At 29.6% G+C, this 60,948-nt stretch overlaps 4 protein-coding genes and 1 long non-coding RNA gene across 9 annotated transcripts; 4 read left to right on the forward strand and 1 right to left on the reverse strand.

Moving 5' to 3' along the window:
- The first annotated feature begins 31,970 nt into the window (after positions 1-31,970).
- LOC118448504 (histone-lysine N-methyltransferase SETMAR-like) lies at positions 31,971-35,119 on the forward strand. Of its 3 annotated transcripts, XM_035881846.2 has the most exons (9): positions 31,971-32,118; positions 32,225-32,313; positions 32,403-32,563; positions 32,644-32,851; positions 32,930-33,027; positions 33,146-33,241; positions 33,838-34,088; positions 34,162-34,482; positions 34,593-35,119. In XM_035881846.2, exons 8-9 carry the CDS (start codon positions 34,446-34,448, stop codon positions 35,117-35,119), a joined length of 564 nt encoding a protein of 187 aa, XP_035737739.2. In that variant the 5' UTR covers positions 31,971-32,118; positions 32,225-32,313; positions 32,403-32,563; positions 32,644-32,851; positions 32,930-33,027; positions 33,146-33,241; positions 33,838-34,088; positions 34,162-34,445. The 3 variants fall into 3 exon arrangements, with proteins under 3 accessions (XP_035737739.2, XP_085518314.1, XP_085518315.1); XM_085662188.1 differs by having other exon boundaries at positions 33,944-34,088; positions 34,162-34,770; XM_085662189.1 differs by lacking the exons at positions 33,838-34,088; positions 34,162-34,482; positions 34,593-35,119 and adding an exon at positions 33,326-33,774.
- LOC146872449 (uncharacterized) lies at positions 34,488-34,888 on the reverse strand. Its single transcript, XR_014983147.1, has 2 exons — positions 34,751-34,888; positions 34,488-34,595 (listed from the first exon to the last, which is right to left on the reverse strand). It is a non-coding gene; the product is annotated as an uncharacterized LOC146872449 (long non-coding RNA).
- A 936-nt stretch (positions 35,120-36,055) lies between the features above and the next one.
- On the forward strand, positions 36,056-42,853 carry Tert (telomerase reverse transcriptase). Of its 3 annotated transcripts, XM_035881859.2 has the most exons (12): positions 36,056-36,213; positions 38,825-38,877; positions 39,006-39,062; positions 39,145-39,317; positions 39,387-39,937; positions 40,026-40,348; positions 40,423-40,625; positions 40,880-41,136; positions 41,210-41,403; positions 41,485-41,715; positions 41,802-42,061; positions 42,130-42,853. In XM_035881859.2, exons 3-12 carry the CDS (start codon positions 39,010-39,012, stop codon positions 42,309-42,311), a joined length of 2,427 nt encoding a protein of 808 aa, XP_035737752.1. In that variant the 5' UTR covers positions 36,056-36,213; positions 38,825-38,877; positions 39,006-39,009; the 3' UTR covers positions 42,312-42,853. The 3 variants fall into 3 exon arrangements, with proteins under 3 accessions (XP_035737752.1, XP_035737751.1, XP_035737753.1); XM_035881858.2 differs by lacking the exon at positions 38,825-38,877; XM_035881860.2 differs by lacking the exon at positions 38,825-38,877 and having other exon boundaries at positions 39,390-39,937.
- Positions 42,854-46,157: 3,304 nt separating this feature from the next.
- On the forward strand, positions 46,158-53,723 carry LOC118448530 (histone-lysine N-methyltransferase SETMAR-like). The gene is made up of 5 exons (XM_085662324.1): positions 46,158-46,213; positions 46,356-46,549; positions 47,032-47,421; positions 52,779-52,973; positions 53,431-53,723. The coding sequence occupies exons 1-5, from the start codon at positions 46,158-46,160 to the stop codon at positions 53,721-53,723; spliced, it is 1,128 nt and encodes a 375-aa protein (XP_085518450.1).
- A 4,433-nt stretch (positions 53,724-58,156) lies between these two features.
- On the forward strand, positions 58,157-60,634 carry LOC118448509 (haloacid dehalogenase-like hydrolase domain-containing 5). Its single transcript, XM_035881850.2, has 3 exons — positions 58,157-58,404; positions 59,151-59,968; positions 60,043-60,634. Exons 1-3 carry the CDS (start codon positions 58,357-58,359, stop codon positions 60,353-60,355), a joined length of 1,179 nt encoding a protein of 392 aa, XP_035737743.1. The 5' UTR covers positions 58,157-58,356; the 3' UTR covers positions 60,356-60,634.
- Positions 60,635-60,948: the final 314 nt, after the last annotated feature.

Consider the following 60,948-nt stretch of genomic DNA (forward strand, 5'->3'; position numbering starts at 1 on the left):
CAGTTTTGTCGCACCTTATATCATAGAAAGGTAGATATTCTAATGAAACTTCTATTTAGGCAAAAATGTGAACATTTATACTATAGAAATTTATATATTTTAGTCAACTATTTTTGATAGTAATAGATATTTGAACGAAAAGTTCAATATTATAAATATAATCATTAAAATTAAAAGTGTCTTATAGGTTCGTCGCAGAGTGTATAACAATGCATATAAGAAAGAAATGGTCCTGGAAACTTGGCATATAATTCATCCTCAGAATTTCAGTTGTGAACACTACAGTAGTGACAAAAAAGGACATAAAAATGAGTTTAAAAAATTATTAGTTATGAAATTATTAGAGCTGCCTACAGACACAACATAATCTCGTCCTCATTTATCAGTATAATATTGAAATTAAAAAAAATTTTTCGCGTCAGAGTATTGGACATAGATACAAAATATATTATACATGCAAACTATGTTATGCAAACAGAAAACGCTGTTCAAAGGCATGAGAAAATGTAACAAGACAATAACTTTTTGTCCTAATTGCCCTAACCAACCTCAATTGTGTAATTTTTATCATTTTACATTCAAGATAATTTTCTAAATAAAACTATTTATACAGTAGTCAATCAGAAGTTGCCCGCTGTTTTAGTATATCTCGACAACTGGTCAGTGTTTGAAATCATTGACAAAAAGTTCAAGGCAATGTTAATCGTAAACCCCGTCAAGGAAGTCCCAAAAATTATCAAAAGGATCTCAATCGTTGATCCCCGCAAGTCTGCAAGCCAAATTATTCGAGAAATACAATAGAATTATGAAGTACAGTAGAATATTTCCACTGCAAAACGTCATATTAAGGATCCAGAATTATTAGGTCGCCACTTTAGCAAAAAACATTCCATCAGTGCAAAAAATAGGAAGGCTAGGATTGATTTTATAAAAGCCTATCGTATCTAGACGATCAAAGAATGGTCTAAAGTATTATGGAGTGACAAAAGTAAATACAATTTACTTTTAGAGATATCTTCTAATAGTATACAGTATGTTCATCGTCCTAAAAATGAGATATAATCCACGATATAAAATCCCCACTGTAAAACATGTGGCAGGGGACATGTCATGGTTTGAAGGTGTTTTTTTGCTAAGGGCACTGTGTAGAAAGATACAATGAAATGCTTTATTTATTGGGATATTCTAGAAAAACAGATAATATCTTATCACAGAACTGGATATTCCAACAGAAAAACGTTCCAAAACATTGATCTAAGCTAATAGAAGAATATTTTACAAAAAGAAAGATCAACATTTTATAGTAGCCAAGTCAAAGTCCAGACTTAAATCCTACGAGCACTTGTAGGAAAAGTTGAATAAACGCATTAGAACATAGAATTACTCGAATCAGGATAATTATTTCAAAGCTTTCGTGAGTTCACGAGCCAGCGGTTATTGGTCGAACTCACGTACACGTGACTTTTGAAAATTTGAATGAAAAATTTGATGAAGCCAGTAATAGATTCTGATGAGGAGGATAGTAGTATTTCCGACGAAGAGGAAATAGAATGGACCCGAACAAATGGCACCGGTAATATGCAAAACTGTAAGGAACAAGCAGAAGTGCAAATATCGCTTGATGAATGGAGCATACAATCAGCTGTAGACCTTTTCTTTGGTGAAGATTTAATGAAATTATTCATAACTGAAACGAATCTATATCACGAACGGCAACAAATTGATATCGAAGAAAGTAAAAATAGGAAGTGGACGGATACAGACGATGAGGAGATGAAAAAATTTCTCGCTTTAATAATTCTGATGTGATTAGTAAAAAAGTCAGAAAAAGATGAATACTGGTCAACAAGTCCATTAATTTGCACACCAATTTTCGGAAGAGTCACGCCAAGAATTAGATTTCGCCAAATTTAGAAATACTGGCATTTCAACGATAACGAAAAATGTCAAGATCGATTGGACAAAATTAAACCCATGACAGACCATTTCAAACATAAATTTCGAACTGTCTATAAACTAACAAAAGAATTATCATTAGACGAAGCCGTTATACCATGGCGCGCACTTATAACCCTGACAAGATTGTTAAGTACGGAATATTAGTACGCATGTTATGCGAAGCACGATCTGGTTACATTTGTAACTTTGATATATATTGTGCCCGGGGAATAAAAGAAACCATAATTGTCGATACTGTCACCGTACCTTTACTTGTGGCATGATATCTATATGGATAATTACTACAATAGTGTAACAATCACAGAAGAGCTGCTATAAAAACAAACAAATGTGTGCGGAACATTACGAAAGAATAGAGGTGTACCACACTGTTTGAAAAATATAAATTTAAAGGAGTCCGGCACGGACTTTTGCAGGAAAGGTAATATCCTTGTGCAGGCATTTCGAACTAAAAAAAAGACATTATATATAATTTCAAATATACACACGGCAAATATGGTTGAAGTCACAAGCCCAAGAACAAACAAGACCGTGAAAAAACCTATCTGTGTTGTCGAATATAATAAGTACATGAAGGGCGTAGACCGTGCAGACCAATACTTGTCGTATTACTCAATTTTATTAAAAACAAAGAAGTGGACGAAGAAAGTTGTACTATATTTTATACATGCAGCCTTGTTTAATGCATACCAAATTTATGTAAAAAGTTCAAAAAGTCAGATTAGATTCAAAAAATTTCTGTTACATGTTGTGAACATATGGTTAAACACGAAGATTGAAATGGAGAAATCAGGTATAACTAATAATTATATAATTTGCACGTATGGCACTAGCTATTCTTTTGGTCTAGGGCCCTCTTCGATGTATACCCCAAGAGCTCCAAAATGCGATCCGGTAGACAGATAGTGTCCGGAAATGCGGAACCATAAACTTGTCCGCATCGTAGAAAGAGGGAAAATAAAAAACCTGCGAAGACCATCCAGAATATGCTCCGCATAAAAAAAAAGAAGCTCAACTACATTTATGTGCTCCTCATGTAGTGTTCCGCTGCACGTTGGACTGTGCTTTGAAAAATATCATACAAAATCAAAATACTAAACTAATTGTTTAAAAACCAGTACGCCGATTAATTATTATATGATTACATTTTTATTTTTTTTATTTTTATATTTAGTTATCATATTTTGTATATTTATATATTATAGTATAGTTTATATAGTAGTTATAGTTAGTATAGTATAGTATATATTATAGTATAGTATATTATTATTATATTTTAGTTTATTATATCACTGTTATATGATACATTTTAGTTATTAAATACTGTTAATCGATGAATTATGTGACAGTATATCGCCAGCATGCCTTCCTCAAAAGCCTGCCAATTTGGCACAAAGCTGACAAAATGTACCGGCGGTAAGCGCAAGCAACTCTTTTTCCGAAACGTGCGGCCACGAGATATATCGTTTTCATTTATTTTCGACTGAATCGATGACTTATGCAACCAGAGACAAATATTTTTATTACGTTAACAGGATAATGAAGTCCTGCGCGTTCTTATGATAAATGATTGGCGAAATAACTGAATGTTAACATTCCGAAAATGCAAAAATAATTAGTCAATATAGCATCAGTAGATCTGTACCGATCGTCATACGTACCGTACCTTATGAAGTGTTTTATTATTGTACATTTTGGAATTTCAAAATTCGTGTTTTAATTTGTAAGAAAACAGCTTTTTAAAAATCATTTATATTTTCAATTTGTTATTGATAATTTATAACAAAAATTATTTTATAAAATAGGCCCTAATTTTATAAAAGTAGCAAAATGACACAGATGTAATGAAAATGAAAGTCAAAGTGAATTGTTGTTTGATGATTTATCCGATACACCAAACAACACTTGCGACAAAAATGAATTCAATGATAGCAGCAACATTCTTGAATTAAGTGATGTGATTAAACATAGAAGAAGACTGAGTAAAAAATATAATGTTTCAAGCGAAAGTGAAGATTCGGAGATGGAGCCTGATGAGAATAATTAAAGAATGGGCCGATGAGGATATTTTTCCAAATCTGGAATCTTTTAAAGGAATTTGTGGTACATCATAAAAAAAAAAAAAACTGCAGTGTGAAGGAAGCTGTTGATTGTATATTTGACGATGAATTTTTCCAAATTATTTCTGAAGAAATAAATCGTTATCATTTACAAAATGGACATAAATATAAGGTTAATTCTAAACAAGGAAAATAGAGGAATGTCTCATGTTCAGAAATAAAAAATTTATTCGGAGTATTTATTTTGATGGGACAAATACGAAAGGAAAACATAAAATAATACTGGTCCGTGGATCCATATTTGGCTACACCTATCTTTTCAAAATTAATGAGTAGGCACAGGTTTGAACAGTTTATAAGATATTTACATTTTAACGATAACATGAAAATGAATAAAAATAGTGATAAACTCTACAAAATAGAACCTGTTTACGATTATCTGATAGAAAAATTTTAAACCGTTTATACTCCTCATCAGAACCTATCACTAGATGAAGTCATGATCCCTTGGCGTGGAAAATTAAAATTTAAGACGTATAATCCACGAAAGCTCACTAAATATGAAATACTTGTACGAATATTATCGGAGAGTCAAACTGGATATATATGTAATATAGAAATTTATTGTGAACAAGGCAAAAAACTCCAGGACACTGTAACAACGATTCTTACACCGTATTTCGGATATTGGCACCATTTTTATATGGATAACTATTATAATACTTTGAATATTGCTGAATTCTTATTACAAAATAAAATGCGAATATGTGGCATAATAGATTGCCAAAATGTTTGAAAATAAAGTTAAGTCTAAAAAAAGGAGAGAGTACTTTCAAAACGTGATATTTTGTTGCAAATTTGGAAAGATAAAAAAGAGGTACGAATGATTTCAACAATTCATAAATTTGAAATGATTAAATGTACTAGAAAATATAAAACCATGCAGAAACCGAAATACATTGCAGACTATAATTTAAACATGAACGATGTCGATCTTGCTGATCAGTATCTATCATATTACTCAATATTGAGAAAAACAATTAAATGGCCAAAAAAGGTAGTATTATATCTCATCAACTGCGAATTATTCAATGCATTCAAGACCTATAATTCGTGTAATAATGAAGTATAATTCGTAAAAAATGAAATATAAAGATTTTCTACTTGCTGTGATGAAATTATGGACGATGGAAGAAAAATCAACGGATACAGTTATGGATATAGAACGAAGTATTTCAAATATAACAAATCATCTACGTATCAACGTACCATATAGACTTTCTGGTAATATGAAACGGCATATATTTGAACCAGTAACGAGTAAAGGCAAGAAGAATTTCCCAATCACAAAATGTAAAGTTTGTTCGTCCAATGAAAAAGCGAGTGAAACAAGATACTGTTGCAAATCGTGTCGAATGCAATTTGTCGTACAAAAAAAAAATAGAATGTCAAGTAATATCAAAAGATAAATCGGGATAAACAGAACGAAAGAATACACAAATACCGAAACCGAAGTCCTACGAAAATTAAAAGCTGGACATGTTTATTTAAACATATATTTCAATATAAACATCGAGATTATACTGAATTACAGATAAAAAAATGAGAGACAAATACTTCATCCTCTTCCAATGAATGTAGCCGAAATAAGAACGGATCGGAGCGAAAACAACTTAGATAAGAAAGGCCAGAAAGGCCAAAAAGGTCGTGGAACAAATCGAACTGCACATAAAATCCGAAGAGATTTTCCTACCTATAGTGCAAGAATCGCACCAACATCTCTAAAAATAGACAAATGGAAAGAAATTGTTGAGACTACTCTGATGGACAGCATGCTCGAAAAGCGAATTCTAGACGACAGACTAAGTCCAATCTAGTTTCTCAAAGAAGAGCTTTCAAAAATATTCTTATAAGTGTATGATGTTCATGTTCATAGAAATGAATCGTCGAATATCTTCAGAATGAAAGGTGAAAAAACGAAAGAGGATAAGGTGTGCATCGAATAAAAAAAGTAAAAAGATGAAAACTTAAAGAAAGTAGTATTAATATACACTCATGAAAATTATTTGAAGAAAATCTAGACCCACTGGAAAAATATGATAAAGAGAATGGCGCCTGGTACAAATATGAAAATTAATTATTGAAAATGATTTCGACGAAGAAGATAGCATTTATCAGCAATTATCGGAGCCATAGTTTTGGGAAGAAAAAAATAACGAGCCAAAAATCTGGGAGTATATGCAGAACAGCAATTTTAGAACAGTTAGGTAAAAATAATAAAATTAGACTTTTTTAATCTAATGTTTGATAATGTTTTTGGGATATTATTGTCCAGGAAACAAATCGGTACACAGAAAAAACAATAAGCTATAAACATAAAAGAAAGAGAATTGATGAAACTTGGATCCCAGTAGATAACAATGAAATTAAAATATACTTTGCATTATGCATAATAATAAAAAAACCAAAAATCCAGATGAACTGGTCTAAAAGAGCCATTATAGAAACATCCATATTCAAAAAATGTATTCCACTGAAAAGGTTTTTGCAAATCACTAGATTTCTCCACTTTGCAAATAACGAAGAGATTGACAACAGGGATAAATTACGTAAAGTGAAACCTGTAATAAACTAATTAAATGAAAAATTCAAAGAAGTATATGTAATGGAAGAGAATATTACGATCGATAAATTGTTGATGAAATTTAAAGGACGCATGTCTTGTAAACAATTTAATCCCTTGAAAAGGGCGAGATTTAGGATTCAATTTTATAAACTATGCGAATTAGCATCGTTCTACTGCTATAATTTTAAGAAATATGCAGAAAACGACAAAATAAATTATGATCACAGTGCATCTGAAACTGTTGTGATAGAGTTATTGAAATCAATTTTTTAATTCATTGGAGTTATTGAAATCAAAGTTTTTAACTTTGGTTAAAAATGGAATAAATGTTCTTGGGACAATACGTAGCAATAGAAAAAATATGCCGAAAGATTTTGTTAAAGCAAAATTTTAAAAAAGGGGAATACATAATAAGAAGCTGTAATGGCATACTAGCATTGAGGTGGAAGGACAACCGAGACATCTATATTGTTTCTACAAAACACGAAAGTGCAGAAATGATTGCTCAAAACCGAAGTCACCTAAGTCCTACTTTCAAACCAAGATGTATTGTTGATTACAACAAAGGAATGATTGATATTGATCGCCAGGATCAGGTACTATTTTACGAGTTTCCATATTATGAGAAAATTCGTGAAAAGATACCGAAAAATCTTTTTCTACATATGTAATATGACACCTTTGAATTCATATATTCTGTACAATCAAAATAATATGGCTACGAAACAGAATTACAGCGAGTATAGACTTCGAATAGCTGAAGGATTATTACAAACCGTGCCATCGCAAGATTATAACATAATCGAACGGAAATATACCAATGAGACTACAAGCGCAACTATTGGGGTTACTTTCCGAAACATATAAATCCCACGCCACTGAAAAAAAACCGAACAAGAGCTTGCAAAATATGTACGAAATATAAGAAAAGAAGTGAAACGACGTGAGAATGTAAAAATTGTCAAGTTGCATTACATGTACCTCATTGTTTTGAAAAATATCACACAGTTGAAGACTATTAATTTTCTACGAGTTTTTTCAAAACATAATTAAGTATGTTTCGTTAACCAGGTTAAATTATGTGAACTATATTACTTATGTTAAAATACCTAAGTATTAATTTAAAAATTGTTATTGATTCATTATCTGCTTTGAAATAATAAATTATTTTTGTTCATTGACGAATTGATCATAATTATGCCCAAGATTGCTTAAAAGTACTAGTTGCGCCTAAACGTTGTTTATTATTTCACAATTCCTTTTGTTGCGCTAAAATATACATGTCATAAGAAGTATACATTTTGCGCAAGGTCGAGCACACGGCTGAATAGTTGAATGGCTCGGCGCGCGACCAATCTTTTTGTTTACTATGGCCCGCACAATCGAGAGCTAGCGCGTAGGTCAAGAGGTTAAAATCATGCAGATTTATTACAGCTCTCAAGATACTACCACAATAAACTATTACCACAACAAACAAAATAATATTACATAGTACGAAGACAATGATTGATAAAGGTAGTATCCAGCTGGAGACAACCGGAAAAGTGCAACTTAGTTAATTTTGTAGAGAAAGAGAAGCTGAAATGCGCAAATTGCGATCAAAATGGACATCCAGCATCGTACCTAGGATATGAAAATGATATCTGACCTGAAGAAGAAAGAAAAAGAAAAAAAAGATAAAATAATAGTGGACAAACTTAAAATAAATAAATTCATCGACACAAATACATCATACGCAAATATAATGAAGAATAAAGAAAAAAGAATAACAGAACACAATAATCAGATAGCAGTTAATAACATACCTCAGTCAACGCACCATAATAGTCAATACATTACAATTCAGCCTCAAGAAACTAATGTTAATAACGAAAACAATTACAATAGCATAAACCAAATACTAACTATGTTTAAAGATAGTTTGAAGGAAATAAAAGAGCAACTTATTGAATTGAATAACAAAATTATTCAAAACACAATGAGAATCGACTACATGTCACAATGGCAGGTAGAATAAGGGTAAATACTAAAATAAATAACATACTGAAAATGTTCGCTATAAATATGAACTCACTTTGTTCGCTAAAAAAGAGATTAGATTTACAAAAATAATTAGATAAGTATAGATATGATATTGTAATGATATCAGAAACTAAACTAAATAATAAACATAAACTAAAATTTAACAATTATGACATAATCAGATCGGATAGAGCAATAAATTCCAAAGGAGATGGTACAGCAATAGTAATAAACAATAATATCAAATATGTAAACATCACGCAGCCAAAAAAATACAAGATAATAGAATACTCAGCTGTGAGAATAATGGTAAACCCAAATAAATCACTACTCATATTCAGCATATATGCAACACAATCATCAAAAAATACATTTATAATGGAACTAGATCAATTATTTAAAGACTTCAAATTAGATGACAACGACCTATATTTCATCATTGCGGGAGACTTAAATGCAAGCAACACATATTGGGGAGATAAGACTATAAACGATAAAGGCAGACGCCTACATCAATGGGAATAAGATAACGGTATTCAATTCAAAACAACAATCTATTCGGCAGCCAATCCCACATACATTAGAAGCAGCTTCTATCTTGACTACTGCATTGCTGACAGCAGAGTAGAAATCCTGAATTTAATAAATAACAAAATAAAAACTAATTCATATGAAAGTGACTTTTAACCTTTAAAATAGATACAGATACGCTTTTCCAAGGCATATCACTGGCACCACCCAGATCATCCACCTACAATTTCAAAAGAGCGAATTGGCGTAAGTTTGCTAAACATATTGACTCGAAATTACAGAATAATAACTAGCTGCCCACAAATAGAAATCTCTCAATAGAAGAAATAGATGAAAGCATTATGAAACTCGAACAAATAATTACCAAATCCATTATGGAAATCATATCTAAAAATCAAGCAAATAAAAATGACTATTACCAAAAATACGTTAGCAACAATATCAAGAAGTTACGCTCAACAAAGTCCTTTTTAACAGGTTGAATGCCACGCCAATTTTACCGGGATTGTCTGTGGCGCCACGATGAATTTTCTATTTAGCGATAATGTTGAAATATTATCTGCAATAGATAAGTTATAGCGTATAAACATGTTTGGCATGTTAATTGCGTCGGGGTCACTGGTGACCTCCGTGGCGCTGGAGTACAATTTCGCGCTATCGTCAATTATCTCATATTGCTTCTTCGCGTTGTTGAGTAATAATTTCACGATTTTATTATTTTCTAGAGGGTTAAACAATCAGCTAAGAACCTCTATTATACTTTTATATACTACAAAAATTTTTGCATTTCGTATCTCCTATTTAATTTTTTAGTTAGCCCATAAAATTATGATTTTAAATGAAGATTCTGGGTCAAGCAATTCAACTGATGATATATTTTTACCAAATCCTTTCAAACGATGCCGAGTGTTGTCAGATAGTGAGGAAAGTTCCTCGAACAGTTTGTCTGATATGATAATACCATATTCAGTACATCGCCGTCGAATTGAATCATATAGTGAAAGCGAATTTGAAAATGACGGTAATAATGACGGAAATAATACACAAAAAGAGATACGTGATATAAATTGGCATATACCTTCGTGTAATCAACCAAAGATTATATTTTCTAATTTATCGGGGATCAATACACATCATTCTGAAATTTTTGAATTTACTAAACTACATAGTTTTTATTGTCTTTTTGTTTCGAATGAAATATTTGAAATAATTGCAAACCAAACAAATAAATATGCTGCGAAAATAGTATCAGAACAGCGATCACATCGTCTTGATAGATGGATTGAAACAAATCCGAATGAAATAAAAAGATTTTTTGGCTTAATTATATGGATGGGATTGGTGCGATTACCCAAAATTCATCTGTATTGGAGTAGAAATGAAAAATATCACCAGACATTCCCAAGTACAGTGATGTCGAGAAATCGATTTGAATTACTTTTACGGTTCATTCATTTTAGTAACAATGAAGAAAACAATCCTAGTAATAGATTATCCAAAATTATTCATATTATCGACATATTAAACAGAAGTTTTAAAGAATACTACAATCTAGATGAAATATTATGCGTAGACGAATCATTGGTCCCCTTCCAAGGCCGCATAATATTTCGACAATATTTGAAACTGAAACGGCATTGATATGGAATTAAAGTTTTTAAATTATGCTGTGGTGCAGGATATATTTATTCTTTTCAAGTATACTCGGGAAAAGAAAAAAATAGAGATAAAACAGCAGGAACCGTATCGCCCGAGATTGTAATGTCTCTTTGCAAAGATATATTGGGTAAAGGGCATACTGTCTGCACAGACAACTGGTATACGAGTGTTGATCTGGCAGAAAAGTTAATAGCGAAAAATACACATTTAATGGGTACACTACGGAAAAATCGGCGTGGAAATTCAGTAGAAGTAGTATCCAAAAAATTAAAACATGAAGAACTCATTGCTCGCGAAAATAAATCTGGAATAACAATTTTAAAATGGAAAGACAAGAGAGACGTATTGATACTTTCAACGAAACATTCGGCAGAAATGACTACTGTACATAAGAAATTTTATTCGTGTGAAAAACCAAAAATCGTTGTGGAATATAATCTAGGAAAATCATCGGTCGATTTATCAGACCAAATGATAGCTTATAATTCACCACTACGCAAAACTTTAAAGTGGTATAAAAAATTAGCAATAGAACTTATTGAATACATGTATGGTAAATTCAATGATATTATTCAAACAGGTAACAAGAAGAGATATTCAAATTTCCGACTTCAGAATGAAAGTTGCATTGTATTTAACAAAATGTCGTGATAATGATGCTGAAGTTTCTATTTCTCCACGTGAAAGCTTGCTGAGAAAACCACGACATGAATTAAAAGCAATGCCGGGAAAAGCTCAAACGGTGCGAAGATTTTGCAAAATTTGTTACCAAAAAAATTCAAAGAAGCTAGGAAAAATAATTACAAAAAACTGTAGCAAAAAAGTCGTGACATATTGTAAAGACTGTGCTGGTTCAATCTTTCTTTGTTTAGAATGTTTCAATACGACACATCGTAACGTGCGCGCATAATAAAACTATATTACATGTATAAATAAAACTATTTTCAGATGTTTTATACTGCATTCATTTCTTCACACCACTACATCAACGATGATAATAATAAAAAATTATAAGTATTGTCATTTGTCTAAATTTTTTATTTTTTTTTTCAATCTGGGCACGCCGGTCACCGGTATGGCGTCACAGCCAAGTGCCGGTCATCGGTGAGCCCCGTGGCACTCAACCTGTTAATAACGAGACTACACTTCATTAGATACCGAAGCCCATATAACCACAGCAAACAGGAAACATATCGTATTCAATCAAAACTGGAGAACGAAAGAATATTGTGTGTTCTGTAACTAACAGTAAATTACAAACGTAGCAACTTTGTGTTTTCATAAAAATCTGTGCCCTTCGACAATGGCAAACGGAAAAAAAGATACAATTATACGTGATGAGTGTGTGGACATCTTGTCTGATGTTCCATCCGAATTTCAAGATTGTGAGGAACTAAAAGACATTACGTCTTCAGAAAAGGAAAATAAGGCAATATCTTCGGATGAATTTGAAATATGTAGACAGAGAATTCGGCGAACACTACCGTTACCAAGTGATACAGAAGAATCAGACGAAGATAACAGTAGACAGTGGTCAGATTTTGATTTACCAAGAAACAATAATGCTTTCGAAAGATCTTCTGGTCCTAACGTACTTCCCAGAAATACAAACAATATCGAGGATGTTGTGGAACTATTTATAGGGAACGACTTGTTTGAATTTATTAGTACCGAAACGAACAGGTACTACGATCAAAATTCCACCAGGAGAAAGCCTGATAAAAAAAGTGCAAAATTTTTCAATGTTACGGCAGTCGAACTAAAAAAATGGTTTGGATTGATTATTCTTATGGGAATCGTTAAAAAACCAAGGATTGAAGATTATTGGTCGACAAATCCACTTTTGGAAACGTCTATATTTGGTAAAACGATGTCCCGCAATAGATTTCGGCAAATATTATCGTTTTTACATTTCTCGGATAATAGTAAAATACCTGCCAATGCCGACCGACTGTTCAAAGTACAAGGTATAATTGATTATTTTACAAAAAAGTTTCAAGAAAACTTCAATCTTGGTCAAAATATTACAATAGATGAAGGAATGATACCATGGCGTGGGCGATTGAATTTTAAAGTTTATAACCCCTCAAAAATTACAAAGTACGGTATACTTGTCCAGATGCTGTGTGATTCCGTTACGGGATATATTTCGCGTTACAAAATATACTCTAGCATTAAAAAACCTTTAAAGGATATAGTGATAAAACTATTGAAAAATGTTACTGGAAAATGGCATCACTTGTATATGGACAACTACTATAACAGTGTGGAACTTGCGGAAGATTTGCTTACGAAAAAAATTCGCGTTTGTGGAACGCTGCGTAAGAATAGAGGATTACCGGCAAGATTGAAAAATTGCAAACTAAATGTATTTGAAACCAAACATCAACGAAGAGGAGCAGTACTGGTACAAATATGGAAAGCAACGAAGACGAAAATAATAAGAACAATTTCTACCATACACAATGGCGGTTTAATTGACACAGCAAAAAATGCAGAAAAACCAATAGTACGATTAAAAAACCCGCATCTATTTTGGATTATAATAAATATATAAAGGGTGTAGATCGAGTTGATTAATTTTTGAACTATTATCCTATATACCGGAAAACCATAAAATGGTCAAAAAAAGTGGCATTATACCTTTTCAATTGCGCTTTATACAACGCGTTCGTACTGCAATAACATTATACAGATCCCAAAAAACTCCACTTTCATGATTTTTTATTGAAAATATGCGAATCTTGGATAAAAGATCATTCACTTGTTGGTGAAGAGAACTTGGAGGTCCCAAGTACATGGCGTGCTTCCAGTCGTGAATCAATCAACAGACTTTCCGGCCTCGTAAACACCAGCTAATACATATTTCAGAAACCAACAACCGAAAACGCAGAAGGTGTCATGTATGTTATAAAAACAAAAAAATTAAGAGAACTAATTTAATCTGTAAATCTTGTGGAGTTGCGCTTCACCTCGGAAATTGCTTTGCTTCGTTTCATTTAAAAAATAAATACTAAGTTTTCAACAAAATATAAATAAATAGATAAACATGTAATACAAAAAATCTTGTACTTATTTACATATGTATACCCTCACAATTTCGAGAAAATCGAGAGACAGGATTCAGACATGGGAACTGACGATAAAATTAGTAAACAAGAACCTCGAAAAACCGCCGGCGATAAGCGAAAGTATGTAAGTCAGTTCCACCGGTGCGACACGAAAAAATCTAGATTAGACGTGCAGACGGCATAGCGTTAATAAACAACTACAAATAGAAATATCAAAATCTGTTACATCATATTGGTCATCAATAGCCAAAAACATAAACTACAAAGAAGCAAACGAATTTTTTCTGGCCATCAACAAATATTTAAGATCACAAAAACATACCAGTATTGAAAATTTCCGACTTGATTTAAACAAAAACGAATTCAATCAAGAGATTGGTAGAAAAATGCCGCAATTAGTTTATGAAAATGAAATACATATCACTGATCCAATGATAAAATTAGAGGTCATGGGCACGTACCTAAAGAGAATCAATTCGCCAAGATACACTAATGAAAATACGATCAATAAAAATAAAGCAGATGATACCGCACACAAGTACCATGATATTTTACGAAGAATGAGGAATACCAAATCTACCTTCATGACTTTTTCTGATCATTTTCCAGCACATGATCCGCTAGAAAACAAGAATGAAATAAAATATTTCATCTCGTTCACCGAAGTCGGAACAATTATCAGGAATTTAAAAAATAAAATTTCTTATGATCTTGACAAAATTCCATCAATAGTCATCAAAAATTTACTACTATCAATAATTACCAAGTACAAAGTTATTTTCAACAACGCCATAAACCACACATATTATTCAAATAGATGGAAACAAGCAAAAATCCTACCGATTTTAAAAAAAGGGAAAAATCCAGAAGAACCACAAAGTTACAGACCTATTAGTCTTACTATGAACATAAGTAAAATATTCAAAAAAATTATCAAGAAAAACATTATGGATCACATTAATGTTCATTCCGAATAATCAATTTGAATTTAAATCTAATTTATCCATTACTCACGCTATACACAAACTAACTTCCGATCTAAATAACTATTTACATAATGAATACGCCATTGGTGCTGTACTGTTGGACTTAGAAAAAACATTCGACTCTATATGGAAAAACGGATTTATACATAAGCTAGACGACTATAAATTTCCTGTGGGTTTAATTCTACTGATTGCTAACATGATTGAGGGGAAGACATTTCGTACGATGGCACCAATTTCTCATCGAAATCTTTCAAAACATCAAAGGGGTTACAGCAAGGAACCATCACTAATCCTATTCAACATATTCAACAGTGAACTAATCAACAAGTTTGGCATGAACAACTCTGATAAATTACGCTCAATCGCTTACGCAGATGACTTAATAATTTATAAAGCAGACAAGGACATAGATAAAATCAGATACACATTATAGGCAGTAATCAACGATATAAATAGTTCATACAAAAACTGGAATTTAAAAATCAACCCAAGTAAAAACGAATTAATTTTTTTCAGAAGACCAGTTAAACAAATCAAATACTCTGCAGTTAAAAAAATAAATAGTTTAAAATTAACAACTATTGATATCCACACCAACGAATTAACTGAGATACCGAAAAAACGCATCGTGAAATATTTGGGAGTTCATCTAGATCATCTGTTAAAACTGAATAAACACTACTCGGTTCAATTAGATAAAGCAAAAAAAGCTTTCAAGCTGAATTCGAGAATTTTTTACAATAAAAATCTTGCTACTAAAGCCAAAATAATATGCTATGGACTACTGGTAAGATCTATTTTAACTTATGCAGCTCTTATATTATGGAATACAGGTCCAACTATAATTGAAAAAATAAGAAGATTTGAAAGATCTTGCTTGAGATCATGCCTAAGAACACACAGAACCGCTGAATCAAATTATAAAAGGAGAATAAAAAACGAGACCATTTACAATAATGCCAACATCAATAAAATTGACTGTTTGTCTCTCAAAATAACCAGAAAATATTTTAATAACATTGATCGTACAAACAATAGCTTAATTACAAATCTTATTTCGCAAGAAGAAGACTCAATTCTGAGTAAATTAAATTCAGGCTACATTCCACCGGAACTATTCATTTATTATGACAAAAATGGTCTAATCCAAGACCACAATAATCTTCCACTAAACTATCACTGCCGAAGATACTCAGCAAAAAAAGTTTCCACGATGAAGATAATCAGGAGAACTGATCGTTTTCTCGAAAACACTATCGAATAGAGATTTAAATGATACTGATAGATTATGTAAAAAATACTTCTGGCTACGAGAAGATGCAAAATACATACTTACGCCGAAGAAAAAAATTTTAACAGTTTTAATTACTCATTACAGATCAATAGTAATCATAATACATCGATAAGAGATATCTTCTACTTTAAAAAAAAAAAAACATAAAAGTGTGATAGAGACTTATAACGTATAGATTAGTTGTACATAATGTATATATACTCCCATTGTAATATGCTCTCCCTGTAGATTAAGTTACCTCAAATCACCCAGTCCTTATCCTATTCCCCTACCTTTAATTCTTAAGTATTATAATTTGCTATAGTTGGTAAAATTTTTTTTATATTCACTATTTTTTATTTTGCTCTCATGTATTACCAATTGTTTTATGAACACTATAATCCAGTTACAATATTAATTATAAAATTCTATATATTGATTGCTATAGAGATTTATCTAATGATAACTAATAGCTATATTTTTATTAAAATAATGTAAAAAGTCTTCTAAGTAAGATTATACTTGTATACCTAATATAGGGCTGTGTCAAATAAACTTACTTTTAAAACAAAACAAAAAATCCAGCTGGAAACATTGATTCATAATGTACCAATACGCTACAAATAACACCTACTAAAAACAAGTCCGACTATATCTGTCGACATGACGAAATAAAGAACTTTATCAGAAAGGACAATAACGAAGGAAATCACATTACACGCTTCTTCTGGCGAGAACTTCAAATCCGATTTAATAGTAAACAAGCAAAAAGTCTTTGTGATTATCCAATCTTGTAGTAAAGAACTAGCATAAGGAGCTTTTGTGGGTGATGTTACAGTTCATCACAAAAAAATGATATTATGTAAGGATGAAGCAAAAAGATACAGAAATATAGTCCGTTGTCGCCTCTCCTGTAATGAGAATATGGAACAACCGATGCAGATTGTGATAGATACAAATGTATTATGCTCAAAGAGACGATCGAAACTGAACATTACAGATCGAGAAACGCTGATCGCCACATCCCTGATAGAATTATATAATTCCATTAAAATTTATTACTTATTCATGGGTTACAATGAGACTTGTGCATCTCTTATAGAAGAATGTAGCCCCGAACACGAGGCAAAATTTCTCGACTAGCAGACGAATTAAGAAGCATGAACCTATTTATTATTTTAATATTTTTATTTAATTTTATTTTGGTTTTATTTAAAAGGACCAAGCAAAAGCGTTTTTAGATATTCCTAACAAACTGAAATGGTAAGAAGATTCTGTACATCTCTTCAACCGACACTCAGAAATTGAATACCTTCTCTGATTGGCACTCAAAAAGACTAATAAACTATTAATTAAAGGGAGAAGAACGATAAACTTATTAACACTCCCTTATGTGTAAATATGGAGTACCAAGCAACAGAATCACTTGAACACAGCGGCAAACTGAGACAATACTGAATTGACACCACCGCAAGGTTTTCTCTTAGAAGTGCGATAAGCCTGTAATATCTCATTTTTCTGAAGTAATGACAGTTTTTACATAATTTTTGGCGAGTGACCAAAGATGTGTGGGGCTTTGCATTATCGTGCTGGAAAACAACACCCATTGAACTGCATTGCTCAGTTCGGCGAGTTGTTGAACGTACACGTTTGAATTAATCGTTTGGTTTTTTGATAAAAGTTCAAAATGCAGAATTTCCTTATAATCCCACCAAACTGATAGCATAATCTTTTTTTGGTGAATCTCAGCTTTTGATGTCGTCTAGACTGATTCATCTTGCATCACCCACGATCTTTTCCGATTAACATTGGTATAAACTATTCACTTTTCAGTTATCAGTCTTTTCAGAAATGAATCAATTTCATTGCGTTTCAGAAGCGAATCGCAGATGCTAATACGTTGCGACAAATGAATTTCTTTAAGACTGAAGAGAGATCCATAAATCGAATTTGTTGACATAGCCAACTGTTTTCATTTTTTTTGAATGCATGTATGCAATACATTGAGCTTCTCTGCAATTTCACATGTTGTACTATGACGATCTAAATTGATAATGGCCTTGATATAGGTCTCATCAATTTCAACTGAACGGCCAGATCGTTACGCATTTTTCAGACAAAAATAAAATATAAAACATAACCTTCACTGTCTGTTGAGCTTTGATTTATAAAATATTATGTATTATAACCTGTAAAATGAAAAACATTTATTAATATAAAACATGCAAATATAATATTGTACTTGCAAAAATAATATGCTCGTAACTATATATATAAGAGTGATGAAAAATATAGAGCTTTCGTAATTAAAAATATTTGTGGCGAAAGTTTTAATGATACCAATATTGTGATAAGAACTTAAAGTATATAGTTCCTGATACTGACTACGTTACTAAAAATATAATAATTGAATAAAAATATACATTTAAAAATAAAATGAGTGAGCATCATAATATTCTAAAAAATACACTTCAGTGATATTCGATATTATTAGAATTTAAATTTTATTGCAAACTGAAGTTAGTTAATAGAACTTTTCTTATTACGTTGTTAAATATACATACAAAATCAATATTTATTTAATTAATAACAAATTTAATTAAAAAGGTGATCATTAAGCTTGTTACAACTATATATTATTTTTTACTTAGAGCCATTATTTTAAAGAAAATCTTTACAATCCATATATTGCACATTATACACACGATCTAAATTCCATAGACTTATATAACAGAGTAATAAAGCAATCCTTACGAAAATAAACGTATTGTTCTAAAAATAATGAAAATTTGCAAGATATATGTAACAAAAGAATATTACTCGTAATAAATAAAATCAGAAAGTATACAGAAAAACATTGTTAAATAATAACACATTATCGATCAAAAAACCAACTAAATAAATGATAATAATTTGAAAGTCATACATACAAATCAATAATATATAACATTATATTTACTGTTAACATAATAGACATATGAATAAAAGAAATTTTTCGCTATAACTACTCATCAGAATCTGATAAATTATTAGATTTTTAAAGAAATTCTTAAAAATGTTTAGATTAGAACAAAAATATATAAATAAGATATTTAAGGTCTTACCCAATTGAATAAAGTGAATGAACAGGATAAAACACAATGTAACTCTTTTCTTCAAACAGAACAACCTTTCTTTTCAGAAGCTCAACAATAAATGAAATCAATGTCCGTAATGTATTCATAGTCCTCTCTTCTCAAATGAATATCCTAACGGATCCTATTGGTCTGGATCTATAGACCAATTACCAATCGATGGCTCAGAAACATACCATTAAATTGTAGCGCCCTATACATAATTGTTTATTTTTAGATCCAAAATATATTTATTATCATTTTTTCATTCTTTAGAAAGCGATATATAGCGTTACTCTAACTTACTATCTTTAAATAAAGTCAATATTAATATTCTCGTTTCTATTAATTTTAAAGCTGGAAAAAATATTTTTCATAAGTCGATCAAATTGCTCAGATATCATTGCTGAACGGGGTTGAACTTCTCATAATTGAAAAAAAAAGGTAAGATTTTTTATTTTTTCGAAGTGTAGTATTGTTTGACGTAATTTTTATAATATTCCATATAACCAAATATTACAAACACTTCAATGTCGATTAGTCAGGTAATTTTACACCGAGAAAAGAATAAATGAATGAAATATTCTGCATCCCCAACAGAACTACAGAATCATCGTTGAATGAGACTACAAGTTACCACTGTTATAATGTCCAAGTCAGTTGTTTTATATCTTTTATTCTTCCAATTATCCAAAATAAAAATTTTTAAACAGAAAGATTCACTGATAATATACAACTAATTATAAAAGTTCTTACTATATGTATATCTAGTCATAATAAAGAAAATAGTTTAAAAGTAGTTTTAAGCAATGTAAATTTTTCAAGATAATATTTTTCAAACATCTTCAGCTTGGCATGTGTTAATCATTGCAGAATCTACACCATTAATATCAATATATCAATGATATCAATTAATATCAATAAAGTCGTCAGTATCACAAAATATAATTGACATCGAAGCGATTAAATATTATATGTTATATGTTATAATATGAAAACTTATAACTCCCTTGCATTTGAATACAATCTTAAAAATGTTTTACCATTGATTATCTTACCATTCTGCTTTCTCCAGTTATTGTTCAGATTTTCTGGAAGCATTGTTCAATTTTCTAGCAAAGTATTTCGTCAATGTCAATGGTTATTCTGTGCATGATGAATTTAAAATAAGAAAAAAGATAGTAAAAAAAGGAAAGAAATAAGATTAGAATAGCATTTATATAGAATCATTTTATTATATAGAAATCATTTATTCAAAAATTGTCTCAATATTCTACTAAAATATTTTGAAGCAATCCTCCACATAAAAGTCTCTACAGTTTGAAAACAAGGTCAAATAGGACATATGTTTATATGAACTTTCCTTGTTATTATGCTGTGCTAAGTCACCTTCTACTGCACTTCCCAGATAGTTATGCGTCTCGCACCAGACCAGCGTTGATAGTTGGTTTGCATGGAGAATTTCCTCTGTTTCTTCCTTGTCGTCAGAGTTATAGACTCATTGGTCGCGATGAATAGGGACGTTAGGCTAGGATAGTTTAAGGCCATTAGCAAACTACCGCTCGCTGCGTTCCCGTAAATTAATGGGAGAACGCGCATTCTTTTAAAGGATCCCATGAAACTTACGAGGTAGATGCGCGATAATAAATATTGCACGAATTGAAGCTATGACAGTTTAATTGTTGAAATAAGAATTGTTGATATGTTTTCTGTAGTGAATTCTTGAAGGAGTGATAGCTAGTAATGTTTAATAAGACTTGAGAATCTAGATGCCGTGAGTCTGAAAGATGTAACTTGATCTTTGCGCGTCTTTAGAACTATCCGTGAAGACTGTAGTGCAATTAGGAAAGGGAATAAAAAGGTTGAAGTATGATCTGAGCATGGAAAGGGAAGGAATAGATGTCTATAGGTCGGATTGGACATCTATTAAGATAGTTCGTTGGAACGTTTAAATATTCCATGTGTGCTCCTTTGTTCTAATAATCGTGTAGACTGAAAGATGTCAATGAATATTTCAAGGCTAGACATCTACTTTCACTATTTATTTATTGCCCAATTAGACGTATTATTGAAGACTAGGTACTTAAATAAAAATGCCTAAACTCGGATAAAAGTGAGCAATGTATTTTTTATCTATACGTTTTCTTAGCAAGTATCCAATGAGTTTCCAAGGACAGATATTTCTAATAGTGATATGACCCTTAGAAGAAAGTACTATGAACAATTGAGGGATGCACGTATACGTCTACATATTCCTTCACCCATTCTTCAATATTTTCTCGTTTTTATCTCATTTACTCTCTTATTATTTTATTATCCCATTTTATCTCATTTTATCCCATTATAGTTTTTCCTGTATTTAAATTCTACCATAATTTCTACTTCCTTCCTTTATCCTTTGCCGCCATTACTATCCTCCTCTACTTCCATTGCTTCTTTTTTCCTCTCAAATTAAATCCTGCTCTATCCACTTCTTCTTCCCTTTCAACATTTTTTTTTCCATTATCTCTCATTTGATTCACTACCCTTAATTTTGTCACTATCATTTTTACCTCATCTTTTTATCTTTTTTATCTCATCATTCTTCTATTTTCCTATTTCCTATCTCTTTCATTATTTTTTTCATCTTGTTTTTATCCTTCTTCCCCTCTACACTTTGACTTCTCTTATAACCAAATTTCTTTTCTTTTCCTTCTTCTTTCATGTCTCCATCCTTCTTTCTATTTCCATGAACTTTTCACTCTTTTATTTCATCCCCAAGACCATTCTCCTTCCCAGGCTTCTTCTTCCAACTCCCTTATCATTTTTTTATCCAGCTTTTCCATTCTATTCTCTCTTCTTGTTCCAGCTTTCCTCCCTCTTGCTGATTTCCTCTTACAGCTTTTCAATCTCTTCTTTTATCTCTTACCTAACCTCTTTCAGACTCTTGATCATTTCCTTTCTTATAAAGCTTCCCAATATTTTGTTAAATCTTTATGTATTTATTCCCCTCTTCTTTTTCAGGCGACCTATTTATTTTCCTTATTTTCTAAACACTCAAACCTCTCTTTTATTTCCTCCTTCCTCTCTCGCAACCACTTTTTTCTTATTTCACATCTCCTTTACCTTCCCAAAACTCGTAATTATTTATCTTTTTCCCCTTTCTTACCTAGACTTTTCAGTTTTGATGGTTTGCCTCCCTTATTTATTTCCTTCACCTTCATATTCGCTCCTTTAACTCTTCTATTTCCTGAAAATATTTCTTACTGCTTCACCGACTTCTTATATTCTTTGCTTCTCTTTACCAGTTTTAAATATCTCCATTACTCTTCCACTCTTTTCTCGTGTATTATTCCTCCAGTTCGCTTTCAAAAACTAACTTCTAAATCTCATCGTTTCTAGGTCCTTTTAACTTTTTTTTTCTCTCTCCCTTTCCTTTCTCTTTTCCTCACCCTTTTTCTTATTATCTCCGCACTCTTACACATTCTCTTATTCTTCCAACCCTTCTTCACTCGTCAAAAAACTCATTCGTTTAAATCGTAAATTTCTCATTCTTCTCACCGGAAACAGAAGCTTCCTTGAATCATTTATAGATTTGATAATATTTATTTCACTTATTTCGCTGAGATAAAGATATTTCAATAAAATGTAAAATACAGTAGCATCGATTTCTTTGGTATTAACAACATTTTAATTAGTCTCAAGCGGAAGACTTCAAACAAGTATCCATTTATGAGTTAATATCTTCTTGTTCTTAATATTTATTTTGATATTGGCAAATTTCTTCTATTTGTACATCTCTTCCAAGCGTTTGTACAGCTCGAATTTTCCGGCTTTTATACTCTCGAAACTATTCATTGTATTCCTTTCTATTACAGGAATAGTAAACTCGATGGTAAATCGAATTTCAAATGTGGCACATTATTTGATATCATTAGATACATTACATTGCGATTTCAACAAAAAATCTTGACTCCTACATTTGCAGCTATGATTTAACACGATATATTTGAAAAGAATAAAGATGTTATAAACACGAAAACAATCGATCCTATGTATTTGTTATTGTTAGATACACTCATATCGCGCAATATTTTTCAGATTTCTTACTTTCCTCTATCTCTCTCCATCGAGCGCATTAGATGAATTTATCGTGCATTATTATGAAAATATATAATATAGATAAGAATCTATTTAATAATGTCATTTTAATAACAAACAACAGTAAAAGTTTATTTTCAAACATTGCATTGCTTCAATCAATGAAGAAAATAAAATTTAAAATTCAAAATGACAGAAGAGAGCTCCGAAATACAGCAACTAAATGATTTTTAGAAATACAACTTAGTCAACAAAGTTTATTATCATTTAGTGTAGCACAATCAATAACATTATCAATTACTGAACTCCTCAATCGATTGGATAATCGATTAGAAAAATACGTCTACAACTCTATCGATGAGCCGAAATCCGTCGTTCATGAAATAGGTTCAAAGATACTAATAAAGAAATAATACGAGGATGGTCTGAAAAGTTTTCGACCAAGTTTCGAAAAAATTTCGAGAAAAGTTTCAAAAAGATACAAGCCATTTTTTCTTCAAATTTATTTTTATTTTTCTACATAGTCTCCTTGTAAGTCTATACATTTCTTCCAATAATGCTCTCATCTTTTTAACCCGTCCAAATAGTACTCGGCATCTTTCTCTACAAAATAATTGTTTACGAAGATGATGATTTCCTCATTTGAAAATTTCTGTCCTCCGAACGGAACTTTCAATTTAGGGAACAAAAAAAGTTGCTTGGAACTAGATCTAGTGAGTAAGGAGGATGGTTAAGCAGTTAAAACCGTAATTCGGGATTTTCTCCATGGCAAACACTAAGATATAAGAAAGCGCATTGTCTTGGTAAAACAAAATATTTTTTTCTGCTAATATGGCCGTTTTTACGCAATTTCTGCCTTCAGATTGTCAAGTAATGATGCGTAATATGCTTCTGTAATGATTTTACCTTTTTGAAGATAATCGATTAAGATAACTCCATGATTATCCCAAAAAAACAATCATCATCATTTTCCCAGCCGAAAAAACAATTTTTGCTTCTTTTGGAATAGATTCCTTCTTCGCAATCCACTGTTTTGACTGTATTTTTGTTTTTGGGGTATAATTGTGTATCCAAGTTTCATCTACAATAATTAATTGGCTCTAAAACTCTGATTTATTGCGCCTAAACTGCGCCAACAGAGCGTTGGAAATGTTCATTCGAACACGTTTTTGGCTTCATATGAGCAAACGCTACACCCAATGTGCGGACAGTTTTCTCATGCCTAAATCTTGATTCAATATAGGACAAACACATTCTTTGGTTATATTCATAGCCTGTACTATCTTTCTCACTTTAATTCGACAATTGTCTAGCACCATTTGGTGAACTTGAGCGATGTTATTGTCAGTAATTGCAGTTTTTGCACGTCCCGAACGTAAATCGTCTCCCAAGCTTTAAGTTCAAGGCACGTTTAAATTCAGCTGCCCAAAATTTCACGGTGGTAAATGATGGTGCAGAATTCCTGTACACAGCGTCCAACTCGTTTTTGATTTGCGTAGTCGTATTGCTTTTCAAAAACAAATATTTAATGACAGTTCGATACTCGATTTTTTCCATTTTCACAAAAACACTCACATCGACTCGCTCAAATGATTATCAAACAATTGCGCGTCCAAAATGGTTGAAATTTTGGTGAGTACTTTTCAAAAGATACGCAAACACATTCCCTAGTTTTTGTTGATAAATACTAGCATGTTCATGTTGAGGTCGGAAACTTTTCAGACCACCCTCCTAACCACAATGAAACAGGTAGATATTATGAAAAAGTGAAATAATTTATTCGATGATAAGAAACCCATTACCCAGCGTCGAATCGAAATATTAAATTATTAAAAAACACTATATGTATTCATATTGTATAAATCATTATCTACAAGAATTCCAGCGGACAATGGATAAATTGTATTTGTAAATTGTATTGTTATTAACATTATTATATAATTTAAGTGACGATGAAAACTTTAAATAATGTCAGCATTTATTCAAAGGTAGCCGAGATTAATTGAAATAAAACAATTGATATATATATATATATATATATATATATATATATATATATATATATATTCCAGAAAATAGTAGTGTAAAAAATGTTGGTTTTTATTCGGGCGTGGCTACGATGACTCTTTTCGGCCAAAAACTACTCCTAACTGAGTGTCGAGTATCGAGACATCGCTCTCAAGAAAATATAAAAAAATAATCTCGCTCGAGAAAATATAAATAACCTAACGATGCTGTGAAGACACAATGCCTCTATGCGTTTATTGCATCTTAAACAAACATCCGAACCGAGCCATGCCGATACGATTCCTTGTTCTTTGTCGCATCTCACGCACTCACTACGACGCTATTCTCGCGTTCCACTTACAATAAATAACTTTACGAATTATTAAGGAAAACAAAGATGCGACTTTTGCTGATGTTACTAACTAACTCAAAGCGCATATAATTATAATATATCCGAGCTTACAAATAGTAGTGAATCTAACTAATGAGTCAGATTTGATAAATACAATTCATACAAACTATAAGAATAAACGCTTCCGAGTCAAAGAGAGAACCGAAAATGCGACTAATTCGAAAAATAAGAACTAATTATATCGAGATACATAAAATAAATCTAATGGAATATGTAACAATTATCGGGCTATGGACTTTTTCCACGAAACTCTAAAAGCTTCTAGTTTTGTGTATGTTCTAATATAATCCATCATTCGTTGATTAATTATCAAAAAAAAAGTACTATTTACATTGCCCTTCATTATGCTTCGTTTTGCATATGCTGTGGGTCCAATTACTGCTTTGAAAATATTATTTATTGATCTCCTTCCTGGAGTGGATCCAGCTTTTATTTTTGTCCAGATAGTTCCATCAGGAGCAATTTCAGTTTGTTGACGGTCATTCTCATCCGAAGATGACGACAATCTCAAAAGTCTTCTTGATCTACGTACATTCAGGATGTTCTCTTCTTCACTATTGTTGTCTGAGGAAACACACTTCTTCTTCTGATTGATCCTCTGAAATATCTGCTGGTCCAATCTCAGGGTCAAAATCACCTTGGTCCATATCGGAAAAGTCTTTTCTTATATTTGTTATATTCTCTAAAATTTTTGGTATTTTTGGACGTCTCGGCATTTTTAGGGTAAAGTTTCTGGATAAAAATATTCTAAATATATTTTCCCTTATTATAATAAAAATATTCACAATTTACTTACATTTCAAGCTACGATAACTATAAATTGAAAGAAATATATTCAGCACAATTGTCCACAATATTGAAACTATTTCAACCGTATACAACTGCCAATAAAAAAATGACTGAATACTATACTGAGTGTAGGTATTTCAACTGTATACAACAGTTACCAATAAGAAAATAAAAAAGTATCACAAAACATAAAAAAGTATCACACAGAAACATTAAAAATACCGACCGGTCAAAATGAATTAACTCTTCTTAATTCTTAAAATCTTAAGCCACATGTACGCTCACTACCAGTTCCAGAGACATAAACGGTTTAGATCTTCCAGAGACATAAACGGTTTAGATCTTCCAGAGACATAAACGGTTTAGATCTCGGCTTAATTTCTTCCCTTCCAAATATACACTTCAAGGATTTCCACTAATCTTGGCACCACCCAGACCGCGCTTCTTGATGCAATAGATCTTCTGTTAAAATATGAAATCAGAATCCTAATGATAAAATTATTATTCGATAAGAAGCAACTTTTATAGAAGTCAGTTAGAATACATCTGCAGAAGGGGAAAATTAAAAGGAGTCAGTCAGAGGAAAACTGTGAAGGCAATCAATATTTGTCTTTTTGTAAAACTGATCACTAATTAGCTAGTTAGTCCGTAATTAATTCTAAGTCTGTATTCGGTGAAGTCGGCAATTAAGTAATAAGTTCGTATTTTGGAATCTACAAAATCAATAATTAAGTAATAATTTAGTATTTTGCATTCTGTAAAATCGCAAATTAAGTAATAAGTCCGTATTCAGCGATTCATAAGTCAATATGTCATAAAACTTATAAGTCTATTTCGAAATTGATCGAGAGTCTAATAAATTTATAAGACTACATCCAAAAATCGATGAGTCTTCAATCAGTAGAATATCCGGTATTCTCTTAAAACGCCGATAGAACATTGTCCAATTACCTCATTGAACTTGGAAGCCATCCTGATACCACATTTATAGGAAAGGTAAGCAAATTGGAATTACTATTCTAATAGTGTATCTACTGGGTTTTTCTTTTCTCATTTTATTAATCAATCAAATATTCTTCTATTTTATCCCTCTTGTCTCCTTGTGTAATCGTTTGTCTTTGAATACACGTTCTTTAAGGTCAATCCCTGGTAAAGGCTTCGCGGCCTAACCAATTGACCATCTTAAATTATGCCACAGAATAAGTTAATATAACTGCAAAATATAAAAATTAAATGTAAAAATTTAATTATTTTAATATATTTTACCATAGCATATATACCTGTTGCTTATATTTATATTTTTAATATAATTAACTCGTTTTGATTGTTTCTGATTCTATCGAATATTTGTAATAATTGTATTGGTAATAATTGAATAAAAGAGCAAAGTATTTTTAATGATGAAAATAATTATTGAAAAAAGAATAGTATTTTAATAAGTATTTTTATACTATACTTCTATTTAACGTTATTTTTTCATTTCATTGTAATGTTTTTTTTTGGTGTAAGCTGTTCTTATTTTCTATATATTATTTCTATTATCGCAACAATAATTTTATTCTATTTCCCTTGGAAAAGTCTTTTACCCTTGGAAATATTTGGCAATATATAAATTATCGCTAAATTTTCTGACTTCTCTTTTGACATGATTTAATCAATTAGTTTTATCATTTTAATGTTATATTTTACAAATGTATTTGTGATATAATTTAATATTTATTTTCTCTTTTCCGGGAATACACTTAAAAAATTTAGCTGCGCAATGGTTTCCTTGGTTGATGGAGGATCATCTGCTCCGATTTAGAGGCTCTCAGTTAGGATCTGAATTATTTCCAGCGTTTTATTATGGGAACATTTCATTTTCCCTGAAATATCCCCCTTAAGATTGCGGCATCTCAACCTAGCGTTTTCGGCATCTAAGGTAACTTCCCTGATGTTATCCAGCAACCTACCAGTCTCCACCTGAAACAAGGGGGTCTCTACCGGTCCTTCCCCACTTAGCACGGGCCAGTCTACTCCTTGACTCAATCTTGGGACAGTCTTGACTTCTCTTCCTCAGACGAGTAGATCACGGGCCTAGCACGTTTGTGCTTTCTCACCTGGTTTGGTGACGTCAAGCCGGATAGCCGCATGCTCTCAACGGCCCTGGCAGCCCTTTGCTACTCCTCCAAGTGGCTTTCTTCGCTACTTACACATCCACTTCCTGGCGCTTTAAACACACTCAGGCCAGGTCGTCTACCTGTGGTGCCTTTGCTGAGGCAGTATCCAGAGCCGGGGCCAGGTTGCCTACCCCGAGCTTTTGGCAGTTGCTGGTTGGCGACGGCGGGTGGCCTGCCCTACCACCACCTGACACCGCCGTGGCGTGGGTATCCCTCCCACGCCCGCTTATTCCTTTCGCTGTACTATCCATAATGAATAATAATGATGTATTATTGGGAGCCAAGCTCCCCAAAGGAAGGGAAAGGAACGGAAGGAAGCTAGAGAGAGAGAAAAAGAATAGAAAAAAATATGACAAAAGAACAAAGAAAGTAATAGCCGTACAAGAACATTCACACACCATTCACGCAGTCCCTTTTAGTCGCCTCTTACGACAAGCAGGGAGTACTGTGGAAGTATTCTACTACGTCCTACCCACAGGGGGACATACTCCAAGATGTAACGCAACTCCACAAGACTTGCACATTAAGTTTGTTATTCTTCTTTTTTGTTTTTGGAACATACGTGGCAGTTTCTTCGTTTTCGTTTATTCGTTTTGGAAATAAGTACTAATTGGTGTTGCTTTATGTGACCGGAAAGTCTGTCAACCGGATCATGATGAGACGTACGCGATGTAGTGACAACCTCCAAGTTTTGCTCAAAAGCAGGTACATGGTATTTTATCCACGAATCAGACATTTTCAATAAAAAGTCGTGAAAGCGGTGTCTCTTGTGTTCTGTATTGAAATATTGACATGTATGGAATGCATTAAATAATACGCAATTAAAGAGGTACATGCAAACCTTTTTTGACCATTTTATAGTTTTTCTGTATATAGGGTAATAACTCAAATATTGTTCTACCCGATCCATTCCTTTCATGTATTTGTTGTAGTCTAAAACACTTTCAGGTTTTTTTATTGTGTAATTGGTTTTTCTACATTTTATTTGAGTGTTAGTCAAAGTGGCATTATGTATTGTAGAGATCATTCGTATCGTTTTAGTTTTCGAAGCTCTCCATACCTGTGCGAGTACTTCACCTTTCCGTTGATGACAAGCTTCAAATACATTGACATTTGCGCGCTTTAATTTTTCCGAAAATCCTCTATTTTGTCGTATCGTTCCACAAACTCGAATTTTCTTTTCAAGTAAATTCCCTGGAAGTTCTACACTGTTGTAATAATTATCCATGTAGAGGTGATACCACTTTCCATAAGAAGATGCCAATAGTTCCATCACTGTTTTAGCTAAAGGCTGTCCAACGCCGGAGTATATCTTGAATGAGGAAATGTATCCCGTAATCGAATCACACAGCATCCGAATGAGTATGCCATATTTCGTAATTTTCGTAAACTTTAAAATTTAACCATCCACGCCACGGTATCATTCCTTCATCAGTTGAGATGTTTTGACTTAGGTTAAAATTTTCTTTAAACTTTTTGGAAAAATAATCAATTACGAATTGCACTTTGAAAGGCCGGTCGGCATTATTCGGTTTATTGTTGTCGGAAAAATGTAAAAATGATAATATTTGTCTGAATCGGTTGCGGGACAACATTTTGCGAAATATCGGTGTGTCTATCAACGGATTCGTTGATCAATAATCATCGATCCTTGCTTTTTTTACAGTACCCATAAGTATAGCAAGCCCAAACCATTTTCTAAGTTCGGATACCGTAATGTCCACAAATTTGGCATTTTTTTTATCCAGTTTCCTTCTATTGCAATTTTAACTGTAGTACTTGTTGGTTTTATTGCTAATATATTCAAATAGATCGTTCCCAGTATATAATTCTACGATATCCTCGACGCTCTGTGTATCTTTGGGAAATATGTTTGAACCCGGAGATCCTTCAAATTTATTATTAGTCCTCGGTAAATCAAAGTCTGACCACTGTGCACTTTCTTCTTCATCTGATTCATCCGAATCAGTTGGCAACTGTAGCGTTCGCCGAATTCTTCTTATAGGTATTTCACTATCTTCCGACGATTCTGCTTCACTTTCATTTTTTTAATATCCATCGTCTTCTTCCCAATCGGCCAAGTCATCCAGAACGTCAGACAAGACATCCGCGCATTCATTGTAAATAATCGTATCGTCTCTTTCGTCTGCCATGATGAAAGGGCACAAGTATTTATAAAAACAAAAAACTCGTTGACGTATGTAACTTATTGTTACCTAAACAAAGCACTAACAGAATGCAAAAGATACTAAAGTGCTGTCGCCGGCCACTGAGTGATACTATGCACACACCACTGTGGTGTTGCCGACCGTTGACCGCTATTTTACGCACATCATTGTGGTGTCGCCGGATGGCATAGTGTTAAAATAATATGATATATATCTATTCACTAATTATTTGTAAGAAAATATTCGACGAATTACTATTTTTGGTCACAGATTTATATACTAATTCTTATATATGTCTATTATATTTATTATTTTGTATACATTTATCGTAAAATAAATGCGTATCGATATCGTATCTAACTTATTGTCATGTACGTGTAAAAGGGAAATAACCAATAGAAGCTTATACACCGATACAATAGACGCATGATGAAACAACATTCTCCATTTGTTTTGTAGTTCTTTTTTTTCTAGTTTTTGTATTTTTTTTTTGTAGTTTTTTGTAGTTTTTTTGTCCATATCTATCGTCGAAGTAAGACTTCGCTTCGAGTGAAAGATAATGAGCATCCTTAAAATGTTAAATTCAACCAATAGTTCAATTATTGGTAATAGTTCAATATATATTATATATATTTATATAATAAAATTTATTAATAAATATAAATAATATTAATTTATTAATAAACATTAATATACTTTAAATAATTAAAATTTATAATTATATATTCATTTATACATTATTTTTATATTACAATTAAATTTTTATAATTCTATAATTATTTTTTTAAAAGATTTAATAAATATTTTTATTACACAGCAAAGGTAGTAAATTTGTAATTTATTTTATTTTATAACAACTATTATGATGCTCCAATTACGTGCACTTTGGCGCTGTAATCACAATATTAAAAAAAGAAGTACGTTGACTGAGCTAATTTCGCCATCTAGTGCTCAAAAAAGAAATAATTGTGAGTTTTAGAAGTGTAGGTTCTTGAAATCTATTCTATGTTCAACTATCTAACTATGAAATATAGCGTTAGTGATGATAGCCGGTGTGTATTGTCAAGATCAAATAATAACTTTAGGAAGTTTTATTTATTTGTGTAAAATAATTGTTGTAATTTTATTTGTTACATAGAAAAACAGATTCGATTAATCATCACCATGAACAAATCATAAAAAATGCCCAAAGTAGCTAAGGTAAAATAATTTTTATACATTAGTATATTTTATTTTATAATTATAAATTATACCATACGCTTCACTTATAATTGTAATACTTATTCGCAATTTAAATCATTTTTAGGTGAAAAATAAAGTACCTGCGGAAATTCAAATCACAACAGAACAGCTATCAAGAGAAGCAAGGAGAGAAATTTGAAAATGTTGCCTCCTGTAAAAATAATGATAAAATCTTTATATGATGTTAAACCTACCAATAATTTAACATAGAGAATAATTCATTTACATGTACTTCCTTTTAGCCATCTAAGTAAAAAATATCAGATCCCCATGAGTTGGTTGATTATCAACATCGAAAACAAAAGATGTATAAAGATAATATACATAAGAATCGTATGGTTATAACGAATTGAATAAAATATGCCGAATAAGATAAAAGTCAGAAACAAATACAGAGAGCAAGGTACTTTGCATACAAAAGTAGTACATTTTATAGTATTAGTTATGTTAGAAATATTTCAAGGTTTTATATGTATATTTTAGATCTATATATGAATGTGCCTTAAATCTTGATTACAGTAACATTATATATTACATAATATTATTATGGTTGAAGTATATTGAAATGGAAATGCGTAATAGACAAATAAATCATAATGTTTTTCGATTATGTGAGATTAGTAGAATTCAAAGAAAATCCTAATATTGTAAGAGAAATATATAAACGAACTACAACAAATGTCTCTCCTAAGTAAGTTAAAATACTTACATTTTAACAATTTTAAAGTTATATTTTGAAGTTTTTTTCCATAAAATAAATTTTGTACAGGAGAAGCAATATTGGAGACAATATATCTATCTGTGGATAAATTATGGTTTATACGAAGAACTTGACACGGAAGGTATAGATAAATGTCAAATTTACAGGTACCGTTTTTTTTATATAAAATTATTGTTATATATATTATAAGATATAATATTTATAATATTTTGTTACATATAAAGATATAACTTTCTATTTTTTTATTTTTTTAAACCTGTTTAGAACTTATTCCACATAAATGCATTTTCTAAGATATGGCTATTTTATACATATTTCAAAATACAACAAAAAAATTTGACTGTAGCGAGAAAAACATTGGTATGCTATTATTATAACAATTTTTTTCTTATTTATAAGTTTTGAATTATTGTATTTTTAAATATTTAATTTCATTTAATTTAGAGTATGGCACTGATGTTTGTCCCAGAAATAAATTGTATTGTGATTACATTGATTTAGAGATACAACTTAGAAAATTTAATAGATGCAGGATTCTGTATGAAAAATTCGTTGAATTTAGCCCTGGAAACTGCATAACGTAGATAAAAGTAAACTAACGTAAACTAACGTAGATAAAAAGTAAACTTTTCCTATAGTTACATTTATCTTATTTTTTATCTTATATTTATTTACTTATTATAATGCTTATATAGTATAAAAAATTAAAAACTTTATTAAGATACATTAACCATGTTAGAGCTATTTATGAACTAGTTGTATTTCATCTAAGATAAGTTATATTTCTACAAATTGCAATTAAATATAATTAAAATTGTATTTTTCTTTTATTTTTATTTTATATCAAAATCATATTTAATATCTCTATTATTTTTATTATTATTTAAATTGGATGTGCCTAAACTTTTATAGAAATCATATATAACTTTTGATATATTTCATATATTTAATACTAGACTACTATTTGAGAGATTATTAGAATGAACTCTTCATGTCAAAGTAAGTTTGATTTTGTGATATGAATATAACAATTTACAAATATTTTAATACATTATATTATAGGTTTGGATAAGGTATGCTAAATTTGAATTAGCTAATTTTCCATCGGAAGATAATATTGATAATGTTACTTTAGTTTATAGAACTTTTGAACGTGAGTATGATGCATTACGTTAAATGAAGAAGACGAATTGTTGGAGAAGATGGAGTATGTAGATTAATATTAAATAGTTTTGGAGGAATTTAAATTAAAACAACATTAATCTTTTTTATCATTTCAGAGTGATGGATAGGAAAAAATATTCAACTTTGTATTTCCGGAAAACAAATCCCAAAGATCAAATCTTAAATTCTTGGCATTAGTGAAAGTATGAATAAAACAAATCATTTCTAGTGAAATTGTTCAAAATGGAAATAAATAATTAGAATCGAACAATTAAAAATAAGCTATATCTTTTATATTATTATAATATTAGAATGTCCTATAAGTTTTTTCTGCGCCACACTATGTATGACCTCGAGCCGGCTATGTTAGTAAACATGTAGGTTTATCTATTGTCCCTTTATGGCATCAATTTCAGTCATCTCGCAGCTTTTTCAAAGTACGTTTCGTTGGTGACAAAGTCTCCTTTAAAATCTTTTTCTGCGCCGTTCAATATGAATAGCCAACAGAAGCATTTGCGGCATGTAATACTTCATTACTTTAAAAAAGGTCCTGCAAAGAACACTGCAGATGAGATTTGCACCGTTTATGGGAGTAGTACTACAACTATTAGAACCGTCCGCAATTGGTTTAAGAAATATAGAGCTGGCAATTTTGATTTGAAAGATGAAGACCGCAGCGGACGCCCAGCAACGATGGATACGGACCTCATCAAGAGTATGCTTGTTGAAAATTCGCGATATGGTGTGCGCGAGATAGTGGATGCCATTAACATTCCCAGAATAACGGTACATAATCATTTAATCAAAATGGGATATGTGAATCGGTATGAAGTCTGGGTTCCACGCCAATTGATAGAGACCGACCTTATGAATCACGTTTCTACATGCAATTTGCTTCTTCAGCAACATGAAAAAAATCCTTTTTTAAAGAGGCTTATCACTGGAGACGAGACTTGGATTTTATATCAAAATGTGCATCGAAAACGCACTTGGTCTAAGAAAAATCGATCTTCAATTGTTACGAAACCATTTGTGACTTTATCCAAAGTTCTTTTGTGTATTTGGTGGGACTAGAAAGGTGTAGTGTACTACGAACTCCTTCCACAAGGTGAAACGATCAATTCTGCAAAATATTCCAATCAACTCGATAAATTGAAAGCCACCATAGCTGAAAAACGGCCAGAATTGGTGAACCGACGAGGTGTCGTTTCTCATTACGACATAAAGTAGCATATTCAACGCAAGATCACATGTTGCATTGACCGTAAGACAGAAACTCTTACAGTTTGATTGGAACGTTCTACCTCATCCTCCGTACTCCCCAGATCTTGCTTCATCCGATTATTATTTGTTTCTCTCGTTAAAAAATTCTCTCTGTGATAAACGTCACAAATCCGAGAGCAAAATAAAAACGCACCTCGATGAATATTTTGCAAGTAAGTCTTAACAATTTTGGAAAGAGGACATAATGAGGTTTCCTGAGAAATAAAATAAGGTAATAGAGCAGAACGGTTCAAATATAATAAAGTAAATCAACCTCAAATTTTATATCATGTAAAATAAGTAATATACGTATTATGTACAATTTTATAATTACCTAATTCATAAAATTAAAAAGATTAAAAATTATCCATTGATATTTTTTTAATACAAATACAGTTTATAATTTATAAATAAAAAATAATTTTTTGTAATTTATATTTAAAATCTTTATATCTAAAATCCTTATATTTAATAACATATATTTAAAAGTGATAATATAGAAGTTCTACAATATATTTAATTACAAATATTAGTAAACGATTTGATATATTTCTATCATATAACATCTCTGTTGGTTAATTCTCTTTATAATTTATTATTTTGTGTGGTTCTGATTAAATTTACGGTGGTAAAAACAGATATTTATCATTATTACTATATTTACCACCTGCCGGTAAAGAGATTTTTTAAACATATAACAGTTGGTAATTGTGGTTTATTCTTCTAATCGGTTGGTAAATGCTTCCATATAATCTAGCCACATGTTCTTTGTTGATGATGTGCTTATCGTTTTTGACGGATTGTGGAATTTTAATTTCCATGATCATGTTTTTTCCGCGAAATTTATTTTCATTTGCTGTGGAAGTCATTGAGTAATGTCAAATAACAATCATTAGAAACACAAGGTAAGAATTTCTATACAATTTTTTCTTATTAAATAAACGTTTAAAATTAATAGAACATAATAATAATGAGCTATCAAATTAAAACTCTGATCATAAAAATCATCTACGAAAAATATAATTTTTGAAACTTTCATATTATAAAAGTAAACATTAGCATAAGAAGATTAGTATTTTCTATGTTTATGTAAGAAATGATATATAGCTCATCTCGTTATTATTCTTAAATTGATAAATCTTTAAGCATAATATAATCATTCAATTTGAAATTTTGTTCGTAGATAAGATAATTAAGCATAATTCAATTAACATTAAAGCTATCATTTTGTATGCATATTAAAATTATTTTCTATAACAATAAAATACTTGATGAAATTAGATTAAGTCCTATATTATGTGAATATATATATATATATATATAAATAGAATGCAGCATGTAAATTAGAAACTTGATTTTGTCATTGCAGGTTATTCAAAAATGGATTTAAATCATGATAAAATAAAATTATATTGTAATTTCATATGCTATATTATATCAATCAAATTTATTTTGAAATAGTAAATACAATGCGATGACTGAAAGTTTCATGGCTTTTACTTTATATTAAAATTTCTATGTAAAAGTACAATTTTTGTATAAATATATAGTCTATACAAAAATTTTTCATATAAAATTGTTAATCTTTGAACTATTAATAATATTAGAAATCATAACAATTGTAAATAATATAGGATGAGTACATATATCAAAAAGCAACAAAATAATCTCTATGGATTGGATTTATATTGGATTACTATTTCATATAAGCATATTAGAAACACTTAGCTCAAAAATTATGAAAATGCATTTTTTATAAATTAGTAGTCAAATAAGTTTTTTCAAAATGAAATAGTACGTACATCAGACAGTTAGTATAACTATATACTATGTATCAGAATTAACTGTTTAAAAATGTGATATATATATTTAATCTATTGGTTAAATATGAACTTAATCTCAATCAATATTTGATATCAATATGACTATAGATATAAAGATGTACAAAATTATGTATATATACATTCTGTAATATAACCAAGTATTTTTTTCTCTTCTAAACAAGACCTTATTTATTTCTTAAATGTAGCTGAATGGGCTCATTTTTCATAGTATATATGATAATAATATAATATATATAATGTAATAAAAAAGCAATTAATCACTTTTTAATCTTACAGAATTTTCATACTAAATCATTCTGTTATGTTTTAGATAATAAGACAATAAAATTTTTGATAATAAAATTAAATACAATAAATAATAAATATGTAAGTTCTATTATCAAATAATGTTTGATAATAAGTTTCATGACCTTTATTTTCCTATGATAACCTATACATTATATTTTCAGTTTCAACATAATAATTATCGTATTATATTCCTGTTAGCATTGAAATAAAGTATCAAAAACATTTTTACCTCTCACAAAATTATTTTGTAAAATTTTAATAGAATCAATTTGTTTATTCGATTAACTATATATTTTTAATAAAATGAATGTCAACTATGAAAGTGACTTATAATTAGTTAGAAATTATAAAAAAAGAAACATTTTTCACGTTCTGCAAAAGTTAGAATTTTAATAAAATTAGTTCAAATATTTCATTAATTTTTAATATAAACATACTTGTAATTAATTAGGTGCTATTTTAAAAACATTTAAGTAAATTTAGTTTGAAATTTTAAACAGCACTTGTCTCACTAATCTGAATAAGAAAAATATATATATATGGCGTTAAAAAGTTGAATGTTCTTAGAACGTAACAGAATATGAAATTTCATTGAACTTCAAGATAATTGATAATTAAATTTTTACTTTAATAAATTTGATATTATCAAAAACATATCAGCGATGGGTGATATAAATTCAAAATCAATTTTTTTTTAATTGTCAAATTTAAAGTAGACAAAGTTTAAAAAGCGCGGATAGGAATAAGAAACTCATATTTATATAAATTATTTCTGCGATGTAATCGATCGTTAAAACTAAATTCTTTTATTTATTTTTATAATTTTTCTTAACTCTTTTTTTTCTCAACTAAATTTTCTAAGTTTTTCTATCAATAATTGTTATCTCGCTTTGCGATCTTTAACTATTAAACCAATAGTGAATATCAAAGTCAAAAATCTTTTAAATATTATTTTCTTTTGTTCTACGACGCGATAAATTCTATTTTTTAATTGGTAAGAATCGATTATACGATACTTTTTCTTCTTCTTTTGTTTCTTTTCTTGCGGACGTTAGGTAGTAAGTTCTTTGTTTATTATAATCTATGTTCCTCTAAGTTTTACATATTCGCGGTGTTTTATCGATCTCTGAATTACTTTTTTCAATTAAACCTATAGATTGGTTAAGTTTATTTGAATATAGATATTTTATATAGAGAGTATCCCATTTAAATCAATTCCTGAATATCTGTAATAATACAACCAATATCTACGATGATATAAAAAAGATTTTTTTATTATCAACAATTACGCAGATATTCGAGAGGATTGATTTAAAGGAGACACATTGTATTATATTATATAGATATTGAATGTAAATTAATTATAAAATGTACACATTTCAAGTGAGAAGACCAAGCGATCTACCACTGCGTCAGTTACATTGATGAATAATATTTGTAAATAATATTGCTAATTATTAAGTAATTAATGATTTTCGTCTTTTTTTTTTTTTTTTTATAAAAGTTTTTATATCATATAATATCTAAATCTTTTATTCCTTTGTTCTATGCTATTGTATTTTCAGAAAAATGGAATGTATTTGGAATGAATTAGAAAAATTCTATGGATCACAAGTAGCAACGTTAGTTAAATAATATTTTCACTTAATCAAAAATTAAGAAATTTAAAAATTTTTTAATAATATCGTTTTTCTTTCAAATCAGATATTGTAAAGGCAAGAACTTAATACTTGAGAAAATAAAATGTGGTGCAATTAAATTGCATAATTGTGCGGATCTTATGGAATGTTCAAGAATTTTACAAGATGAAAAAGAACAACCCTTATTTTCTGATTTTTTGGCATCACAGTTTGGTATTTCAAAACTGCCATCGAAAAGTAATAAATCGAGAATAAATTCCAGTAAAATTGAAATTTCATTCGATTATAATATTTTATTGTTTTCAGAAGAAACTTTAAGTAATGAGAGAAAAATCAAAGAAGAAAATAATCCTTATCTTAGAAATATAAATTTAAAAGTTGTATTAAAAGAAAAATCTAATTTCATATCAACTAAACCTGTTTCGAACAATTGTATTCTTGATACAGCCCTATTTGTTAGAGACATATATAATGATATAATTAAGATGAAAGTGAATAGATTTGATGATACAGAAGTCGACCAGAATTATTCTAATCAGTTAATGTTTATCTTGAAAAATTTTCAAAAAAAACATAAGAATTATTCATATAATTTTCATTTAAATAATATATTGGAAAAGAAAAATACAAGAGGATATTATGGCACATTAACACAGTCATGGAAACAAATTGATGAAATTGAAATAGACATAAAAAAAATTAATTATTTTTTTAATAATATTTTAATTAAAGTAGTGCCTTTGGAATTATTTGGTTCCTACAAAAATATAGAAGTTATTCGCAAGCTGATTTATTGCATTCTTAAGAGTGCAAGATTTCAACCAATATATTTAAAATCATACATTAATAGGTTAAATGTAAGCTTTCCTCATTATTTCAACTATATTAATCGTTTCAACCATGTATAAAATACTTAGAAGATTATATAAATATTTTATGTTTCAGATTGACAAAATTGAGTGGTTGAAATCTTTTAAAGAGGAATCGGTTAAGTGGCTCATTATCAGTAAATTAATTTATTGGTTCATTAACAAATATATATTATTAATTGTTAATAGGAATTTTTTTTTAACAGTACATCCTGCTGCCATTGGCAAAAGGTTGTACATTAAAAATGGTAAATGGAAAACTATAAGAAAACATTTTGTCAAAGACAGAATCAACAAAAAAGTTTTTATTAATGTTTTTGAGAACAAATGGCTTTCTCCAAAAAGCGAATTCAGGCTTTTTCTAAAACACTCTGGTTTGAGACCAATAGCGAAAACTAGGTATATTTGGATCGATTATTTTTATTTATGTGATTTTTGTATTTTACATCATTAAGTAAATTTACAACTTATAGTTATACTAGCAAAGAAGAAGATCATATGACTATATTATTGAAATTCTTAAGACAGCTGTGCGTTACACATTACGGGTTGGCATCAATGTCACAATTTCGAGATAAATATAAAGCTATCGTTTATAAAAGAAATAATTATGATTGCAATAAAATGTGGCTAGTATCTTGTGACATAGATGATGCTTTTAGTTCAATACGATTAGGTACAATTATAATCTTCTAGTTATTATATATGTTATGGCCTAAATAATTAATACAGGTATTATAAATATAGACAAATAAAATCGAGCACTATAATAAACTTATTATAGAAAACTCTAAAAAGACGTAATCTTAACGTTACAATTTATTACAATACTTGATTTTGTTTGTCATTATACATAATGATCGTATTAATAACTTAGTCCATAACATATATACTGATTATTCATATATTTATTATATATATATTTTTCAGATAAATTAAATAATATAATCAAAATTTTGTGTGAAAATCTTCCAAATAAATTGGGCCTTAAATGGATGGCATTTTTGCCTATTAAAAGTAAAACTGGAAATTTAAGATTTGAACAATATTTTGTTGATTTGTATGTAGCACTACCGATTGGAACAATTCATGCTCCTACGACTATAAGTATGAGTAAAACGCATATTACTCATATAATGAAGCAGAATTTGTTAGACGATATAAATAAGTGCATATTTGGTCAAAAAGTATGTAATAACAAATCGTCCATTTTTATATGTAATGATACCAGAATTAATAATTTTTTTCTTTTTGTTTTAGATAGAAATAAAGAAAAAAAAATATTTATTAAATAAAGGTATTCTACAGGGTACGATTCTTTCAAATGTATTTTCTGATATATATTATAATTACATATATCATCAGCGAATGTCTGAATTTATGCAATCCGGCATATTATTTCGATATGTAGATGATACATTGTATATAACTGAAAATAGAGAGTCTGCTGAGAAGTAAGATAAATTAAATATAGTTAATAATAATCCTATATTATGATTACTATATCGTATATTACGATTTATATATTTTTATAGATTTATGGAAACAATAAACAAAGGATTTCCTGAATACAATTGCAGCTTCAAACAATCCAAAATACAGACTAATTTGCCTCATAAAAATAATTATACTACGAATGAAATAAAATTCTTAGGATATAAAATAAATTGTGATAGTTTGGAATCTTTACCATATTTTAAAAATGCTCATCCTTCTCATTTATTTACACTTGCTATGAAAAATAAGAAATGCGAAGATGCTACTACGTAAGTACTATTTACAGCTTTTAAAACATACTTAAAAAGTATTTCACAGTACTTTGAATAATTGAACTTTTTATAATTATTCATAGGATGTTCAAACAAAGAATTACTAATCACTCATATCTTAGATTATCAAAAATTATATTATATGATCCAACTAAGTGTATACATCGTTTAACAGTTTTTGTAAAACAAATATCTATTATGCAAGCATGGCGAGCTCTTATGTTTATACAAAAACTATTTGGTGATACACATAAATTATATACAAATTATCAAAAGATTTTTCTTATTATTAAGATAAGTAACAGAAAAATTGTAACAGCCATTTTAAATCATTGTATGGAAGGTACGTTAAAAAGTTCAATTGAAGATACAGATTTTTAAGCTTATTTCATATATTTTTATATTAAACAGATATACAAAAGAAAAGTAATTTTAATGGAAACAAAATGAAACAAAAAATTTTTATATCATTGTGGACTGCATACAAACGAATATTTTCCAATGATACAGTTATATATAAGATATTTATTGATTTAATCGAAAAAGAAATGGAAAATCGGCGGAGATACATCGGAAAAAAATATATGGCCTAACCCACAAGAACATATCGGCGATTTCTTCATAAATATCATTTTTTTTTTTTTTATAAAAAACTTTACATGTATAAAATGTACATCTAAAACACTAATACGTTTTTATTTAATAATAGGTCCAATCTGCTTTATTATTATAGCTTGATACTATCTCAACATAATTTTTATCAATTTTTTAACATGATACAAATAGTGATACAAGTAGTGATATTTGATGAATACAATCTATTAGAATTCTTAATATTAAAATATGTTTTCCGTTAAAGTTGTGTTTCATTCATACATTAACCATTTTGTATACTCAATATTCAACTCGAAGAACTCTGTTCTTTTTCATGACATAAACAATTCTGAGAGAATTTTAGCAAACATATATTGGAAAAGATTTTATATGTTTAAATTATCACAATCACTCTCTCAGTAGGTATCAGTTGTCAAAAACAAAGCTGACGCGCTCTTATGGAACAGATCGTAAATATATTTGTTAACATATCAGAAGATCAATTGATCATTTAGAATTTTTTGGAAATCCATCGAAAGAAGACGGAAAAAAACTTCAATCAAGTAGAATATGATTTATAGTTATATAAACTATAATATAAATATATATGTATATATATATAAGTATTCACTAATTATTTTTAATAAAACATTTGATAAAATCTTGTTTTTTGTCGCAAATTTATATATTAATTAATACATGTGTATAATAATGCGAAGAGACTCGCGTTATTCGATAATATGGGAATCATTGATGCTATTTCGTCATGAAGTGCGATTTCTAATGCGATTCAGCGAAGATAAAAACTGAGCAATCTCTGTGTATCATACCAAAATTGTTCAATTTTCCAAAATTGTCCACCCAACAGAATAATTGGATGCACAGTTCGATAATTGATGAATCCTGTAGCCAAAATATTAAGTAATTCCACGCTTTATAGTCGTCCAAAGAACAATTTTCATGGATGAAAAATTTAAGTTAGCTGTGAAATCTGGCCAGACTTTATATCGACTATTAAAGAAGATTAGTGAAATTTGTAACAACTGTATTTTTGAATCTTCATTTTGATTATAAAGAGATTGTTGCCGATTTCATTTTCGATTGAACACGAGTGGCAGATTGCGGTTCTGCTTTAGCTATTAGGTCTTGCACGATCAACAGTGTATCTATATATTCGTTTTCAAAATTGAATTTCTTGTCCAAATACTTTGTCCAAGAAGAATTGTGTCCAAATACGCGTCCGATTCACAAGTCGCAATGAAAAAGGCACAAAGCTAAGACACGAACTTTGTCCTTCACAAAATACATATACCGCATTTCTACAAATTAATGGAAGAATGCAATATTTTTGTTGATTCTTGGAAAAATCATGAGGGAGATACGTGATAAAAGAGGGAGACACGTGCACTTCGTGAATTTAAAATTGTAACAATACTTTTTACGTATTTAAATACAATTATACGATATTCGTATGTCATTAATCGTGCATCGTTAATTATGCTGATTATTTTTAACAACTAATGAAAGCAGTCATTGCCTTCACAGGTTACGATTGTAGTGGTGCTTCATTGAAAATGATTACATTCTTACTCTTCGATGTAGCAGATTGAAAAATATAAAACATTCAAATAATAAACAATCTATGTGCATTTATTACAATTTTGTGAAAAAAAGAATAAAAGAATAAAACACATGTTGAGGTAGATTGAACGATATTCTACTGTAGGATGTACTCGCAATCATCCATAATAGACGAGTATACCTTTTTCTTACTTAGGCATCAATTATGCCAACAATTACACTCCATTGGAAACCTTTGTGGAAAAGTTAGAAATGTGAAAACGCTCAAGTTTTATTAATGAAAATGTTCAATCTTACAACTCATTCTAAGAGTATATATGTACATACAAATTTCATTAGCATGTAACATCGTTAAAAGAATAATGCAAATCTCGCTTATCTGCACATCGTTATGAGGATATTTAAAAAATAACCGATCTGCCTAAAATTTAGAATAGGAAATAAATCGATGCCTTTCTGCATTTACGGATCAAATTCTCGTTATCCTATCGCGTCGTTATCAACATTCTATTATTCCTTTAACCTTAGGTAACCCATGCGCTTATTTAATACCTTCGGAGATATAAACAAAAGTTCAATATTTTTATATACTTCAATATTTTAATTTTGCTTATAAAAATACATTTCTACAACAAATTCATCGAATCTTGTGACTGGAACTTCGCCTTGTAATATAACAAACTCCTTATTAAATTTTAGACCAATTAGAATCGTAGGGATAATATTATTATCCAGCAGGAAACAAATTTTTTATCCTTGGCAAAATTCGCAAGTGGTGACCTAGGATCTATAGAGGGGGAAGTCAGAAGGAATCAGTTAAAAAAATCTGAAAAATCAGTTAGTATTTGTCATCCTGTAAAACAGGTTATTAATTAACTAATATATTGGTGATTAGTTCTTAAATCTATATTCTGCATTCGGTGAAATTGATGATTAATCAACAAATGCGTATTTTGCATTCTTAGAAACTGATAACCAAGTAATAATTCCGTATTCTGTAAAATCGATAACTAAATAATAAGTCCGAATTTTGTATTTTGTAAAACTGACAGTCAGTTAATAAATCTATGTTCCTTATTTCATATACAAATTTACTAGACTGCATTCAAAAGTCAGTAAATCTGCAATCAATTAAACAATCCGTATCCTCTTACTAGTCCTATTTAATTCGACTAACTCATTGAGATGAAAAATCACTGTTATATACCACTTACAGAAAAGGTAACTAACTTGAAATTTTTATTCTAATATCCTGTCTACTGCCTCATTCATTCCCAACCTATTTATCTATTAGATTTCTATTTATTTCATCCGACCTGTGTCTCCCTATTCTGTCGCTCGTTATTAACTTCACGTTTCTTAAGTTTAACTCCTGGTAAAGATTTCACGGCCTGACCAAAAAGTGAATTATGTTACAAGATGTTACAGCAAGAACAGTAGATTCTTGTTATTCTCTCGAGTCGCGTTGCATCAATTGAAATAAATTTCAGTTAAATCATTCAGTCAAAATTTCTACTTATCGAATCTGTTGATGATTGTGAAACGCGAAAATCATCGTTTTTCCAGTCGATTGAAAATTTTTATCTAGAATCTAACTAAACGATTTCTTGATTCTTATATATTTCAATTGGACAGATCGATTGAGATTGTTTCCAGATTTCTAGGAGCAGTTTTTTTTTTAACATTTCTCGGGTGCTAGCAGTTGTCGGTATTAGCGAATAGGATCTTTGGTATATCTTGCAATAGCGATCCCCGTTGATTTAGGCTCGCAGCATTTCGTGCATCTTGTGATTAATTCTGCTGATTATTATTGGGTTGGCAACTAAGTGATTGCGGATTTTGTCGATAGATGGACTTTACACTTTCCGCAATCACTTAGTTGCCAACCCAATAAAACTGTTCATTACCTCTGGTTTTTTAATGAATTACGTCGTCAATGAGAACAAACGTAATTATTGACAATTTTAATGAACAAGGTCTCATTTTAAAGACGAAGGTTTAATCTATGGTGCCCTTTCTGTGGATTTTAAAAAAAGCTTTATTTGCTTTGAAAAAAATCGTGTTAAAAAATGGTATTTCTTCAAGTATAGTTTATGCACAAACAAAAAGTTTTTTTAAAACTTCACCATAAGGGCACCGTAGATTAAACCATCGTCCTTAAAATAAGACCTTCTTCATTAAAATTGGTCGAGAATTACTTCTGTTCTCCTTGATGGGGTAAATGCAGTTTTCGAAGATTTTTTGCGAAGAAAAAATTTAGTACTATGATGCCCCTTGAAATTTCCGGCAAAAGAGATGAAGCTCGTGATTTTCATATATTGTTGGGAAAAAAGAAATCCATTATTTTTTTGGTAGATGGCTGTAGTGATCGACATTTAATAAAGTATCGATCAAATAATTTCAAATTTATGCTCGTTGTCAAGATGACATTTCACACTAAAAAAATTCTTTTGCTATTTTAGTTTAGTCCATTCAGTTGTGAGTTACAGGGTGTTAAAAATGGAAGTCAACAAAGAGAAAATTTGGTACATTTTACAGTTTTTCTTTGATAAAGGTGAAAATGCAAGCCAGGCGGCTGAAATTGTGAATGGTGTTTGTGATCCCGATACTGTAACAACTAATTACGTGCAATTTTGGTTTCGTCGATTCCGTTCAGGTATTTTTGATGTTAAAGATGCACCTCGGACAGGCAGGCCCGTCGTCGAAAGTGTCGATAAAATCACAGAAATAATCGATGTTGACCGGCATGTTAGTAGTCGTAGCATCGGCCAGGATCTAAAGATCGACTATAAAACAGTTTTAAACCATTTGCACAAAGCTGGATTCAAAAAGAAGCTCGGTGTTGGGTGCCACACCAATTAACACCAAAAAACATGATGGATCGAATTTAAATCTGCGAAGCCTTGGCCAAACGGAATGAAATCGACCCATTTCTTAAACGGACGGTGACTGGGGATGAGAAATGGGTCACATACGACAATTTAGTGCGAAAACAATCGTGGTCAAAGCGCGGTGAAGCAGCTCAAACAATGGCCAAACCAGGATTAACGGTCAGGAAGGTTCTGCTGTGCATTTGGTGGGACTAGAAAGGAATCATTTATTATGAGTTGCTTCCATATGGCCTAAAACTAAATTCAGATCTCTACTGTCAACAACTGGACCGTTTCAAGCTAATGATTGACCAGAAACGGCCAGACTTGGTCAACAGAAGAGCTGTTGTGTTCCATAAGGACAACTTCAGGCCATACACGTCTGTAGTGACTCGCCAGAAACTCCGGAAGCTTGGTTGGGAAGTTTTAATACATCCACCATATAGTCTGGACCTGACACCAAGCGATTACCATCTTTTTCTCGCATTGCAAAAATTCCTGAGTAATAAGAAATCTGCATCAAGAGAAAATTGTGAAAATCGATTACTAGAGTTTTTCGCCAATAAGTACCAAAACTTCTATGAGAGAGGCATTATGAAGCTACCTTTAAAATGGCAACAAATTATATTAGGTTGGCAACTAAGTGATTCTGAAAAGTGTAAAGTCCAACTATCGACAAAATCCACAATCACTTAGTTGCCAATCCAATAGAACAAAACGGTACATATTTGATCCAAATCGGACAATCTGAAACATGTTAAAGTCTTGAAGTTCACGTAAATAATGGATTTCTTTTTCCCCCAACCTAATATACTCTTGAATAATGTATGTTTTACATCCGTGAAATAGCAATTGCCTGCTTTTTGTTGTGTACGTAAATGGCTGATGCTTAAATTTTTTGAACATTTCCAAACACAAAAAATTGAGTTTTACGGATGGGTTTTGCTCGTACGGAGAAGCTACGAATACTCACTCGATCATTTTAATAAGCTTTGGTCAGATGATTCTATGGCAATAATAAGAAAATACATGTCTTATCGTTTATATTGAGGGATCTAAGTTTTAAAAATATTATTAAATTTTGAAAAAATTTGTAGTTTCTTTTAATTTTATATATTAAAAAAGACAAGATTTTTACAAGCAGTGTTTAGTACATTGACAAGCTTTTAGATTCATAATTCAGAAACTGTAAGTTCGATGCTAAAATTATTCCAATAGTTTTTGTTTATTATATCGATGTAAACGAAAATAATGAATTAATTTACTTTTTTTCCTGTTTGGATATATTTATTTCCTCTACTGATCGTTGATTTGAATTTCGCGGTGATCTATGCTAGATAGGACACAGCAGCGGTATAATTTTGTTCAATGACAAATACATCTAAAGTATATACATTTGTTGATTATTTTTTCAAAATTAATAATTATTGAACATATATATTATATTTTATTTTTAATAAAGATCAAAACACAAGTTCGTTTCAATATTATCTACGAGATTTTTCTGCTTTTTTATGTTGTATTTTATTATGGTTTCTGTAGGCATTTACTTCATATTATTACTATTACTACTACTATTACTATAATAATAATGTTATGTAATAATATAATAATAAAAACAGTAATAAGAAGAAGAAACAGAAGATACTTACATTATATACATCATATATATAATGACGGTAATTTATAATAATAAAAAAGAAAAAATATTTCATTTTACGTGATAATTTGACGCGCGAATTCTCAACAAATTATGTCCTTGATAATCTCGACACATGCCCATCTAATAAAACGACATATGAAGAAAAGTATGAAACGTTTCTTTTATTTTCATCCGCTATAGTTTCTCTTTGTCTTACTATCTTATAATTGTTATGCATTTGTTTCCACATAATTCCTTACATACGATCAGTTGAAGCTAATTATTTTTACTATTATAAAATGTATTAAATAATATCTAGATGTATATAAATAATATTTAAATACATTTTTATTATTATTATTATTAGTAATAGTAATATTATTATTAGTAGTAGTAATAGTTGAAGTCTTATAGAGTGGACTAGTTCTACATGGGCAACCACGTAAAAAAAACGCTTGGAGTTCTACTTCACGGGTAGTGTGAAAATCAACTTATGTTTTATTTTGTATTAATCTCTCTCTCTCTCTCTCTCTCTCTCTCTCCCCCTCCCTCCCTCTCCCCCCCCTCTCTCTCTCAACGTAAAACTGTTCGAGCTGAATAAATACGATCAAAATTCATATAAACCGATCATTTCAATGTTTATCTACAATTCAAACCGAGTCGTTTCTAGTTCGTTTTGGTTTATCTAGGTCACTATCTGAAACTAAAAATAGTTTCGATAATTAGTACTTTGATTAAAAGATGAAATGAAAATACAAAAAGTACTTTGTGATAATCAATTTTGAATTTCTATTCACTATGAGAAAATTAGAAATAATTATTACCGTAGAAAATAATATGATTACAGGCTTTTAATAACAAGTTTATGTAATGTAAGAGACCATTCACAGCGATATGTGTATATGCTGATAAATCAACGTAACTCTCGCATTCCTATTAGATCTTGCTGGATTCTTTAGCTTAAAACATATAATTAATGTGCACATGATAAAAGATGAAATAAAAATACATAAAGTACCCTGGATTAATCAATACTAGAATATACAGGATGAATTATTTAAATATGAAGATCAGAAAAAGTATAGAATTTATATTTTTATATCCATATAGAATCTATATAAAATGTATCAAGAGTCACGTCTTCGTGTATTTGTCAACCAGAAACTATGAAAGACACTTTAAAGAAGAAAAACCCTTTAGGCACAAATACGTGTGCAATGTAGAGCGACGTACATTTACCATTTTTCATTTTTTTTCCTCTATCTTTCCCATAAGAATAATCATTTGCAGCTTATAGTTAATAAATAATTTAGAACTATCTATAAGACACGTAGTAAAGAAATAAGAGAAGACAAAGGAGAACAAAAAGTACGTGCAGGAATATAGGGTCATGCCTCTTCCACCCTTGGCAACGGAGCGTGCCCAAGAGCTACACGTGCAGAGATAAAGCTGACCAAGGAAGTACATGCAGGAACAGCATAACGCAATGGCTTATCGCCCTTGACGACAGGAAAACGCGCGAGAACGACTCGTGCAAGGGACGGGTGCAGGTGATGCGCATGCACGGAAACGCGCCTAGCGACTAGACGCTTTAATCTAATACCTTTATCATATCTTTATTAGCTTTAACCGGCCTTCCAGAACGTGGTACATCTTTGACATCAAAATTGCCAGATCGAAATTTTGCAAACCAATTCTGCGTACTGTTAACACATCTTCTCCATACACTTCGGTTAATTTCTTTCTAGCTTAAACAGCATTTTTACTTTTTCTATAGTAAAAAAGTAAAATATGACGAAAATGCTGCTTATTGGTTTCCATATTTAAAAGGGCAACCAAAAACTACTGCGTAGAATCAATTGGACTTTTTCACACACAAGCCTTACTATATCAGCTCTCAAAACATATAATGATTATGCGGCTTAAGTGTGAAATTGGATGCAAAAAATACAATTAAATCCTCTGTCGGGAAAAAACGAAAATATTTTCCGAACATCCCAATATAACGCTTCTTCTTCATCTATTCCTTATGTGCAGATTATTCTCTCGCTTATTTGATATTTTTCGATTGTTATATGCATGCCTTACAATGACGTAATAATAATGTGTGATGGAATAAAACCTGTACAATCTAATAAATTAAAACATATATATTCACATATTCTAGAATAGGGTTGCTGCCCAATAATACCTCGTTATTACTCACATATTAGAGCCATATGAGATACGCCAATGTCACATAAACCAGGGACATTTTGAAAAACTTAATAATTTGCGAACATGAAAACGTTATTTTTATTGAATGTGAATAATTATAATAGCAGATTAGGCTTAGAAGACTTAACAAATGCTACAAGATCACATTGATAATTTATGTTAAGTGAGTTTACTGTATAAGTAAACTATATAATTTATTGTATAAATTCACATATTATATTATTTAATTATTTAGAAGTAAAATTAAAAAAAATGAAAAAGACTAATAATTGTGGAATCGTTTGTTTGAATTCTGCGCTATTTTTTCTTTTTATTGATTAATTTTTTTATTGATAAATGTTTACTCATTTTTAATTTAATCATTATTATTCTCAAATGTCAAATTTATTAAATCTACGTTAATTAACAGATATTTATCTTTTTTTTTATAGAAAATGTATATTCTTAAAATAATTTTTAAATATAAATATTTAAAATAAATTAAATTTTTTGAATTTGTATATCAAAGATGTCGGATAAGAAAGGAATATATTTTAGTTCCTGAAATTATGAGTAAATCAAATAAATAATAATATGTCATATTTAATTATTATATATTTCATTTTCTATTGTATACATTAGAAGTATACATACCAAAGACCCAAATAAAACAGACAAATATCTAAGTAATTAATCATCGCTTCAACTAGTCTGTATGATTCCACATTAAACGTTTTTAAAGAATCTATGTTTTATGGAATTACCGTTTTCAATAAAAAATTCGACATTTTTTTCAAGAGGTAATAAAAATAAAAAGACACATTTTTATATAAAAAATGATAAATATCTGTTAACTAATGTAAATCATAAATTTGACATATAGAAACGATCTAAGTATTAAAATGAATAAAAAACAAAAGAATGAAAAAGAATTGTACTGACTGAAATTTGTATCTGCAATCCAACGATTATAGGCTTAGAATGCTTCACATTCCACAGAGTCATACATCTCGTTATCAAAATATTAACACTGCTAGCATGAAGGAAGCTGGCTGAAGAATACATAAAGAGACTGAAACAGTTATCAGATTAAAACTGCAATAGAAAAATTAGAACAAATGTTTAGAACAGATGATAGAAGCGGAGTTTAAAATTAATGTTTAATTAATAATAAAATAAGTGAAAGTCAAATATATTTTACTTCGGTGAAACAAATTTTTTAAGTTACGTAGTGCCTGTGGCATGTTATAATTTTTTAATAAAGTACTAATTAACCTTTGACCGTAATTACTGAAATGATATGTTCAAGAAAAATTAATTATTTTAGTGTAAATAAAGTTAATTTTCTTTCAATTACACGCGGGTGTCAATTAATCTTTGCAAACAAAATAATCGATACACGAAATAAAGGTAATAGTATGGTGACAAAGTTTCATCGTATTTTACGCACGTTTCAAAAAGATTTGCAAATATACAACTTCAAATATTTCAAAAATATTTAAAAATTATTTAACTTTTATTTGTTAAATTTTACATATAAGAAAAGCGATTTTTCCTTATTTTTTTATTGTTCTAGTTCTTATTTAAGAAAGATAACATTAAAGTATTAAGACTTACTCCTTATATACTATTATACATTATATTACTTTTTTCCATACGTTATATTACATTTTTCCAAATCAATTTTTTGAAAATGCCAAAGAAGTCCATGTTACTGTTGCGACAAATTAAAATTCGTGTGAAGATCTTCACGTATCATAAATATAAAAAATTACAAAAATTCTGTAAAATTACAGGTCACACTACTTCGATTTATATACCCTTCAATAATGAATAAGGAGTAATCCCGAGTAGAATGAATTAACTTACCAAATTTATACACCTCATTATCAATACTCATACGTATAAATAAAAGTATTGGGTCGTTCGGAAAATCATTTCGTTTTTGTCCCGACAGAAGATTTAATTGTATTTTTTGCACTTAACTTCATACTTAAGCCGCATAATCATTATATGTTTTGAGAGCTGATATAGCAAGGCTTATGTGTAAAAAAGTCCAATTGATTCTACGCAGTAGTTTTTAGTTGGTGCCTTTTTAAATATGGAGAGCAATAAACAGCATTTTCGTCATATTTTATTTTTTTTTCACTATAGAAAAGGTAAAAATGCTGTTTAAGCTAGAAAGAAATTAACCGATGTGTATGGAGAAGATGTGTTAACAGTACGCCAGTGCCAGAACTGGTTTGCAAAATTTCGATACGGCAATTTTGATGTCGAAGATGCACCACGTTCTGGAAGGCCGGTTGAAGCTGATAAAGACACGATAAAGGCATTAGTTGATGCAAACCAGCGAATAATAACTCGTGAGATTGGTGAGAGATTAAATTTATCAAATTCAACTGTTTATGACTACTTGAAAGGTCTGGGTTTAACTTCGAAGCTCGATATATGGTTTTCCCCATGTTCTCACGGAGAGAAATTTGTGTCGTCGTGTTGACGTCTGTGATTCGCTTCTCAAACGTCACGAAAATGATCCATTTTTGAAGCGCATCATTACTGAGGACGAAAAATGGATCGTATATAACAATGTCAAACGCAAAAGATTATGGAGCAAAAAAGATGAACCAGCTCAAAGCATTTCCAAAGCCAATATCCATCAAAGAAAGATGATGCTGTCTATTTGGTGGGATTTTAAAGGAATCGTTTTTTTGGGATTTTACCGGATAACACAACAATTAATTCGTAAGTCTACTGTCATCAGCTGGACAAACTGAATGATGCACTTCAACAGAAAAGGCCAGAATTAATCAACAGAAAAGTTGTTTGTAGTGTTTCTCCAAGATAATGCGAGACCTTATATAAGTTTGGTCACTCGCCAAAAGCTTTTACAGCTTGAATGGGATACAATGCCACACCCACCATATTTTCCAGATCTGGTATCTTCGGATTATTATTTGTTCCGGTCACTACAAAATTTTTTAGATGGTAAAACCTTCACTTCAAATGAGGAGGTCGAAAACCACCTCGATCAGTTTTTTGCCAGCAAAGACCAAAAATTTTATGAGTGTGGAATCATGCTACTACCAGAAAGATGGCAAAAGGTATTGGGCCAGAATGGCTAATATATAATTTAATAAAATATTTGTTCATTATACGAAAATTGTCTTTCATTTTCACAAAAAAAGAAAACGAAATGACTTTCCGAACGACCAAATATTTATCTCTCTATATCAAATTATAAGTTTAATTTCGAAAAATCTCCAATTCTCTTCGAGGAATATTTGTTACGATCGTAAGACATAGCAGAGATCATACAATTTGTAATGCATTAGTCGATCTATCTCGGTATTCACTATAAAAAAATATTAATCTATTTATACCGAAAAATCATTAGCTTAGGAGATTTTTTAATTTCAATATTGCTAAGAAACCCTGTATACAAATGTTCAGTAATTACTAAAATGTAGAAAGAATACTAATAAGAGAGCGACAGTTTTTTAGCAATATTTAAATTAAAATATTTCTTAAACTAAGGATTTTTCGACATATATACTTATTTTTTAATATTTAATACTTTTTTATAAAAAATGTCGAGCTGCATCAACTAATATATTAAAAAATATATGATCCTATTTTCAAAAACAAAGTTGACCTTTATGCATCCACCTACAAAAAAACTAATACCATCAGAGTCATTCAATTTTTATTTGAACATTTTCTGCTATGGATAATAATAGTAATGGCAATCAAGATGTACATATCAGTTGATATATATTTTTAATTGTAATTAATTTTTTTTACATATATTAAAAAAATGAGAATATTAAGTTGTTGTACATACGTTTTAAAGAGTAGAATTAGAAGCTATAATATCATCATTATAATTCATCAAATATTGAATATATATAAAACAAAATAGTAACGGTTAATTAGATTTACTATAATATAGTATTAGAATTACGAATACTTTTAATACTTATGTATTTCTTCATGGAGATTATCTAAAAAAATCTCGTTTTTTCTCTTTTTATAAAATATTCTATATGTACACACACATGCGCGACGCACACACACATATATTCTTAATATATAATTAATAAATTATAACTATAACATTTAAATAATAAAAAATAGAAGCATAAGAAATTACATTATGTTTACCTTCTTGTATGTATCGTACTTGTAAGTAATGGCATCATGTAAAAACAAACGCAACAATTCTTTGACTGATAATCTACAAATTAAAAATATTGCATAATGTTATGTATTCAAACGCTATTATATATATATTAATTATCGTATACATAAGACAACGATCTTAAGAAATGTAATAATTATATAAGTTTAAAATAAAGTGCAGAGCAGCATTAAAGTTATTCTTAACTTTTTCTATTCTCTTATAGTTTCCTCAGATAATCTAAGAACATGGTCAAAAAATATAAAACTTCATTATGTAAAAATTATATATTTTCTTATCAAAGGCACTTTGACAAATTTTGTAAAAGAAATTAATTGCAAATTCCTTATTCTAAATGGTTTAACTAAAATAAAGAAATACATAGTCCCAAAAGAAAAAAAGAAAATTTAATACATTAAGCATAACATAAATTATAAAAAAAGAAAAGAAATAAATAACAATATAAATGAAAATATTTTATCAATATAAATATATTTGCATGTAATATAAGCAATAGACTGTCAGTATTGGCATTAAATAGCCAATTATAATTTTATATTTAATTTTAAATAATAATTAAATTTATATAATTTATAAAATAAAATCAAATTAATATTTAACTTTATACTATGACAATAAATAGTATTACATTTTTGTATCATAACATCATGAAAAATTTCAACAATACATATAATTAGTCTTTGATGTTGATCCATAATACAAAATTGTATTCTGTCAAATTATATTCAATGAGATAAATGAAAGAAACTTCAAATATGATATAAACAATAATATTCATGAATATTATATCAAAAACTTACTAATAATATTTTGAAATAAAATAAGTCTCCTTAAATTTTTCGTGTGGTTGTACTAGAACTATTATGTCTACCAGTTGAAGATAACGTATAATAATACATTATACATTATAGATGTATAGATATAGATAATTTAATTGCTTTAAAACTCGACATATGTTTTATATAATGTGTTATCTTATTAATATAATGTAAAATGTATAAATAACGATAATAATAATACATAAACCATATTGTACTTATAAATCAATTACTTAATTATGTTTTATTTTCCATTATGTATTTCGAATAATATCAATTTTTTAGTAATAATGTAATAAAGTACTATATTTGTGAATATATATATATATATATATATATATATATATATATATTGTGCGTGTGTATATATATATATAAATGTCATGCCACAAAATTAATCAATTATTATTATTGAATGGACTATGAAAAGGTATCAAATATAATAGTATCGTGTTATGTACAAAGCACAGCATTTCTGACAAATAGCACTTTAAAAGTGACTTTGACGACACATGTCATTGAGTAAGCATATAATTTCAATATTCTGGAACATCTTGCAAAAATCCCGAACGAGTGATGAGTGAAACTAAGTAGGAAAAGTCTGTCTTCGGTTAACAATTAAAAAGGTCAGTTTCAAGGAAAAATTACGATCATCTTGTAATTCTACACTTACCTAATTTTAATAAATCTATCTATATAAACAATTTATTTATATAACTTCCTAATTAATGATTCTTGCAGATACAATATAGGAGATATGTACAACGATTAAAAAATGGATTGGATTAATCAATGCAGTTCAATTTGGAATTAATATAAATATAATATATTTTTTCAAAAAAATGTTATATATTACAAATGACGATACATTTCAAGCTATTTTAGATTTGTAAATGATGTTAATCAATTAATAAGTTGTTCTTTTGCCTTTCTGTAAAAAATAAAGTATTCATAAACATGTAGATTAATTGGCTATCTATATAAAGGGTTCACTAAAGAGAAATAATTCTTAAATGTATTTTGATTAACTCATTAACTAAAGAAATTTTCAGTTGACATGGATGTATGAAATTTATTCTGATTAAAAATAAAATAAGACAGAAGAAAATAGAAAACTTTGGATAAATTAACGTATCGTAAAAAGAAAAATTGAATAATATAATACTTTTTTACTAGAAGTGCAAAATAAATGATTTATTTATTCTTTCATCGGAAGAAAATTTAAATCTTTGTGACAATTTAACTTATTCCTTATACACACTTGTAATATTACTTCATTAATTCTCTTACAAATTAAATCAAAAATTTATTTTAATGGCATTAATACTGTGCATATTTTAAACATATTTTCTTTCGTTTTATATTACTCTACCAACCTTGTTCTAGTCATCCCATTTTATCACATTCTACTATTTCCAAAATCAATGACAGTATTTATTAATCAAAATAGAATCATTATTACTTTTCACTAGTTGCGCGACACAATCATGCTTATCACTTTCCATAACAAAGAATGTATAACAAAGAATTTATAACGGGAGCAGCACATAACATATGCTCTTATAGCATATCAGAGTGACATCTATGTATTATCGTCTAAAATTAAAAAGTAAATATATAACATATATATAATAATATATACAATATATATTTATAGATATGTGAAAATAATATATATTTAAATATATAACAATATATATTTATATATATTTATCTATAAAAAATATACATTTTACTTTTCTTTAAAGTCGGAAATAGTAACCTCAATCCTTGCAAGAAAACCAAATACACTTATCAATCCTACTATATATATTATTTGTATTTTAGCAACTAAAAAATATATTATATATATTGAATATTTTAGAAATTATATATTTTTCGATTATAATATAGACGATGAAATTCAAAATGATAAAAAAATGTGGCAAAAATAAAACCTTTAAAATAAAGTTGCAAGATATGAATATGAGAGGCATTTGTATTTTATTTTCTCATAAGAACCATAAAAATCAATGTAACAATTATTGAGATCCCGATTTTTTAAATTTACAAACATAAATAAAGAATAACATAGGGTTGCAGAAGAAAATTCATACAACCGTTATTAAGATATCAATTATTTTCATTTTCCTAAATCTATTGTCATGTATATACATATATATTTCATAATAACAAACTTTGTTTCTTATTTAACTTTATGTAACATATGAATATGTACGAGTAAAACAACTCACGAAACTTTTAAAAAAGAGATTCCATAATTGTGGAAAAATCAATCTTATTTCTTTATAAGATGTTTATTAGATATAATAGAATTTGATATGAACTTCAATATTTTTATGTTATTATTACTGAATTGATTTATTTTCTATATCATACATATTTTCAAATTTCATTTGTATTACTATGTTTATTTTTTGTAATATTTCCTGAATAGAATATGTTTTCTTTTGAACTTTTTAAAAATATTGCATACGATCTGTGCTATATTCGAATATGCTTCCTGCATATATATTGAGAAAACACACTCTTACGGTACTCATGAAAACTATGATCACAACGTAGTGTGAGTTTGGTTGATTTTCTAGATCGGCTATAACCTCAAAGTTTTGGCACTATGAATAATACACCCGCGCAACATAGTAATTGAGAATTAAACTTATAAACAAAAGATAACTTTTTAGATACTCATAAACCCTCGTTTTTTATTTCTTAATTGTTGTGGTTGAATTAGTAATAATGAAAATATTATTACGATCGGGTATCGCGAGAGCTTTCGGAGTCAGAGTAAGTTTACGTTGTCATCATTCAATTTGTTTCGTCTCCTGCCTTACCCTTGAATTCGCATAATGCACACATTCGCTTGTTTTTATTTTTAATTTTTTGGCATTTCCCAACAATATATCCAATCAATGATAACAAGAATCATATCGTTATTTGAAATCAACTTCAATCATTTCGAGTAATTTTATTTGTATTATTCTGTATTTGTTTTTGTTCGCTTCTTATCTTTATTTATGTATCATTATATTATATTTCTTTTCTATTTTATATTTGAATGTCTTTTACCTTTTTAATTATCTACTTTTGTTTCTCTATTATTGTATTTTAGTATATACAGCATTGTTTTGTAACAATATTGTAACATAACAAAATGTATAATAAAGTAAAGATGATAAAATACAAGTAGAATTACTGACACAATGACCTATTTAGTTCTTTAAGGTTTTAAAATTTATTATTTTTTCTATTTGTAAAAATGTGCATGGGTATTTGGACTTTGACCATACCGTATATGTGTGTGCGTATATATATATACACACACTGTATGTATTTCGCCATTTGGTATAAAAATATACTTACCTAATATCTCTACCAACAAGGTAAGTATATTTTTATAATTGCCTAGTGGCATTGAAATGTATTTCAAAGTCTTATTCTAACATAAAGTATGATATAAATACAATACAATCTGAATAAATAATCTTAACTTATGTAAAATTTATCTATTTATCTATTTATTTTATTTTCAGAACTTAAGCTCTAAACCAAAATTTGGTTTATTATTTGACATTGATGGAGTTATAGTGCGTGGTAAAAATGTTTTACCACCAGTTGCAGAATCCTTTAAAAAACTTAGAGGAGAGGATGGCAAATTTCGTGTTCCTACTGTCTTTGTTACAAACAGTGGAAATGCTTTACGTAGTCAAAAAGCAGCTGATTTATCCAAATGGATTGGATTTGAAATATCAGAGTCACAAGTTATCTTAGCTCATTCTCCATTGCAAATGCTTCATGACCTTCATGATAAGCAAGTTCTTATATCAGGACAAGGTCCAGTCAGAGAAATAGCCAAAGAGTTGGGTTTTAAGAGAACTATGACAATCGAAGAACTCGTGAAAAACTTTCCAAGTTTGGATTATGTCAATATGTTAAAGAGAAATCCACAGTGCGGACCAGTAGATCCAAATTTTCCAAGAATAGAAGGTATCCTGTTATTCAGTGAACCGGTATCTTGGGAAACTCCATTGCAATTAATAGTGGATCTTTTAATGACCAATGGAATGCCAAGTAAATTGCCCAGTGAGATTCCATATCCACACATTCCAGTTTTGGCATGTAATATGGATTTATTATGGGTATCAGAAGCACCAATTCCTAGGTACGGCCATGGTGCCTTTCTATTGTGTCTCGAACAATTGTACAAAAAAGTAACAGGAAAAGACTTATTGTATACTGCTCTAGTTGGAAAACCTAATGAAATTACATATTATCACGCAAGCCATATGTTGATAGAACATGCTAAAACCATTGGAATAGAACATAATGTTGATACTATTTATGCCATTGGGTAAGATTTATAAATTATTTTATATTTATGATGCAATATGTTAACAAATTATTCATATTTAAATTCTATTTCAGAGATAACATTAATACAGATATTTTTGGTGCAAATCTTTATGATAAGTATTTATCTCATTATGAAGCTGGTGAAGGTACTAAATCTCGTAGCTTAGAAAAATTGTTAGGGAAAAACATGAAAGGACCTAGTGCAAAAGCATGTATCAGCATTTTAGTTGAAACTGGTGTACATCAACGAAATTCACAATTTATAACCGAACATAGTCCTAGAGATTTTTTACCTGTAGAGGATGGCTTATGTAAACCAGCTTTCATTGTTGATCACGTTGGTGATGCAATTGATCTTGTATTTAAAGAGGAAAAATTTGATTGAAGTAATTTGTTCCATTATCTCTAATCTTCCAATTAAAGATTTGGTGATATTAAATTGATACAAAAGCTAATGTATTGATGATATAATTGATGCATTAGTTAATAATTAGATAATATAAGCCTTTTTCAAAGGCAATGTTCCAAAGCAATATAAATTTGATAAGAGAAAAAGGCTAAGGGTACATAAACTCAATAATTACTATGATTTCTTAAGTATATTTTAATATTTTTTAACTATTGTACCCTTTTTATTCTAATCATGCAAAAAGAAAAAAGATAATGATTATTTTAATTGAGTGAAATTATTATCAATATATTTAAGATATTCATTATATCACAAGATCTATAATTCCACTTCATAAAGTATATACAAAGGTACTAAATAAATAAACATTAGAACCACTACATTTCCTAGATAAAGAATTGCAAATTCTATTGATTTATATAATTCATAAGTATAGTAGGAAAGCACTTCATGACTAGCATATAAGTCTAAGAATATATGATCTGTACAAAAATATGTTTTGCGCACACTCAATTAAGTTACAGTTACTGAATTGCAGTTTTCTAATTATAGATTTAATTTACGCTCAT

Source organism: Vespa mandarinia, chromosome 17 (genome assembly GCF_050613455.1).
Source record: "Vespa mandarinia isolate Hongniang chromosome 17, ASM5061345v1, whole genome shotgun sequence".
Lineage (NCBI taxonomy): Eukaryota > Metazoa > Arthropoda > Insecta > Hymenoptera > Vespidae > Vespa > Vespa mandarinia.

Coding starts and splice junctions, on each gene's coding strand:
- LOC118448504 (XM_035881846.2), top strand. CDS start 34,446: ATGGCATCAATTTCAGTCATCTCGCAGCTTTTTCAAA. Junction 34,483..34,592: donor CATCTCGCAGCTTTTTCAAA/GTACGTTTCGTT, acceptor ACTTTAAAAAAG/GTCCTGCAAAGAACACTGCA.
- LOC118448509 (XM_035881850.2), top strand. CDS start 58,357: ATGAAAATATTATTACGATCGGGTATCGCGAGAGCTTTCGGAGTCAGA. Junction 58,405..59,150: donor CGAGAGCTTTCGGAGTCAGA/GTAAGTTTACGT, acceptor TTTTATTTTCAG/AACTTAAGCTCTAAACCAAA. Junction 59,969..60,042: donor GATACTATTTATGCCATTGG/GTAAGATTTATA, acceptor ATTCTATTTCAG/AGATAACATTAATACAGATA.
- LOC118448530 (XM_085662324.1), top strand. CDS start 46,158: ATGATGCCCCTTGAAATTTCCGGCAAAAGAGATGAAGCTCGTGATTTT. Junction 46,550..47,031: donor GTTTCGTCGATTCCGTTCAG/GTATTTTTGATG, acceptor AACTAAATTCAG/ATCTCTACTGTCAACAACTG. Junction 52,974..53,430: donor AATAATAACTCGTGAGATTG/GTGAGAGATTAA, acceptor AGTTGTTTGTAG/TGTTTCTCCAAGATAATGCG.
- Tert (XM_035881859.2), top strand. CDS start 39,010: ATGGAATGTATTTGGAATGAATTAGAAAAATTCTATGGATCACAAGTA. Junction 39,318..39,386: donor TTCAAAACTGCCATCGAAAA/GTAATAAATCGA, acceptor TATTGTTTTCAG/AAGAAACTTTAAGTAATGAG. Junction 41,137..41,209: donor AGTGCATATTTGGTCAAAAA/GTATGTAATAAC, acceptor TTTTTGTTTTAG/ATAGAAATAAAGAAAAAAAA.